Here is a 70,612-nt window from a genome sequence, read left to right as displayed (position 1 = left end):
GAAGCAGTGAGTACTTTTCGATTTGCGTCCGGAACCTCAGGAACTCTCTTGGGTTGCTTCAGGGAAGGCAAGTCCCTTTTTGTGTTGGAAGGGGAACTTCCGGGTTACTCTCGAGCCGTTAAATGGGAATATTGCCTCTTCTCGATTTGGGTCAATATAGTGTTTCCCCTCTCCACAGAGGACTTATGTTAGGGACCATTGTGAGTCTCATAAAGGGAGTCAAGTACCCTTTTGACTTTCAAGCGGGAATGTGGTATTTCTCTTGAGATTCTGCAGCACCAATTTACCTCATATCGCATTGAGGCGATAATTTTGTCGTGTTTCTCGAATTGTGGCGGGAAGCTGGGGGTATTTCTCAATTGCCAATGGGACCTCAGGAAATCACTAGACTTACTTCAGGGATGTCAGTTCCCCTTTTGTGCTGGAAAGGGAACTTCTGGATTACTCTCGAGCGCTTTCATGGGAATAGGGCCTCTTCTCGAGTTGAGTCCATAAAGTGTAGTCTCCTCTCCAATAGGGACGGATGTTAGGGAATTTTCTTAGTGGCAAAAAGGGTGTCAAGTACCATTTTGCTTTCAAGCGGGAATGTGGAATTTCTTTTGAGATTCTGCAGTGCAAAATTACCTCATCTCACATTGAGGGGATGATTTTGTGGTATTTCTCGAGTTGCAGCGGGTAGCAGGGTTACTTCTCCATTTGCGACGGGAACCTCAGGAATTCACTCGGGTTACTTCAGGGAAGTCCAGTCCCCTTTTGTGTTGGAATGGGAACTTCTGGGTTACTCTGGAGCCATTAAATGGGAATATTGCCTCTTCTCGATTTGAGTCCATAAAGTGTATTCTCCTCTCCAATGGGGACGAATGTTAGGGAACTTTTTAAGTGGCATAAAGGAAGTCAAGTACCCTTTTTCCTTTCAAACGGGAATGTGGGATTTCTCGTGAGATTCTGCAGTGCAAAATTACCTCATCTCGCATTGAGGGGATAATTTTGTGGTGTTTCTCGAGTTGCATCGGGAAACACGGAGTACTTCTCAAGTTGCGACGGAGATTTCAGGAACTCGTCTGGGTTGCTTCAGGGAAGTCAGGTCCCCTTTTGTGTTGGAAGGGGAACTTCTTGATTAATCTCGAGCCATTAAATGGGAATATTGCCTCTTCTCGATTTGGGTCCATAAAATGTGTTCCCCTCTCCACTGAGGACGGATGTTAGGGAACATTCTGAGTCCCATAAAGGGAGTCAAGTACCCTTTTTCCTTTCAAGGGGAATGTGGGATTTCTCTTGAGATTCTGCAGTGGAAAATTACCTCAACTCGCATTGAGTGGATAATTTCGTGGTGTTTCTCGAGTTGCGGCGGGAAGCAGGGGGTACTTCTCGAGTTCCGAAGGGGACATCAGGCACTCTCTCAGGTTGCTTCAGGAAACTCAAGTCCCCTTTTGTGCTGGAAGGGGAACATCCGGATTATTCTCCAGCCGTTAAATGAGAATATTGCCTCTACTCGATTTCAGTGCATAAAGTGTGTTTTCCTCCTCTTGATGACAGATGTTAGGGAACATTCTGAGTCACATGAAGGGAGTCAAGTATCCTTTTTCTTTCAAGCGGGAATGTGGGATTTCTCTTGAGATTCTGCAGCTCAAAATTTCCTCATCTCGCATTGAGGGGATAATTTTGTGGTATTTCTCGAATTGGGGCGGGAAGCTGGGGTTACTACTGGAGTTGTGAGGGGGACCTCAGAAACTCACTTGTGTTGCTTCAGGGAAGTCAGGTCCCCTTTTGTGCTGGAAGGGCAACTTCCGGATTACTCTCTAACCCTTTAATTGGAATAGGGCGTCTTCCCGTGTTGAATCCATAAAGTGTGTTCTCTCCAATGGGGACGGATGTTAGGGAAATTTCTGAGTGGCATAAAGTGTTTCAAGTACCCTTTTGCCTTTCAAGCGGGAATGTGGGATTTCTCTTGAGATCCTGCAGCGCAAAATTACCTCATCTCGCATAGAAGGGATAATTTTGTCGTGTTTCTTTAGTTGCGACGGGAAGACAGGGCTACTTCTGGATTTGCGAAGGGAACGTCAGGAAGTCGCTAGGGTTGCTTCAGGGAATTGAAGTCCCCTTTTGTGTTGGAAAGGGAAATTCCGGGTTCCTCGCGAGCCGTTAAATGGGAATATTGCCTCTTCAAGATTTGAGTCAATAAAGTGTGTTCTCCTCTCCACTGAGAACCGATGTTAGGGAAAATTCTGAGTGGCATAATGTGGGTCAAGTACCCTTTTGCCATTGAAGCGGGAATGTGGGATTTCTCTTGAGATTCTGCATTGCAAAATTTCCACATCTCGCATTGAGGGGATAATGTTGTGGTATTTCTCGAATTGCGGCGGGATGTTGGTGGTATTCTCGACGTGCAACGGAGACCTCAGGAACTCACACCCGTTACTTCAGGGAAGTCAGGTCCACTTTTGTGCAGGAAAGGGAACGTCCGTATTACTTTTGAGCCTTTTAAAGGAAATAGGGCCTCTTCTCGATTTGAGTCCATAAAGTGTGTTCTCCTCTCCACTGAGGACGGATGTTAGGGAACATTCTGAATGGCACAATGTGTGTCAAGGACGCTTTTGCCTTTCAAGCAGGAATGTGGGATTTCACAGTAATTTGCAGCGCAAAATTACCTCATGTCGCATTGAGGGGACAATTTTGTGATGATTCTGGAGTTTCGGCTGGAAACAGGGGGTACTTCTCGAGTTGTGACGGGGATCACAGGAACTCGCTCTATTTGCTTAGGGAAGTCAAGTTCCCTTTTGTGTTGGAAGGAGAACTGTCGGGTTACTCTCGAGCCGTTAAATGGAAATATTGCCTCTCTTGATTTGAGTCCATAAAGTGTGTTCCCCTCTCCACTGAGCACGGATGTTAGGGAACATTTTGAGTCGCATAAAGGAAGTCAAGTACCCTTTTGCCTTTCAAGCGGGAATGTGGGATTTCTCTTGAGATTCTGCAGCGGAAGTTTTCCTCATCTCGTTTTGAGGGGATAATTTTGTGGTGTTTCTCGTGTTGTGGCAGGAAGCAGCGGATACTTTTCGATTTGCGAGGGGAACCTCAGCAACTCGCTCCAATTGCTTCGGGGAAGTCAAGTCCCCTATTGTGTTGGGAGGGGAACTTCTGGGTTACTCTCGAGCCGTTAAATGGGAATATTGCCTCTTCTTGATTTGAGTCCATAAATTGTGTTCTCCACTCCACAGAGGATGGATGTTAGTAAACATTCAGTGTCGCATAAGGGGTACCTATTACACTTTTGCCTTTCAAGCGGGAATGTGGGTTTTCTCTTGATATTCTGCAGCGGAAAATTTCCTCATCTCGCATTGAGAGGATAATATTGTGGTGTTTCTTTTTTGCTGCGGGAAGCTGGGGTACTTCTGGACTTGAGAATGGAACGTCAGGAACTCGCTAGGGTTGCTTCAGGGAAGTCAAGTCCCCTATTTTGTTGGAAGGGGAAATTCCTGGTTACTCTCAAGAAGTTAAATGGGAATATTGCCTCTTCTGGATTTGAGGCCATAAGTTGTGTTCCCCTCTCCACTGAGGACGGATGTTAGGGAACATTCTGAGTCGCATGAAGGGAGTCAAGTACACTTTTTCCTTTCAAGCGGGAATGTGGGATTTCTCTTGAGATTCTGCAGCTCAAAATTTCCTCATCTCGCATTGAGGGGATAATTTTGTGGTATTTCTCGAATTGCGGCGGGAAGCTGGGGGTACTACTGGAGTTGCGAGGGGGAGCTCAGGAATTCACCCATGTTGCTTCAGGGAAGTCAGGTCCCCTTTTGGGCTGGAAGGGGAACTTCCGGATACTCTCTAGCCCTTTAATTGGAATAGAGCTTCTTGACGTGTTAAATCCATAAAGAGTGTTCTCCTCTCCAATGGGGACGATTCTTAGGGAAATTTCTGAGTGGCATAAAGTGTGTCAAGAACCCTTTTGCCTTTCAAGCGGGAATGTGGGATATCTCTTGAGATCCTTCAGAGCAAAATTACCTCATCTCGCCTTGAGGGGATAATTTTGTCGTGTTTCTTTAGTTGCGACAGGAAGCCAGGGGTACTTCTGGATTTGCGAAGGGAAGTTCAGGAAGTCGCTAGGGTTCCTTTAAGGAATTCAAGTCCCTTTTTGTGTTGGAAGGGGAAATTCTGGGTTACTCTTGAGCAGTTAAATCGGAAAATTGCCTCTTCACGATTTGAGTCCATAAAGTGTGTTCTACTCTCCACTGAGGACGGATGTTAGGGAACATTCTGAGTCGCATAAACGGAGTCAAGTACCCTTTTGCCTTTCAAGCGGGAATCCAGGATTTCCCTTGAGATTCTGCAGCACAAAATTTCCTCATCTCGAATTGAGGGCATAATTTTGTGTTGTTACTCTAATAGTTGTGGGAACCTGGGCTTACTATTGAAGTTGCAACGGGGATCTCAGGAACTCACTTGAGTTATTTCAGAGAAGTCTGGTCGCCTTTTGTGCTGGAAGGGGAACTCTCTAGATTACTCTCTTTAATTGGAATAGGGCCTCTTCTGGTGTTGAATCCATAAAGTGTGTTCTCCTCTCCAATGGGTACGGATGTTAGGGAACTTTGTAAGTGGCATAAAATGTGTCAAGTACACTTTTGCCTTTCAAGCGGGAATGTGGGTTTTCTCTTGAGATTCTGCTTCGCAAAATTACCTCATCTCGCATTGAGGGGATAATTTTGTTGTGTTTCTTTTAGTTGTGGCAGGAAGCCGGGGGTACTTCTGGACATGGGAAGGGAACGTCAGAAACTCGCTAGGGTTGCTTCAGGGAAGTGAAGTTCACCTTTTTGTTGGAAGGGCAACTTCCGGGTTACTCTCGACCCGTTAAATGGGAATATTGCCTCTTCTCAATTTGAGTCCATAAAGTGTGTTCTCCTCTCAACTGAGGATGGATGTTAGGGAACATTCTGAGTCGCATAAAGAGAGTCAAGTACCCTTTTGCCTTTCAAGCTTGAATGTGGGATTTCTCTTGAAATTTTACAGCACAAAATTTCCTCATCTCGCTTTGAGGGGATACTTTTGTGGTGTTTCTCGAATTGCGGCGGGAAGTTGGGGGTATTTCTCGAGTTGCGACGGGGACCTCAGGCACTCGCTCGGTTTGCTTCAGGGAAGTCAAGTCCCTTTTTGTGTTGGAAGGGGAACATCCGGATTACTCTCCAGCCGTTAAATGAGAATATTGCCTCTTCTTGATTTCAGTGCATAAAGTGTGTTCTCCTCTCCTTGAGGACGGATGTTAGAAAACATTCTGAGTCGCCTAAAGGGAGTGAAGTACCCTTTTACTTTTCAAGCGGGAATGTGGGATATATCTTGAGATTCTGCAGCATAAAATTTCCTCATCTCGCATTGAGGGGATAAATTTGTGGTGTTTCTCGAATTGCGGCGGGAAGCTGGGGATAATTCTCGAGTTGCGATGCTGACCTGAGGAACTCACTCGAGTTACTTCAGGGAAGTCAGGTTCCCTTTGTGCTGGAAGGGAAACTTCCGGATTACTCTCTAGCCCTTTAATACTGATAGGGTGTCTTCACGTGTTGAATCCAGAAAGTGTGTTCTCCTCTCCAATGGGGAGGGATGTTACGGAAATTTGTGAGTGGCATAATGTGTGTCAAGTACCCTTTTGCCTTTCATGCGAGAATGTGGGATTTCTCTTGAGATTCTGCAGCGCAAAATTACCTCAACTAGCCTTGAGGGGATAATTTTGTCGTGTTTCTTTAGTTGCGACGGGAAGCCTGGGGTACTTCTGGATTTGGGAACGGAAGGTCAGGAACTCACTAGGGTTGCTTCAGGGAATTCAAGTCCCCTTTTGTGTTGGAAGGGGAACTTCCGGGTTACTCTGGAGACGTTAAATGGGAATATTGCCTCTTCAGGATTTGAGTCCATAAAGTGTGTTCTCCTCTCCACTGAGGACTGATGTGAGGGAACATTCTGAGTCGCATAAAGGGAGTCAAGTACCCTTTTGCCTGTCAAGCGGGAATGTGGGATTTCTCTTGAGATTCTGCATTGCAAATTTTCCTCATCTCGCATTGAGGCAATAATATTGTGGTGTTTCTCGAATTATGTCGGGAAGTTGGCGGTATACTCGACGTGCAACGGACACCTCAGGAACTCACTCCAGTTACTTCAGGGAAGTCAGGTCCCCTTTTTTGCTGGAAAGGGAACGTGTGTATTTCTTTTGAGCCCTTTAAAGGGAATAGGGCCTCTTCTCTATTTGAGTCCATAAAGTGTGTTCTCCTCTCCACTGAGGACGGATGTTAGGGAACATTCTGAATGGCACAAAGTTTGTCAAGTACGCTTTTGCCTTTCAAGCGGGAATGTGAGATTTCACTTGAGATTCTGCAGTGCAAAATTATCTCATCTCGCATTGAGGGGACAATTATGTGATGATTCTGGAATTTCGGCGGGAAGCAGGGGGTACTTTTCGAGTTGCGTCGGGGATCACAGGAACTCGCTCAATTTGCTTCAGGGAAATCAGGTTCCCGTTTTTGTTGGAAGGAGAACTTTCGGATTACTTTCGAGCCGTTCAATGGGAATATTGCCTCTTCACAATTGAGTCCATAAAGTGTGTTCCCCTCTCCACTGAGGACGGATGTTAGGGAACATTTTGAGTCGCAAAAAGGGAGTCAGGTACCCTTTTGCCTTTCAAGCGGGAATGTGTGATTTCTCTTGAGATTGTGCATTGCAAATTTTCCTCATCTCGCATTGAGGCGATAATATTGTGGTGTTTCTCGAATTGCGGCAGGAAGTTGGCGGTATACTCGATGTGCAACGGAGACCTCAGGAACTCACTCCAGTTACTTCAGGGAAGTCAGGTCCCCTTTTGTGCTGGAAAGGGAACGTGCGTATTTCTTTTGAGCCCTTTAAAGGGAATAGGGCCTCTTCTCGATTTGAGTGCATAAAGTGTGTTCTCCTCTCCACTGAGGACGGATGTTAGGGAACATTCTGAATGGCACAAAGTCTGTCAAGTATGCTTTTGCCTTTCAAGCGGGAATGTGGGAATTCACTTGAGATTCTACCACGCAAAATTACCTCATCTTGCATTGAGGGGAGAATTTTGTGATGATGCTCGAGTTTCGGCGTTAAGCAGGGGTTACTTTTCAAGTTGCGACGGGGATCACAGGAACTCGCTCAATTTGCTTCAGGGAAATCAAGTTCCCGTTTAAAACTGGAAGGAGAACTTTCGGATTACTTTCGAGCCGTTAAATGGAAATATTGCCTCTCTTGATTGGAGTCCATAAAGTGTGTTCCCCTCTCCACTGAGGACGGATGTTAGGGAACATTTTGAGTCGCATAAAGGGAGTCAAGTACCCTTTTGCCTTTCAAGCGTCAATGTGGGATTTCTCTTGAGATTCTGCCGCGGAAATTTTCCTCATCTCGCATTGAGGGGATAATTTTGTGGTATTTCTTGAATTGCGGCGAGAAGCTGGGGTACTTATCGAGGTGCGACGGGGAACTTAGTGACTCTCTGGAGTAACTTCAGGGAAGTCAGGTCCCCTTTTTTGCTGGAAGGGGAATTTCCGGATTACTCTCTAGCCCTTTAATTGGAATAGGGCCTCTTCTCGTGTTGAATCCATAAAATGTGTTCTCCACTCCACCGGGGAAGGATGTTAGGGAACTTTGTAAGTGGCATAAGTGTTCCAAGTACCTTTTTGCCTTTCAAGCGGGAATGTGGGATTTCTCTTGAGATCCTGCATTGCATAATAACCTCATCTCGCATAGAGGGGATAATTTGTGGTGTTTCTCCTGTTGCGGCGGGAAGCAGCGGGTACTTTACCATTTGCGAGGAGAACTTCAGGGACTCGCTCCAGTTATTTAAGGGAAGTCAAGTCCCCTATTTTGTTGGAAGGGGAACTTCCGGGTTACTCTCGAGAATTTAAATGAGAATATTGCCTCTTCTCGATTTCAGTGCATAAAGTGGGTTCTCCTCTTCTTGAGGACGGATGTTAGAGAACATTCTGAGTCGCCTAAAGGGAGTCAAGTACCCTTTTATTTTTCAAGCGGAAATGTGGGATTTCTCTTTAGATTCTGCAGCACAAAATTTCCTCATCTCGCATTGAGGGGATAAATTTGCGGTGTTTCTCGAATTAGGGCGGGTAGCTGGGGATAATTCTCGAGTTGCGACGCCGATCAGGAACTCACTGGAGTTACTTCAGGGAAGTCACGTGCCCTTTTGTGCTGGAAGGGAAACTTCCACTTTACTCTCTAGCCCTTTAATTGGAATAGGGCGTCTTCACGTTTTGAATCCATGAAGTGTGTTCTCCTCTCCAATGGGGATGGACGTTAGGGAACTTTGTTCGTGGCATAAAGTGTGTCAAGTATCCTTTTGCCTTTCAAGCGGGAATGTGGGATTTCTCTTGAGATCCTGCAGCGCAAAATTACCTCATCTCGCATAGAGGGGATAAATTTGTGTTGTTTCCGTGTTGCGGCGGGAATCAGCGGGTACTTTTCGATTTGCGACGTGAACCTCAGGAACTCGCTCCAATTGTTTCAGGGAAGTCAAGTCCCCTTTTGTTTTGGAAGGGGAACTTCCGGGTTACTCTCGAGCCATAAAATGGGAATATTGCCTCTTCTCGATTTGAGTCCATAAAGTGTGTTCTCCACTCCACTGAGGACGGATGTTAGGGAAAATTCAGAGTCGCATAAAGGGTATCAAGTACCCTTTTGCCTTTCAAGCGGGAATGTGGGATTTCTCTTGAGATACTGCAGCACAAAATTTCCTCATCTCGCATTGAGGGGATAATATTGTGGTGTTTTTTTAGCTGCGGCGGGGAGCCGGGAGTACTTCTGGATTTGCGAAGGGAACGTCAGGAACTCGCTAGGGTTGCTTCAGGGAAGTCAAGTCCCCTTTGTGTTGGAAGGGGAACTTCCGGGTTACTCTCGACCCGTTAAATGGGAATATTGCCTCTTTTCGATTTGAGTCAATATGGTGTGTTCCCTTCTCCACAGGGGAGGGATGTTAGGGAACATTCTGAGTCGCATAAAGAGATTCAAGTACCCTTTTGCCTTTCAAGCGGGAATTTGGGATTTCTCTTGAGATTCTGTAGCACCAAATTTCCTCATCTCGCATTGACTTGATAATATTGTGGGGTTTCTCGAATTGCAGCGGGAAGTTGGGGGTATTCTCGAGGTGCAACGGAGACCTCAGGAACTCACTCCAGTTACTTCAGGGAAGTCAGGTCCCCTTTTGTGCTGGAAAGGGAACGTCCCTATTACTTTTCAGCCCTTTAAAGGTAATAGGGCCTCTTCTCGATTTGAGTCCATAAAATGTGTTCTCCTCTCCACTGAGAACGGATGTTAGGGAACATTTTGAATGGCACAAAGTGTGTCAAGTACGCTTTTGCCTTTCAAGCGGAAATGTGGGATTTCACTTCAGATCCTGCAGCGCAAAATTACCTCATCTTACATTCAGGGGACAATTTTGTTATTATTCTGGAATTTCAGCGGGAAGCAGGGGGTACTTCTCGAGTTGCGACGGGGTTCACAGGTACTCGCTCGATTTGCTTTAGGGAAGTCAAGTTCCCTTTTGTGTTGGAAGGAGAACTTTCAGATTACTCTCGAGCCGTTAAATGGAAATATTGCCTCTCTTGATTTGAGTCCATAAAGTGTGTTCCCCTCTCTACTGAGGACGGATATTAGGGAACATTTTGAGTCCCATGAAGGGAGTCAAGTTCCCTTTTACTTTTCAGGCGGGAATGTGCGATTTCTCTTGAGATTCTGCAGCACAAATTTCCTCATCTCGCTTTGAGGGGATAATTTTGTGGTGTTTCTCGAATTACGGCTGGAAGCTTGGGGTACTTCTCGAGTTGCGACGCGGAACTCAGTGACTCACTCGAGTTACTTCAGGGAAGTCAGGTCCCCTTTTGTGCTGATAGGGGAAATTCCGAATTACTCTCTAGCCCTTTAATTGCAATAGGGCGTCTTCACGGGTTGAATCCTTAAAGTTTGTTCTCCTCTCCAATGGGGACGGATGTTAGGGAACATTTTGAATGGCAAAAAATATGTCAAGTACGCTTTTGCCTTTCAAGCGGGAATCTGGGATTTCGCTTCAGATTGTGCAGCGTAGAATTACCTCATCTCGCATTGAGGGGATAATATTGTGGTGTTTCTTTTTTGCTGCGGGAAGCCTGGGGTACTTCTGGATTTGCGAAGGGAACGTCAGGAACTCGCTAGGGTTACTTCAGGGAAGTCAAGTCCCCTTTTTTTGTTGTAAGGGGAACTTCCTGGTTACTCTCGAGCAGTTAAATGGGAATGTTTCCTCTTCTGGATTTGAGGCCATAAGTTGTGTTCCCCTCTCCACTGAGGACGGATGTTAGGGAACATTCTGTGTCGCATGAAGGAAGTCAAGTACCTTTTACCTTTCAAGCGGGAATGTGGGATTTCTTTTGAGATTCTGCAGCTCAAAATTTCCTCATCTCGCATTGAGGGGATAATTTTGTGGTATTTCTCGAATTGCGGCGGGAAATTGGGGGTACTACTGGAGTTACAAGGGGGACCTCAGGAATTCACTCGTGTTGCTTCAGGGAAGTCAGGTCCCTTTTGTGCTGGAAGGGGAACTTCCGGATTACTCTCTAGCCCTTTAATTGGAATAGGGCGTCTTCCCGTGTTAAATCCATAAAGAGTGTTCTCCTCTCCAATGGGGACGGATGTTAGGAAAATTTCTGAGTGGCATAAATTGTGTCAAGTACACTTTTGCCTTTCAAGCGGGAATGTTGGATTTCTCTTGAGATCCTGCAGAGCAAAATTACCTCATTGTGCCTTGAGGGGATAGTTTTGTCGTGATTCTTTAGTTGAGGCGGGAAGCCAGGGGTACTTCTGGATTTGCGAAGGGAATGTCAGGAAGTCGCTAGGTTTGCTTCAGGGAAGTCAAGTTCCCTTTTGTGTTGGAAGTGGAACTTCCAGGTTACTCTCGAGGCATTAAATCGGAAAATTGCCTCTTCTCGATTTGAGTCCATAAAGTGTGTTTTACTCTCCATTGAGGAGGGATGTTAGGGAACATTCTGAGTCGCATAAAGGGAGTCAAGTGCACTTTTGCCTTTCAAGCGGGAATGTGGCATTTCTCTTATGATCCTGCAGTGCAAAATTTCTCATTTCGAATTGAGGGCATAATTTTGTGGTATTTCTCTAATAGTGGTGGGAAGCTGGGCGTACTCCTGGAGTTGCGACGGGTAACTCAGAAACTCACTTGAGTCATTTCAGAGAAGTCTTGTCGCCTTGTGTGCTGGAAGGTGAACTTCTAGATTACTCTCTAACCTTTTAATTGGAATAGGGCCTCTTCTGGTGTTGAATCCATAAAGTGTGTTCTCCTCTCCAATGGGGGCGGATATTAGGGAACTTTCTGAGTGGCATAAAGTGTGTCAAGTACCCTTATGCCTTTAAAGCGGGAATGTGGGATTTCTCTTGAGATTCTGCAGCGCAAAATTACCTCATCTCGCCTTGAGGGGATAATTTTGTGGTGTTTCTCGAATTGCTGCGGGAAGCTAGGTGTACTTCACGAGTTGAGACGCGGACCTCATCAACTCACTCGAGTTACTTCAGGGAAGTCAGGTCCCCTTTTGGGCTAGAAGGGGAACTTCTGGATTACTCTCGAGCCTTTAAATGGGAATATTGCCTCTTCACGATTTGAGTCCATAAACTGTGTTCTCCTCTCCTTGAGGACGGATGTTAGGGAATATTCTGAGTGGCATAAAGTGTGTCAAGTACCCTTTTGCCTTTCAAGCGAGAATGTGGGATTTCTCTTGTGATTCTGCTTCGCAAATTTACCTCATCTCGCATTGACGGGATAATTTTGTTGTGTTTCTTTAGTTGCGGCGGGAAGCCGGGGGTACTTCGGGATATGGGAAGGGAAAGTCAGGAACTCGCTAGGGTTGCCTCACGGAAGTCAAGTTCCCTCTTTTGTTGGAAGGGGAACTTCCGGGTTACTCTCGAGCTGTTAAATGGGAATATTGCCTCTTCGCAATTTGAGTCCATAAATTGTGTTCTCCTCTCCACTGAGGACTGATGTTAGGCTACATTTTGAGTAGCATAAAGGGAGTCAAGTACCCTTTTTCCTTTCAAGCGGGAATGTGGGATTTCTCTTGAGATTCTGCAGCTCAAAATTTCCTCATCTCGCTTTGAAGGGATAATTTTGTGGTGTTTCTGGAATTGCGGCGGGAAGCTGGGGGTACTACTGGAGTTGCGAGGAGGACCTCAGGAACTCACTCGTGTTGCTTCAGGAAAGTCAGGTTCCCTTTTTTGCTGGGAGGGGAACTTCCGGGTTACTCTCGAGCTGTTAAATGGGAATATTGCCTCTTCGCAATTTGAGTCCATAAATTGTGTTCTCCTCTCCACTGAGGACTGATGTTAGGCTACATTTTGAGTAGCATAAAGGGAGTCAAGTACCCTTTTTCCTTTCAAGCGGGAATGTGGGATTTCTCTTGAGATTCTGCAGCTCAAAATTTCCTCATCTCGCTTTGAAGGTATAATTTTGTGGTGTTTCTGGAATTGCGGCGGGAAGCTGGGGATAAATCTCGAGTTGTGATGAGGACCTCAGGAACTCACTCGAGTTACTTGAGGGAAGTCAGGTCCCCTTTTGTGCTGGAAGGGGAACTTCCGGATTACTCTCTAGCCCTTTAATTGGAATAGGGCGTCTTCACGTGTTGAATCCATAAAGTGTGTTCTCCTCTCCAATGGGGATGGATGTTAGCGAACTTTGTGAGTGGCATAAAGTGTGTCAATTAAACTTTTGCCTTTCAAGTGGGAATGTGCGATTTCTCTTGAGATCCTGCAGCGCAAAATTACCTCATCTTGCATACAGGGGATAATTTTGTCGTGTTTCTCGTGTTGTGGCGGGATGCAGCGGGTACTTTTCGATTTGTGATGGGAACCTCAGGAACTCGCTCCAATTGCTTCAGGGAAGACAAGTCCCCTTTGGTGTTGGAAGGGGAACCTCCGGTTTACTCTGGAGCCGCTAAATGTGAATAGGGGCCCATCTCGAATTGAGTCCATAAAGTGTGATCTCCTGTTCAATGGGGCCTGATGTTAGTGAAATTTCTCAGTCGCATAAACTGTGTCAAGTACTCTTGCCTTTCAAGAGGGAATGTGGTATTTCTCCTGAGATTGTGCACCGCAAAATTTCCTCATCTCGCATTGAGGGAATAATTTTGTGGTGTTTATCGAGTTGCGGTGGGAAGCTGGGGGTACTTCTCGAGTTGCGACGGGGACCTCAGGAACTCGCTCGGGTTGCTTCAGGGAAGTTATGTCCCCTTTGGTGTTGGAAGGGGAACTTCCGGTTTACTCTCCAGCCATTAAATTTGAATAGGGCCTCATCTCGAATTGAGTCCATATAGTGTGTTCTCCTCTCAAAAGGGGAATGATGTTAGTGAAATTAATCAGTCGCATAAAGGGTGTCAAGTACCCTTTGTCTTTCAGAAGGGAATGTGGTATTTCACTTGAGATTCTGCAGCGCAAAATTTCCTCATCTCGCATTGAGGGGATAATTTTGTTGTGTTTCTCGAGTTGCGGCGAGAAGCAGGGGGTATTTCTCGTGTTGCGGCGGGAAGCTGGGGGAACTTCTCGAGTTGCGACGGGGATCTCAGAAACTCGCTCGGGTTGCTTCAGGAATGTCAGGTCCCCTTTGGTGTTGGACAGGGAACTTCCGGTTTACTCTCCAGCCGTTTAATGGAACAGGAATTCATCTCGAATTTAGTCCATTAAGTGTGTTATCCGCTCCAATGGGGACTGATGGTATTGAAATTTCTGAGTCGCATAAAGTTTGTCAAGTACCATTTTGCCATTCAAGAGGGAATGTGGTATTTCTCTTGAGATACTGCGCCGCAAAATTTCCTCCTCTCACATTGAGGGGATAATTTTGTGGTGTTTCTCGAATAGAGGCGGGGAGCGGGCGGTACTTCTCAAGTTGGGACGGGGACATCAGGAACTCTCTCGGGTTCCTTCAGGGAAGTCAGGTCCCCTTTGTTATTGGAAGGGGAACTTCCGGTTTACTCTGGAGCCCTTAAATATGAATAGGGGCTCATCTCGAATTGAGTCCATAAAGTGTGTTCTCCTCTGCAATGGGGACGGCTGTTTGAGGGACTTTCTGAGTCGAATAAAGGGTGTCAAGACCCTTTTTGCCTTTCAAGAGGGATGTGGTATTTCTCTTGAGATTCTGCATCACAAAATTTCCTCCTCTCGCATTGAGGTGATAATTTTCTGGTGTTTCTCGAGTTGCGGCGGGAAGATGGGGGTACCTTTCGACTTGCAACGGGGACCTCCGGAACTCGCTCGGGTTGCTTCAGGGAAGTCAGGTCCCCTTGGTAATGGAAGGGGAAATCCGGGTAACTCTCGAGCCCTTCAATGTGAACAGGGGCTCATCTAGAATTGAGTCCATAAAGTGTGTTCTCCTCTCCAATGGGGACGGCTGTGTGAGGGAATTTTCTGAGTCGCATAAATGGTGTCGAGTAACTTTTAGCCTTTCAAGAGGGAAAGTGTTATGTCTCTTGAGATTCTGCATCGCAAAATTTCCTTCTCTCGCATTGAGGGGATAATTTTGTGGTGTGTCTCGAGTTGCGGCAGGAAGCTGGGGGTACTTCTCGAGTTGCGACGGGGAACTGAGGAACTCACTCGGGTTGCTTCACGGGAGTCAGGTCCCTTTTGGAGTTGGAAGGGGAAATTCCGGTTTACTCTGGAACCCTTAAATATGAATAGAGACTCATCTCAAATTGAGTCCATAAAGTGTGTTCTCCTCTGCAATGGGGACGTTTGTGTGAGGGACTTTCTGAGTCGAATAAAGGGTGTCAAGAGCCTTTCAAGAGGTAATGTGGTATTTCTCTTGAGATTCTCCATCGCAAAATTTCCTCCTCTCTCATTGAGGCGATAATTGTGTGGTGTTTCTCGAGTTGCGGCTGGAAGCTGGGGGTCATCTCGAGTTGCGACGGGGACCTCCGGAACTCGCTCGTGTTGCTTCAGGGAAGTCAGGTCCCCTTTGGTGATGGAAGGGGAACTTCCGGTTTGCTCTCGAGCCCTTAAATGTGAACAGGGCCTCATCTCGAATTGAGTCCATAAAGTGTGTTCTCCTCTCCAATGGGGACGGCTGTTTGAGAGAACTTACTGAGTCGAATAAAGGGTGTCAAGTACCTTTTTTCCTTTCAAGAGGGAATATGGTATTTCTCTTGAGATTCTGCATCACAAAATTTCCTCATCTCGCATTGAGGGGATAATTTTGTGGTGTTTCTCGAGTTGAGGCAGGAAGCAGGGAGTACGTCTCGAGTTGTGACGGGCAACTCAGGAACTCGCTCGGTTTGCTTCAGGGAAGTCAAGTCCCCTTTTTGTTGCAAGGGGAATTTCCGGATTACTCCCGAGCTGTTAAATGGGAATATTGCCTCTTCTCGATTTGAGTCCATAAAGTGTGTTTTCCTCTCCACTGAGGATGGATGTTAGGGATCATTCTGAGTCGCCTAAATGGAGTCAAGTACCCTTTTGCCTTTCAAGCGGGAATGTGGGGTTTCTCTTGAGAACCTGCAGCGCAAAATTTCCTCATGTCTCATTGAGGGGATAATTTTGTGGTGTTTCTCCTATTGCGGAGGGAATCTAGGGGTACTTCTCAAGGTGCAAAGGGGACCTCATGAAATCACTGGACTTACTGAAGGGAAGCCAGGTCCCCTTCTGTGCTTAAGGGGAACTTCCGGATTACTCTCGAGCCCTTTAATGGGAATAAGGCCTCTTCTCGATTTGAGTCCATAAAGTGTGTTCTCCTCTCCATTGAGGACGGGTATTAGGGAAATTTCTGAGTGGCATAAAGTGTGTCAAGTACCCTTTTGCCTTTCAAGTGGGAATGGGCGATTTGTCTTGAGATTCTGCAGCACAAAATTACCTCATCTCTCATTGAGGGGATTATTTTGTGGTGTTTCTTGAGTTGCGGTGGGAAGCAGGGGGTACATTTCGAGTTGCGACGGGGACCTCAGGAACTCACTCCGGTTTCTTCAGGGAAGTCAAGTCCCCTTTTGTATTGAAAGGGGAACTTCCGAATTTCTCTCCACCCGTTAAATAGGAATATTGCCTCTTCTCGATTTGAGTCCATAAAGTGTGTTCTCCTCTCAAATGAGGACGGTTTTAGGGGCCATTCTTAGTTGCCTAAAGAGAGTCAAGTACGCTTTTGCCTCTCAAGCCGGAAGATGGGATTTCTCTTGAGATTCTGCAGCGCACAATTTCCTCATCTCGCATTGAGGAGATAATTTTGCGGTGTTTCTCGAGTTGCGGCGGGATGCTGGGGGTGCTTCTCGAGTTGCAACGGGGACCTCAGCAATCCGCTCGGGTTGCTTCAGGGAAGTCAGGTCCCCTTTTGTGTTGGAAGGGGAACTTCCGCTTTACTTTCGAGCCATTAATTGGGAATAGGGATTCATCTGGAGTTGAGTCCAAAAAGTGGTTTTTCCTCTCCAATGGGTACGGCTGTGTGAGCAAACTTTCTGAGTCGCATAAACTGTGTCAAGTAACCTTTTGCCTTTCAAGCAGGTATGTGGGACTTCTCTTGAGATTTTGGAGTGCAAAATTTCCAAATCTCGAGTTGTTGTGTCTCGAGTTTCAGCTTGGATCTGGGGGTACTTCTCGCGTTGCAACATGGACCGCAGGAACTCGTTTGGGTTGCTACAGGGAAGTCAGGTCCCCTTTTTTTGGAAGTGGAACTTCCGGATTACTCTCGAGCCCTTAAACGGGAATAGAGCCTCTTCTAGATTTGAGTCCATAAAGAGTGTTCTCTGCTCCAATAAGGACGGGTGTTAGGAAACTATCTGAATCGCATAAAGTGTGTCTAGTGCCCTTTTGCCTTTCAAGCGGGAATGTGGGATTTCTATTTAATTGTGCAGTGCAAAATTTCCTCATCTCACATTGAGCGGATAATTTTTTGGTGTTTCCCCTTTTGAGGTGGGAAGCTGGGGGTATATCTCGAGTTGAGACAGGGACCTCATGAACTCGCCTGTGTTGCTTCAGGGAAGTTAGCTACCCTTTTCTGCTGGAACAGGAATTTCGGGATTACTCTCGAGCCGTTAAATGGGAATAGGGCCTCTTCCCAAGTTGAGTCCATAAATTGTGTTCTCCTCTCCAATGGGGACGGCTGTGTGAGGGAACATTCTGAGTCACATAAAGGGTGTCAAATACAGTTTTGCCTTTCCAGTGGAACGTGGGATTTTTCTTGAATTGTGCAGTGGAATATATTCCTGATCTCGCATTGAGAGGATGATTTTGTGGTGTTTCTAGAGTTGCGGCGAGAAGCTGGTTGAACTTCTCAGGTAGCGAAGAGGACCTCAGGATTTCACTCTGGCTGCTTCAGGGAAGTCAGGAACCCTTTTGTGTTGGAAGGGGAATTTCGGGATTACTGTTGAGCCTTTAAATGGGAATAGGGCCTCTTCTCGAGTTAAGTCGATAAAGTGTGTTCTCCTCTTCAATGGGAACGACTGTTTGAGGGAATTTTTTGAGTCTCACCCGGCTGTGCAATTGGGAGAAATACCAGCCCCACCCACGCAGACACGAGAGATGCCGGCCCAGGCGGCTAAGACGTCAGAGACACGGGCCTTGCCGGCGCAGAGGCGAGAGAGGCCTTCCCCACCCGCGCAGACGGGAGAGACCCCGGCCCCGCCCGTGCAGACTCGAGAGACCCCGACCCCGCCCGCAAAGACGCGAGAGACCCCGTCACTGCCCGCCCAGATGCGAGAGACCCCGGCCCCGCCCACCAGACGCGGGTTACGCAGGCCCCGCCCGCGCAGACTCGAGAGAAGCTGGCTCTGGTACAACCGACAATGCAAAGATGCACGGCGGTGACGAGCTACCCCATGCCTGAGGCCAGGGCAGGTACCCCACCTCCAATAGGAGGTGGCTGTGTGGGGGAGGGCCGAGAGGATGTACACACGTTCAAGTTCAGGAGGGGCGGCCTTGAGGACATACCCCTCATCCAAGGTAAGGTGCAGCAGCTGTGCTTTCTGGGAGCAGCTGTGAAGAGATATCCCACACCCAAGGTAAGAGAAACTCAAATCAGATGGTAGGTATTGCGAGGGGGCTTCAGATGGCAGACACACTGAAATCATAATCACAGGAATCTACTCAATCTGATCACATGGACCACAGCCGAATGTGGTCCACTGGAGAAGGGAATGGCAAACCACTTCAGTATATTTGCATTGAGAACCCCATGAACAGTATCAAAGGGCAAAATGACAGGATACTGAATGAGGAATTTCCCAGGTCTGTAGGTGCCCAGTATGCTACTGGAGATCGGTGGAGAAATAACTCTAGAAGGAATGAAGGGATGGAGCAAAAGCAAAACCAGTACCCAGTTGTGGATGTGACCGGTGATAGAAGAAAGGTCTGGTGCTATAAGAGCAATAATGCATAGGAACCTGGAATGTAAGGTCCAGGAATCAAGGCTAATTGGAAGAGGTCAAGCAGGAGATGGCAAGAGTGAACATAGACATTCTAGGAATCAGTGAATTAAAATGGACTGGAATGTGTGAATTTAACTCAGATGACCATTATATATATACTACTGTGGGCAGAAATCCCTTAGAAGAAATGGAGTAGCCATAATGGTCAACAAGAGACTCCGAAATGCAGTACTTGGATGCAATCTTAAAAACGACAGAATGATTTCTGTTCGTTTCCAAGGCAAACCATTCAACATTACAGTAATCCAGGCCTTTGCCCCAACACTATGGCTGAAGAAGCCAAAATTTAACGGTTCTATGAAGACCTACAAGACCTTTTAGAACTGACACCCAAAAAAGGTGTCCTTTTCATTATAGGGGACTGGAATGCAAAAGTAGGAAGTCAAGAAACACCTGGAGTAACAGGCAAATTTGGCCTTGGAGCACGGAATGAAGCAGGGCCAAGTCTAATAGAGTTTTGTCAAGAGAACGCACTGGTCATAGCAAACTCCCTCTTCTAACAACACAAGAGAGGACTCTACACGTGGACATCACCAGATGGTCAACACCAAAATCAGATTGATTATATTCTTTGCAGCCAAAGATGGAGAAGCTGTATACAGTTAGCAAAAACAAGACCAGGAGCTGACTGTGGCTCAGATCATGAACTCCTTATTGCCAAATTCAGACTTAAATTGAAGAAAGTAGGGAAAACCCCTAGACCATTCAGATATGACCTCAATCAAATCCCTTATGATTATACACTGGAAGTGAGAAATAGATTTAAAGGGACTAGATCTGATAGATAGAGTGCCTGATGAACTCTGCATGGAGGTTCGTGACATTGTACAGGAGACAGGGACCAAGAGCATCCCCATGGAAAAGAAATGCAAAAAAAGCAAAATGGCTGTCTGAGGTGGCCTTACAAATAGTTGTGAAAAGCAGAGAAGTGAAAAGCAAAGGAGAAAGGGAAAGATATAAGCATTAGAATGCAGAGTTCCAAAGAAAAGCAAGGAGAGATAAGAAAGCCTTCCTCAGTGATCAATGCAAAAATAGAGGAAAAGAACAGAATAGGAAAAACAAGAGATCTCTTTAAGAATATTAGAGATTCCAAGGGAATATTTCATGCAAAGATGGGCTCGATAAAGGACAGAAATGGTATGGACCTAACAGAAGCAGAAGATATTAAGAAGAGGTGGCAAGAATACACAGAAGAACTGTACAAAAAAGATCTTCACGATCAGGATAGTCATGAAAATGTGATCACTGACCTAGAGTTAGACAACTTGGAATGTGAATTCAAGTGTGCCTTAGAAAGCAACACTACGAACAAAGCTAGTGGAAGTGATGGAATTCCAGTTGAGCTATTTCAAATCTTGAAAGAGGATGCTGTGAAAGTGCTGCACTCAATATGCCAACAAATTTGGAAAAATCAGCAGTGGCCACAGGACTGGGAAAGGTCAGTCTTCATTCCAATCCCAAAGAAAGGCAATGCCAAAGAATGCTCAAACTACCACACAATTGCACTCATCTCACACGCTAGTTCAGTCATGCTCAAAATTCTCCAAGCCAGGCTTCAGCAATATGTGATCCGTGAACTCCCAGATGTTCAAGCAGGTTTTAGAAAAGGCAGAGGCACCAGAGATCAAATTGCCAGCATCCGCTGGATCATGGAGAAAGCGAGAGAGTTCCAGAAAAACATCAATTTCTGCTTCATTGACTATGCCAAAGCCTTTGACTGTGTGGATCACAATAAACTGTGGAAGATTCTGAAAGAGATGGGAATACCAGACCACGTGACCTGCCTCTTTAGAAACCTGTATGCAGGGCAGGAAGCAACAGTCAGAGTTGTGCATAGAACAACAGACTGGTTCCAAATAGGAAAAGGAGTACGTCAAGGCTGTATATAATAATCTTGCTTATTTAACTTCTATGCAGAGTGCATCGTAAGAAATGCTGGGCTGGAAGAAGAACAACTGGAATCAAGATTGCTGGGATAAATATAAATAACCTCAGATATGCAGATGACACCACCTTTAGGGCAGAAAGTGAAGAGGGACTCAAAAGCCTCTTGATGAAAGTGAAAGAGGAGAGTGAAAATGTTGGCTTAAAGCTCAACATTCAAAAAACAAAGGTGATGGAATCTGGTCCCAACACTTCACGGGAAAGAGATGGAAAAACAGTGGAAACAGTGTCACACTTTATTTTTTTGGGCTCCAAAATCACTGCAGATGCTGATTGCAGCCATGAAATATAAAGGCGCTTACTCCTTGGTCGGAAAGTTATGAACAACCTTGATAGTATATTAAAAAGCAGAGACATCACTTTGCCAAAAAAGGTCCATATAGTCAAAGTTATGGTTTTTCCCGTGGTCATGTATGGATGTGAGAGTTGGACTGTGAAGATAGCTAATCGCCGAAGAATTGATGCTTTTGAACTGTGCTATTGGAGAAGACTCTTGTGAGTCCCTTGGACTGCAAGAAGATTCAACCAGTCCATTCTAAGGGAGATCAATCGTCGGTGTTCATTGGAAGGACTGATGCTAAAGGTGAAACTGCAATACTTCGGCCACCTCATGCGATGAGTTGACACACTGGAAAAGATTCTGAAGCTAGGGAATGTTGGGGACTGGAGGAGAAAGGGACGACAGAGAATGAGATGGGTGGATAGCATCACCGACTAAGTAGCCATGAGTTTGAGTGAACTCCGGGAGTTGGTGATGGACAGGGAGGCCTGGCCTACAGTGATAATGGGGTCGCGGAGAGTCAGACACGACTGAGGGACTGAACTGAACTGAACTGAATAAAGTGTGTCAAATACCCTTTTCCCTTGCAGGCGGGAATATGGGATTTCTCTTGAGATTCTGCAGCGCAAAATTTCCTCATCTCGCATTGAGGGGATAATTTTGTGGTGTTTCTCGAATTGCAGCGGGAAGCTGGGGGTATTCCTAGAGGTGCGAAGGGGACCTCAGGAACTCAACAGAGTTACTTCAGGGAAGTCAGCTCCCCTTTTGTGCTGGAAGGAGAACTTCCGGATTACTCTCGAACCGTAAAATGGGAATATTGCCTCTTCTCGATTTGAGTCCGTAAAGTGTGTTCTCCTCTCCATTGAGGACGGATGTTAGGGAACATTCTGATTCGCCTAAAGGGCGTCAAGTACCCTTTTGCCTTTCAAGCGGGAATGTGGGATTTCTCTTGAGAATGTGCAGTGCAAAATATCCTCATCACACATGGAGGGGATAATTTTTTGGTGTTTCACGAATTGGGTTGGGAAGCTGGGGGTACTTCTGCAGTTGCGACGAGTACCTCTGGAACACACTCGAGTTACTTCAGGGAAGTCTGGTCTCATTTTGTGCTGGAAGGGGAACTTCCGTATTAAACTCGAACCCTTTAATGTGAATAGGGCCTTTCTCGAACAAAGTCCATAAAGTGTGTTCTCCTCTCCAATGGGGATGGAGGTTAGGAAAAATTCTGACTGTCATAAAGTGTGTTAAGTACACTTGTGCCTTTCAAGCGGGAATGTGGGATATCTCTTGAGATTCTGCATCGCAAAATTTCCTCATCTCGCATTGAGGGGATAATTTTGTGGTGTTTCTCGACTTGCGGCGGGAAGCCGGAGGTGCTTTTCCAGTTGCGACGGGAACCTCAGGAACTCGCTCAGGTTGCTTCAGGGAAGTCAGGTCGCCTTTGGTGTTGGAAGGGGAACTTCCGGTTTCCTGTCGAGCCCTTAAATGTGAACAGTGGCTCATCTCGAATTGAGTCCATAAAGGGTGTTATCCTCTCCAATGGGGACGGCAGTGTGAGGGAACTTTCTGAGTCGAATAAAGGGTGTCAAGTACATTTTTGCCTTTCAAGAGGGAATGTGGTATTTCTCTTGAGATGCTGCATCGCAAAATTTCCTCATCTCGCATTGAGGGGATAATTTTGTCGTGTTTCACGAGTTACGGCGGGAAGATGGGGGTACTTCTAGAGTTGCGACGGGGACCTCAGGAACTCGGTGGGGTTGCTTCAGGGAAGTCAGGTACCCTTTGGTGTTGGAAGGGAAACTTCCGGTTTCCTCTCGAGCCCTTAAATGTGCACAGGGGATAATCTCGAATTGAGTCCATAAAGTGTGGTCTCCTCCCAAATGGGGACTGCTGTTTGAGGGAAAGTGTTGAGTCGAATAGAGGGTGTCAAGTACCTTTTTGCCTTTCATGAGGGAATGTGGTATTTCTCTTGGGATACTGCATCGCAAAATTTCCTCCTCACGCATTGAGGGAATAATTTTGTGGTGTTTCTCGAGTTGCGGCGGGAAGTAGGGGGTACTTCTCGAGTTGCGACGGGGACCTCAGGAACTCGCTCGGGTTGCAACAGGGAAGTCAGGTCCCCTTTGGTGTTTGAAGGGAAACTTCCGGTTTTCTCTCGAGCCCTTAATGTGAACAGGGGCACATCTCGAATTGAGTCCATAAAGGGTGTTCTCCTGTCCAATGGGGAACGCTGTGTGAGGGAACTTTCTGAGTCGAACAAACGGTGTCGAGTACCTTTTTGCCTTTCAAGAGGGAATGTGGTATTTCTCTTGAGATTCTGCATTGCAAAATTTCCTCATCTCGCTTTTAGGGGATAATTTTGTGGTGTTTCTAGAGTTTCGGCGGGAAGCTGAGGGTACTTCTTAAGTTGACACTGGGACCTCAGGAACTCGCTCGGGTTGCTTAAGGGAAGTCTGGTCTCCTTTGGTTTTAGAATGGGAACTTCCGGTTTGCTCTCGAGCCCTTAAATGTCAACAGGGGCTCATCTCGTTTTGAGTCCATAAAGTGTGTTCTCCTCTCCAATGGAAACGGCTATGTGAGGGAACATTTTGAGTCGAATAAAGGGAGTCAAGTACCTTTTTGCCTTTCAAGAGGGAATGTGATATTTCTTTTGAGATTCTGCATCGCAAAATTTCCTCCTCTAGCATTGAGGGGATAATTATGGGGTGTTTCTCGAGTTGCGGCGGGAAGCTGGGGGTTCTTCTCGAGTTGCGACAGGGAACTCAGGAACTCGCTGGGGTTGTGTCAGGGAAGTCAGGTCCCCTTTGGTGTTGGAAGGGGAACTTCCGGTTTCCTCTCGAGTCCTTCAATGTGCACAGGGGCTCATCTCGAATTGAGTCCATAAAGTGAGTGCTCCTCTAAAAGGGGACGGCTGTGTGACGGAACTTTCTGATATAAATAAAGAGTGTCAAGTAACTTTTTGCCTATCAAGAGGGAATCTGGTATTTTTCTTGATATGCTGCATCGCAAAATTTCCTCATCACGCATTGAGAGGATAATTTTGGTGTGTTTCTCGAGTTGTGGCGGGAAGCTGGATGTGCTTCAAGAGTTGCGACTTGGGCCCTCAGGAACTCGCTGGGGTTTCTTCAGGGAAGTCAGGTCCCCTTTGGTGTTAGAAGGGGAACTTCCGTTTTACTCTCAAGCCCTTAAATGTGCACAGGGGCTCATCTCGAATTGCGTCCATAAAGTGTGTTCTCCTCTAAAAGGGGACGGCTGTGTGTGGGAACTCTCTGAGTCGAATAAAGGGTGTCAAGTACCTTTTTGCCTTTCAAGAGGGAATGTGGTATTTCTCTTGAGATGCTGCATCGCAAAATTTCGTCATCTCGCATTGAGGGGATAATTTTGGAGTGTTTCACGAGTTGCGTCGGGAAGCTGGGGGTGCTTCTCGAGTTGCGACGGGGACCTCAGGAACTCGCTGGGGTTGCTTGAGGGAAGTCAGATCCCCTTTGATGTTGGAAGGGGAACTTCCGGGTTCCTCTCGAGCCCTTAAATGTGCACAGGGGCTCATCTCGAATTGAGTCCATAAAGTGTGTTCTCTACAAAGGAGACGGCTGTGTGAGGGAACTTTCTGAGTCGAAAAAAGGGTGTCAAATACCATTTTGCCTTTAAAGAGGGAATGTGGTATTTCTCTTGAGATGCTGCATCGCAAAATTTCCTCATCTGGCATTGAGGGAATAATTTTGGGGTGTTTCTCGAGTTGCGTCGGGAAGCTGGGGGTGCTTCTCGAGTTGCGACGGGGCCTCAGGAACTCGCTGTGTTTGCTTCAGGGAAGTCTGGTCCCCTTAGCTGTTGGAAGGGGAACTTCCGTGTTCCTCTCAATCCCTTAAATGTGCACAGGGGCTCATCTCGAATTGAGTCCATAAAGTGTGTTCTCCTCTCTAAAGGAGTCGGCTTTGTGAGGGAAGTTTCTGATTCGAATAAAGGGTGTCAAGTACCTTTTTGCCTTTCAGAAGGGAATGTGATCTTTCTCTTCAGATGCTGCATCGCAAAATTTCCTCATCTCGCATTGAGGGGATAATTTTGGGGTTTTTCTCGGGCTGCGGCGGGAAGATGTGGGTGCTTCTTAAGTTGCCACGTGGACCTCAGGAGCACGCTGGGGTTGCTTCATGTAAGGCAGGCACCTATGTAGTTGGAAGGGAAATTTCCGATTTCGTCTCTAGCCATTTAATGTGAAAAGGGGCTCATCTCGAATTGAGTCCATAAAGTGTGTTCTCCTCTCCAAAGAGGACGGCTGTGTGAGGGAACTTTCTGAGTGGAATAAAGGGTGTCAAGTACCTATTTGCCTTTCAAGAATGAATGAGGTATTTCATTTGAGATTCTGCATTGCAAAATTTCCTCATCTCGCATTGACGGGATAATTATGGGGTGTTTCTCGAGTTGCGGCGGGAAGCTGGGGGTGCTTCTCGAGTTGCGACGGGGACCTCAGGTACTCGCTGGGTTTGCTTCACGGAAGTCAGGTACACTTCGGTGTTGGAAGGGTAACTTCCGGTTTCCTCTCGAGCCCTTAAATGTGCAGAGGGGCTCATCTCGAATTAAGTCCATGAAGTGTGTTGTCCTCTCCAAAGGGGACGGCTGTGTGAGGGAACTTTCTGAGTCGAATAAAGGGTGTCAAGTACCGTTTAGCCTTCCAAAAGGATATGTTGTATTTCTCTTGAAATGCTACATCGCAAAATTTCCTCATCTCGCATTGAGGGGATAATTTTGGGGTGTTTCTCGTGTTTCGGCGAAATGCTTGGGGCGCTCCTTGAGTTGAGACGGGGACCTCAGGAACTCGCTGGGGTTGCTTCAGGGTAGTCAGGTCCCCGTTGGTGTTGGAAGGGGAAATTCCGGTTTCCTCTCGAGCGCTTAAATGTGCACAGGGGCTCATCTCGATTTGAGTCCTTAAAGTGTGTTCTCCTCTCCAAAATGGACGGCTGTGTGAGGGAAATTTCTGAGTCGAATAAAGGATGTCAAGTACCTTTTTGCCTTTTAAGAGGGAATGTGGTATTTCTTTTGAGATGCTGCATCGCAAAATTTCCTCATCTGGCATTGAGGGGAAAATTTTGGAGTATTTCTCGAGTTGCAGCGGGAAGCTGGGGGTTCTTCTCGAGTTGCGACGGGGACCTCAGGAACTCGCTGGGGTTGCTTCAGGGAAGTCAGGTCACCTTTGGTGTCGGAAGGGGAACTTCCGGTATCCTCTCGAGCCCTTCAATGTGCACAGGGGCTCATCTCGAATTGAGTCCATAAAGTGTGTTCTCCTCTCCAAAGGGGACAGCTCTGTGAGGGAACATTCTGTGTCGAATAAAGGTCTCAAGTACCTTTTTGCCTTTCAGAGCGAATGTGGTATTTCTCTTGAGATGCTGCATCGCAAAATTTCCTCATCTTGCATGGAGGGGATAAATTTTGGGTGTATCTCGAGTTGCGGCGGGACGCTGGGGGTGCTTCTCGAGTTGCGACGGGGACCTCAGGAACTCGCTGGGGTTGCTTCAGGGATGTCAGGTCCCCTTTGGTGTTGGAAGGGGAACTTCCGGGTTCCTCTCGAGCCCTTACATGTGCACAGGGGCTCATCTCGAATTGATTCCATAAAGTGTGTTCTCCTCTCCAAAGGGGACGGCTCCGTGAGGGAACTTTCTGAGTCGAATAAAGGGTGTCAAGTACCTTTTTGCCTTTCAAGAATGAATGTGGTATTTCTCTTGAGATGCTGCATCGCAAAATTTCCTCATCTCGCATTGAGGGGATAATTTTGGGGTGTTTCTCGAGTTGCAACGGGGACCTCAGGAAGACGCTGGGGTTGCTTCAGATAAGTCAGGTCCCCTTTGGTGTTGGAAGGGGAACGTCCGGTTTCCTCTCAAGCCCTTAAATTTGCCCAGGGGCTCATCTGGAATGGAATCCATAAAGTGTGTTCTCCTCTCCAAAGGGGACGGCTGTGTGAGGGAACTTTCTGAGTAGAACGAAGGGTGTCAAGTACTGTTTAGCGTTTCAAGAGGGAATGTTTTATTTCTCTTGAGATGCTTCATCGCAAAATTTACTCATCTCGCATTGAGGGGATAATTTTGGGGTGTTTCTCGAGTTGCGGCGAGATGCTGGGGGTGCTTCTCGAGTGGCGACGGGGACCTCAGGAACTCGCTGGGGTTGCTTCAGGGAAGTCACGTCCCCTTTTTTGTTGCAAGGGGGACTTCCGGGTTCCTCTCTAACCCTTAAATGTGCACAGGGGCTCATTTCGAATTGAGTCCATAAAGTGTGTTCTCGTCTGCTTGGGGAGGGCTGTGTGAGGGAACTTTCTGAGTTGAATAAAGGGTGTCAAGAACCTTTTTGCCTTTCAAGAGGGAATGTGTTATTTCTCTTGAGATTCTGCATCGCCAAATTTCCTCATCTCGCATTGAGGGGATAATTTTGGGGTGTTTCTCGAGTTGCGGCGGGAATTGGGGGTGCTTCTCGTGTTGCGACGGGGACGTCAGGAACTCGCTGGGGTTGCTTCAGGAAAGTCACGTCCCCTTTGTTGTAGGAAGGGTTACTTCCGGTTTCCTCTCGAGCCCTTAATTGTGCACAGGGGCTCATCTCGAACTGAGTCCTAAAGTGTGTTCTCCTCTGCAAAGGGGACGGCTGTGTGAGGGAACTTTCTGAGTCGAATAAAGGGTGTCAAGTGCCTTTTTGCCTTTCAAGAGGATATGTGGTATTTCTCTAGAGATGCTGCATCGCCAAATTTCCTAAACTCAAATGGAGGGGATAATTTTAGGGTGTTTCTGGAGTTGCGGCGGGAAGCTGGGGTTGCTTCTCGAGTTGCGACGTGGACCTCAGGAACTCGCTGGGGTTGTGTCAGGGAAGTCAAGTCCCCTTTGGTGTTGGAAGGGGAACTTCCGGTTTCCTCTCGAGCCCTTAAAAGTGCACAGGGTCTCATCTCGAATTGAGTCCATCAAGTGTGTTCTCCTCTCCAAAGGGGACGGCTGTGTGAGGGAACTTTCTGAGTCGAATAAAGGTTGTCAAGTATCTTTTTGCCTTTCAAGAGGGAATGTGGTATTTCTCTAGAGATGCTGCATCGCCAAATTTCCTTTTCTTGCATGGAGGGGACATTTTTGGGGTGTTTCTCGTGTTGAGGCGGGAAGCTGGGGGTGTTTCTCGAATTGCGACGGAGACCTCAGGAACTCGCTGGGGTTGCTTCAGGGAAGTCAGGTCCCCTTTGGTGTTGGAAGGGGAACTTCCGGTTTCCTCTCGAGCCCTTCAATGTGCACAGGGGCTCATCTCGAATTGAGTCCATAAAGTGTGTTCTCCTCTCCAAAGGGGACAGCTGTGTGAGGGAACTTTCTGAGTCGAATAAAGGGTGTCAAGTACCTTTTTGCCTTTCAAGAGGGAATGTGGTATTTCTCTTGAGATGCTGCATCGCCAAATTTCCTCATCTCGCATGGAGGGGATAATTTTGGGGTGTTTCTCAAGTTGCGCCGCGACGTTGGGGATGCTTCTCGAGTTGCAACGGGGACCTCAGGAACTCGCTGGGGTTGCTTCAGGGAAGTCAAGTCCCCGTTGATGTTGGAAGGGGAACTTCCGGGTTCCTCTCGAGCCCTTAAATGTGCACAGGGGCTCATCTCGAATTGATTCCATAAAGTGTGTTCTCCTCTCCAAAGGGGACGGCTCCGTGAGGGAACTTTCTGAGTCGAATAAAGGGTGTCAAGTACCTTTTTGCCTTTCAAGAGGGAATGTGGTATTTCTCTTGAGATGCTACATTGCAAAATTTCCTCATCTCGAATGGAGTGGATAATTATGGAGCGTTTCTCGAGTTGCGGCGGGAAGCCGGGGGTGCTTCTCGAGTTGCGACGGGGACCTCAGGAATTTGCTGGGGTAGCTTCAGGGAAATCAGGTCCCCTTTGGTGTTGGAAGGGGAACTTCCGGGTTCCTCTCGAGCCCTTAAATGTGCACAGGGGCTCATCTCGAACTGAGTCCATGACGTGTGTTCTCCTCTCCAAAGGGGACAGATGTGTGAGGGAAATTTCTGGGTCGAATAAAGGGTGTACAGTACATTTTTGCCTTTCAAAAGGGAATGTGGTATTTCTCTTGAGATGCTGCATCGCCAAATTTCCTCATCTCCCATGTAGGCGATAATTTTGGGGTGTTTCTCGAGTTGCGGCGGGAAGCTGGGGGTGCTTCTCGAGTTGCGACGGGGACCTCAGGAACTCGCTGGGGTTTCTTCAGGGAAGTCAGGTCCCCTTTGCTGTTGGAAGGGGAACTTCCGGTTTCCTCTGAAGCCCTTGAAAGTACACAGCGGCTCATCTCGAATTGAGTCCATCAAGTGTGTTCTCCTCTCCAAAGGGAATGGCTGTGTGAGGGAACTATCTGAGTCGAATAAAGGGTGTCAAGTACCTTTTTGCCTTTCAAGAGGGAATGTGGTATTTCTCTAGAGATGCTGCATCGCCAAATTTCCTCATCTCGCATGGAGGGGATAATTTTGGGGTGTTTCTCGAGTTTCGGCGGGCAGCTGGGGGTGCTTCTCCCGTTGCGACGGGGACTTCAGGAACTCGCTGGGGTTGCTTCAGGGAAGTCACGTCCCCTTTGCTGTTGGAAGGGGAACTTCCGGTTTCTTCTCCAGCCCTTAAATGTGCACAGGGACTCATCTCGAATTGAGTCTATAATGTGTGTTCTCCACTCCAAAGGGGACGGCTGTGTGAGAGAACTTTCTGAGTCGAATAAAGGGTGTCAGGTAACTTTTTGCCTTTCAAGAGGAAATGTAGTAGTTTTCTTGAGATGCTGCATCGCAAAATTTCCTCATCTAGCATGGAGGGGATAAATTTCGGTGTTTCTTGAGTTGCGGTGGGAAGCTGGGCGTGCTTCTCGAGTTGGCACGGCGACCTCAGGAACTCGCTGGGGTTGCTTCAGGGAAGTCAGGTCCCCCGTGTTGTTGGAAGAGGAACTTCCGGTTTCCTCTCGAGCCCTTAAATGTGCACAGGGGCTCATCTCGAATTGAGTCCATGACGTGTCTTCTCCTCTCCAAAGTGGACGGCTGTGTGAGGGAACTTTCTGAGTCGAATAAAGGGTGTCAAGTACCTTTTTGGCTTTCAAGAGGGAATGTGGTATTTCTCTTGCGATGCTGCATCGCAAAATTTCCTCATCTCGCATAGAGGAGATTATTTTGGGGTGTTGCTCGAGTTGCGGCGGGAATTGGGGGTGCTTCTCGTGTTGCGACGGGGACGTCAGGAACTCGCTGGGGTTGCTTCAGGGAAGTCACGTCCCCTTTGTTGTAGTAAGGGTTACTTCCAGTTTCCTCTCGAGCCCTTAAATGTGCACAGGGGCTCATCTCGAATTGAGTCCTAAAGTGTGTTCTCCTCTGCAAAGGGGACGGCTGTGTGAGGGAACTTTCTGAGTCGAATAAAGGGTGTCAAGTGCCTTTTTGCCTTTCAAGAGGATATGTGGTATTTCTCTTGAGATGCTGCATCGCCAAATTTCCTAATCTCGCATGGAGGGGATAATTTTAGGGTGTTTCTGGAGTTGCGGCGGGAAGCTGGGGTTGCTTCTCGAGTTGCGACGTGAACCTCAGGAACTCGCTGGGGTTGTGTCAGGGAAGTCAGTTCCCCTTTGGTGTTGGAAGGGGAACTTCCGGTTTCCTCTCGAACCCTTAAATGTGCACAGGGTCTCATCTTGAATTGAGTCCATCAAGTGTGTTCTCCTCTCCAAAGGGGACGGCTGTGTGAGGGAACTTTCTGAGTCGAATAAAGGGTGTCAAGTACCTTTTTGACTTTCATTGGGAATGTGGAATTTCTCTTGAGATGCTGCATCTCCAAATTTCCTCATCTCGCATGGAGGGGATAATTTTGGGGTGTTTCTCGAGTTGCGGCGCGACGCTGGGGATGCTTCTCGAGTTGCGACGGCGACCTAAGGAATTCGCTGGGGTTGCTTAGGGAAGTCAGGTCCCCTTTGATGTTCGAAGTAAAACTTCCGGTTCTTCTCGAGCCCTTAAATGTAGCACAGGGGCTCATCTCGAATTGAATCCATAAAGTGTGCTCTCCTCTCCAAAGGGGACGACTGTGTGAGGGAAGTTTCTGAGTCGAATAAAGGGTGTCAAGTACCTTTTTGCCTTTCAAGAGGGAATGTGGTATTTCTCTTGAGATGCTACATCGCAAAATTTCCTCATCTCGCATGGAGGGGATAATTTTAGGGTGTTTCTGGAGTTGTGGAGGGAAACTGGGGTTGCTTCTCGAGTTGCGACGTGGACCTCAGGAACTCGCTGGGGTTGTGTCAGGGAAGTCAGGGCCCCTTTGGTGTTGGAAGGGGAACTTCCGGTTTCCTCTCGAGCCCTTCAATGTGCACAGGGGCTCATCTCGAATTGAGTCCATCAAGTGTGTTCTCCTCTCCAAAGGGGACGGCTGTGTGAGGGAACTTTCTGAGTCGAATAAAGGGTGTCAAGGACCTTTTTGCCTTTCAAGAGGAAATGTAGTATTTTTATTGAGATGCTTCATAGCAAAATTTCCTCATCTAGCATGGAGGGGATAATTTTCGGTGTTTCTTGATTTGCGGCGGGAAGCTGGGCGTGCTTCTCGAGTTGCGACGGGAACCTCAGGAACTCGCTGGGGTTGCTTCAGGGAAGTCAGGTCCCCAGTGTTGTTGGAAGGGATACTTCCGGTTTCCTCTCGAGCCCTTAAATGTGCACAGGGGCTCATCTCGAATTGAGTCCATGACGTGTCTTCTTCTCTCCAAAGGGGACGGCTGTGTGAGGGAACTTTCTGAGTCGAAAAAAGGGTGTCAAGTACCTTTTTGGCTTTCAAGAGGGAATGTGGCATTTCTCTTGCGATGCTGCATCACAAAATTTCCTCATCTCGCATACAGGGGATTATTTTGGGGTGTTTCTCGAGTTGCGGCTGGAATTGGGCTGCTTCTCGTGTTGCGACGGGGACGTCAGGAACTCGCTGGGGTTGCATCATTGAAGTCACGTCCCCTTTCTTCTAGGAAGGGTTACTTCCGGTTTCCTCTCGAGCCATTAAATGTGCACAGGGGCTCTTCTCGAATTGAGTCCTAAAGTGTGTTCTCCAGTGCAAAGGAGACGGCTGTGTGAGGGAACTTTCTGAGTCGAATAAAGGGTGTCAAGTACCTTTTTGCCTTTGAAGAGGGAATGTGGAATTTCTCTTGAGATGCTGCATCGCCAAATTTCCTAATCTCTCATGAAGGGGATAATTTTGGGGTGTTTCTCGAGTTGCGGCGCGACGCTGTGGATGCTTTTCGAGTTGCGACGGGGACCTCAGGAACTGGCTGGGGTTGCTTCAGGGAAGTCACGTCCCCTTTGTTGTTGGAAGGGGAACTTCCGGGTTCCTCTCGAGCCCTAACATATGCACTGGGCCTCATCTCGAATTGAGTCCATAAAGTGTGCTCTCCTCTCCAAAGGGGACGGCTGTGTGAGGGAAGTTTCTGAGTCGAATAAAGGGTGTCAAGTACCTTTTTGCCTTTCAAGAGGGAATGTGGTATTTCTCTTGAGATGCTGCATCGCCAAATTTCCTCATCTCGCATGGAGGGGATAATTTTGGGGTGTTTCTCAAGTTGTGCCGCGACGTTGGGGATGCTTCTCGAGTTGCAACGGGGACCTCAGGAACTCGCTGGGGTTGCTTCAGGGAAGTCAAGTCCCCGTTGATGTTGGAAGGGGAACTTCTGGGTTCCTCTCGAGCCCTTAAATGTGCACAGGGGCTCATCTCGAATTGAATCCATAAAGTGTGCTCTCCTCTCCAAAGGGGACGACTGTGTGAGGGAAGTTTCTGAGTCGAATAAAGGGTGTCAAGTACCTTTTTGCCTTTCAAGAGGGAATGTGGTATTTCTCTTGAGATGCTACATCGCAAAATTTCCTCATCTCGAATGGAGTGGATAATTATGTGGCGTTTCTCGAGTTGCGGCGGGAAGCCGGGGGTGCTTCTCGAGTTGCGACGGGGACCTCAGGAATTTGCTGGGGTAGCTTCAGGGAAATCAGGTCCCCTTTGCTGTTGGAAGGGGAAATTCCGGGTTCCTCTCGAGCCCTTAAATGTGCACAGGGGCTCATCTCGAACTGAGTCCATGACGTGTGTTCTCCTCTCCAAAGTGGACAGCTGTGTGAGGGAAATTTCTGGGTCGAATAAAGGGTGTACAGTACATTTTTGCCTTTCAAAAGGGAATGTGGTATTTCTCTTGAGATGCTGCATCGCAAAATTTCCTCATCTCGCATAGAGGGGATTATTTTGGGGTGTTTCTCGAGTTGCGGCGGGAATTGGGGGTGCTTCTCGTGTTGCGACGGGGACGTCAGGAACTCGCTGGGGTTGCTTCAGGGAAGTCACGTCCGCTTTGTTGTAGGAAGGGTTACTTCCAAGTTCCTCTCGAGCCCTTAAATGTGCACAGGGGCTCATCTCGAATTGAGTCCTAAAGTGTGTTCTCTGCAAAGGGGACGGCTATGTGAGGGAACTTTCTGAGTCGAATAAAGGGTGTCAAGTGCCTTTTTGCCTTTCAAGAGGATATGTGGTATTTCTCTTGAGATGCTGCTTCGCCAAATTTCCTAATCTCGCATGGAGGGGATAATTTTAGGGTGTTTCTGGAGTTGCGGCGGGAAGCTGGGGTTGCTTCTCGAGTTGCGACGTGGACCTCAGGAACTCGCTGGGGTTGTGTCAGGGAAGTCAGGTCCCCTTTGGTGTTGGAAGGGGAACTTCCGGTTTCCTCTCCAGCCCTTAAAAGTGCACAGGGTCTCATCTCGAATTGAGTCCATCAAGTGTGTTCTCCTCTCCAAAGGTGACGGCTGTGTGAGGGAACTTTCTGAGTCGAATAAAGGGAGTCAAGTACCTTTTTGACTTTCACTGGGAATGTGGAATTTCTCTTGAGATGCTGCATTGCCAAATTTCCTCATCTCGCATGGAGGGGATAATTTTGGGGTGTTTCTCGAGTTGCGGCGCGACGCTGGGGATGCTTCTCGAGTTGCGACGGCGACCTAAGGAACTCGCTGGGGTTGCTACGGCGACCTAAGGAAGTCGCTGGGGTTGCTTAGAGAAGTCAGGTCCCCTTTGATGTTCGAAGTGAAACTTCCGGGTTCTTCTTGAGCCCTTAAATGTAGCACAGGGGCTCATCTCGAATTGAATCCATAAAGTGTGCTCTCCTCTCCAAAGGGGACGACTGTGTGAGGGAAGTTTCTGAGTCGAATAAAGGCTGTCAAGTACCTTTTTGCCTTTCAAGAGGGAATGTGGTATTTCTCTTGAGATGCTACATCGCAAAATTTCCTCATCTCGCATGGAGTTGATAATTTTGGGACGTTTCTCGAGTTGCGGCGGGAAGGCGGGGGTGCTTCTCGAGTTGCGACGGGGACCTCAGGAATTTGCTGGGGTAGCTTCAGGGAAATCAGGTCCCCTTTGCTGTTGGAAGGGGAAATTCCGGGTTCCTCTCGAGCCCTTAAATGTGCACAGGGGCTCATCTCGAATTGAGTTCCTAAAGTGTGCTCTCCTCTCCAAAGGGGACGGCTGTGTGAGGGAAGATTTTGAGTCGAATAAAGGGTGTCAAGGACCTTTTTGCCTTTCAAGAGGATATGTGGTATTTCTCTTGAGATGCTGCATCGCCAAATTTCCTAATCTCGCATGGAGGGGATAATTTTGGGGTGTTTCTGGAGTTGCGGCGGGAAGCTGGGGTTGCTTCTCGAGTTGCGACGTGGACCTCAGGAACTCGCTGGTGATGCTTCAGGGAAGTCACGTCCCCTTTGCTGTTGGAAGGGGAACTTCCGGTTTCCTCTCGAGCCCTTAAATGTGCACAGGGGCTCATCTCGAATTGAGTCCATCAAGTGTGTTCTCCTCTCCAAAGGGGACGGCTGTGTGAGGGAACTTTCTGAGTCGAATAAAGGGTGTCAAGTACCTTTTTGCCTTTCAAGAGGGAATGTGGAATTTTTCTTGAGATGCTGCATCGCCAAATTTCCTAATCTCTCATGAAGGGGATACTTTTGGGGTGTTTCTCGAGTTGCGGCGCGACGCTGTGGATGCTTTTCGAGTTGCGACGGGGACCTCAGGAACTCGCTGGGGTTGCTTCAGGGAAGTCACGTCCCCTTTGTTGTTGGAAGGGGAACTTCCGGGTTCCTCTCGAGCCCTAACATGTGCACTGGGCCTCATCTCGAATTGAGTCCATAAAGTGTGCTCTCCTCTCCAAAGGGGACGGCTGTGTGAGGGAAGTTTCTGAGTCGAATAAAGGGTGTCAAGTACCTTTTTGCCTTTCAAGAAGGAATGTGGTATTTCCCTTGAGATGCTGCATCGCCAAATTTCCTCATCTCGCATGGAGGGGATAATTTGGGGTGTTTCTCAAGTTGCGCCGCGACGTTGGGGATGCTTCTCGAGTTGCAACGGGGACCTCAGGAACTCGCTGGGGTTGCTTCAGGGAAGTCAAGTCCCCGTTGATTTTGGAAGGGGATCTTCCGGGTTCCTCTCGAGCCCTTAAATGTTCACAGGGGCTCATCTCGAACTGAGTCCATGACGTGTGTTCTCCTCTCCAAAGGGGACAGCTGTGTGAGGGAAGATTTTGAGTCGAATAAAGGGTGTCAGGTACCTTTTTGTCTTTCAAGAGGGATTGTGGTATTTCTCCGAGATGCTACGTCGCCAAATTTCCTCATCTCGCATGGAGTGGATAATTTTGGGGTGTTTTTCGAGTTGCGGCGGGCAGCTGGGGGTGCTTCTCGAGTTGCGACGGGGACTTCAGGAACTCGCTGGGGTTGCTTCAGGGAAGTCACGTCCCCTTTGCTGTTGGAAGGGGAACTTCCGGTTTCTTCTCCAGCCCTTAAATGTGCACAGGGACTCATCTCGAATTGAGTCTATAATGTGTGTTCTGCACTCCAAAGGGGACGGCTGTGTGAGAGAACTTTCTGAGTCGAATAAAGGGTGTCAGGTACCTTTTTGCCTTTCAAGAGGAAATGTAGTAGTTTTCTTGAGATGCTGCATCGCAAAATTTCCTCATCTAGCATGGAGGGGATAAATTTCGGTGTTTCTTGAGTTGCGGTGGGAAGATGGGCGTGCTTCTCGAGTTGGGACTGGGACCTCAGGAACTAGCTGGGGTTGTGTCAGGGAAGTCAGGTCCCCTTTGGTGTTGGAAGGGGAACTTCCGGTTTCCTCTCGAGCCCTTATAAGTGCACAGGGTCTCATCTCGAATTGAGTCCATGACGTGTCTTCTCCTCTCCAAAGGGGACGGCTGTGTGAGGGAACTTTCTGAGTCGAATAAAGGGAGTCAAGTACCTTTTTGACTTTCATTGGGAATGTGGAATTTCTCTTGAGATGCTGCATCGCCAAATTTCCTCATCTCGCATGGAGGGGATAATTTTGGGGTGTTTCTCGAGTTGCGGCGCAACGCTGGGGATGCTTCTCGAGTTGCGATGGCGACCTAAGGAACTCGCTGGGGTTGCTTAGGGAAGTCAAGTCCCCTTTGATGTTCGAAGTGAAACTTCCGGGTTCTTCTCGAGCCCTTAAATGTAGCACAGGGGCTCATCTCGAATTGAATCCATAAAGTGTGCTCTCCTCTCCAAAGGGGACGACTGTGTGAGGGAAGTTTCTGAGTCGAATAAAGGGTGTCAAGTACCTTTTTGCCTTTCAAGAGGGAATGTGGTATTTCTCTTGAGATGCTACATCGCAAAATTTCCTCATCTTGCATGGAGTTGATAATTTTGGGACGTTTCTCGAGTTGCGGCGGGAAGCCGGGGGTGCTTCTCGAGTTGCGACGGGGACCTCAGGAATTTGCTGGGGTAGCTTCAAGGAAATCAGGTCCCCTTGGCTGTTGGAAGGGGAAATTCCGGGTTCCGCTCGAGCCCTTAATTGTGCACAGGGGCTCATCTCGAATTGAGTTCCTAAAGTGTGCTCTCCTCTCCAAAGGGGACGGCTGTGTGAGGGAAGATTTTGAGTCGAATAAAGGGTGTCAGGAAACTTTTTGCCTTTCAAAAGGGAATGTGGTATTTCTCTTGAGATGCTACATCGCCAAATTTCCAGATCTCGCATGGAGGGGATAATTTTGGGGTGTTTCTCGAGTTGCGTCGGGCAGCTGGGGGTGCTTCTCGAGTTGCGACGGGGACCTCAGGAACTCGCTGGGGTTGCTTCAGGGAAGTCACGTCCCCTTTGCTGTTGGAAGGGGAACTTCCGGTTTCTTCTCCAGCCCTTAAATGTGCACAGGGACGCATCTCGAATTGAGTCTATAATATGTGTTCTCCACTCCAAAGGGGAAGGCTGTGTGAGGAAACTTTCTGAGTCGAATAAAGGGTGTCAGGTACCCTTTTGCCTTTCAAGAGGAAATGTAGTATTTTTCTTGAGATGCTGCATCGCAAAATTTCCTCATCTAGCATGGAGGGGATAAATTTCGGTGTTTCTTGAGTTGCGGCTGGAATCTGGGCGTGCTTCTCGAGTTGGGACGGGGACCTCAGGAACTCGCTGGGGTTGCTTCAGGGAAGTCAGCTCCCCCGTGTTGTTGGAAGGGGAACTTCCGGTTTCCTCTCGAGCCCTTAAATATGCACAGGGGCTCATCTCGAATTGAGTCCATGACGTGTCTTCTCCTCTCCAAAGGGGACGGCTGTGTGAGGGAACTTTCTGAGTCGAATAAAGGGTGTCAAGTACCTTTTTGGCTTTCAAGAGGGAATGTGGTATTTCTCTTGAGATGCTGCATCGCAAAATTTCCTCATCTCGCATGGAGGGGATAATTTTGGGGCATTTGTCGAGTTGCGGCGAGAAGCTGGGGGTGCTTCTCGAGTTGCGACGGGGACCTCAGGAACTCGCTGGGGATGCTTCAGGGAAGTCACGTCCCCTTTGTTGTTGGAAGGGGAACTTCCGGGTTCCTCTCGAGCCCTAACATGTGCACTGGGCCTCATCTCGAATTGAGTCCATAAAGTGTGCTCTCCCCTCCAAAGGGGACGGCTGTGTGAGGGAAGTTTCTGAGTCGAATAAAGGGTATCAAGTACTTTTTTGCCTTTCAAGAGGGAATGTGGTATTTCTCTTGAGATGCTGCATCGAAAAATTTCCTCATCTTTCATGGAGGGGATAATTTTGGGGCGTTTCTCGAGTTGGGGCGGGAAGCTGGGTGTGCTTCTCGAGTTGCGACGGGGACCTCAGGAATTTGCTGGGGTAGCTTCAGGGAAGTCAGGTCCCCTTTGGTGTTCGAAGGGGAACTTCCGGTTTCCTCTCGAGCCCTTAAATGTGCACGGAGGCTCATCTCGAATTGATTCCATGACGTGTGTTCTCCTCTCCAAATGGGACGGCTGTGTGAGGGAAGTTTCTGAGTCGAATAAAGGGTGTCAAGGATCTTTTTGCCTTTCAAGAGGGAATGTGGTATTTCTCTTGAGATGCTGCATCGCCAAATTTCCTCATCTCCCATGTAGGGGACATTTTTGGGGTGTTTCTCAGTTGTGGTGGGAAGCTGGGGGTGCTTCTCGAGTTGTGACGGGGACCTCAGGAAATCTCTGGGGTTACTTCAGGGATGTCAGTTCCCCTTTGGTGTTGGAAGGTTAACTTCCTGTTTCCTCTCGAGCCCTTAAAAGTGCACAGGGGCTCATCTCGAATTGAGTCCATCAAGTGTGTTCTCCTCTCCAAAGGGGACGGCTGTGTGAGGGAACTTTCTGAGTCGAATATAGGGTGTCAAGTACCTTTTTGACTTTCAAGTGGGAATGTGGTATTTCTCTTGAGATGCTGCATCGCCAAATTTCCTCATCTCGCATGGAGGGGATAATTTTGGGGTGTTTCTCGAGTTGCGGCGCGACGCTGGGGATGCTTCTCGAGTTGCGACCGGGACCTAAGGAATTCGCTGGGGTTGCTTCAGGGAAGTCAGGTCCCCTTTGATGTTCGAAGGGGAACTCCGGGTTCTTCTCGAGCCCTTAAATGTGCACAGGGGCTCATCTCGATTTGAATCCATAAAGTGTGCTCTCCTCTCCAAAGGGGACGACTGTGTGAGGGAAGTTTCTGAGTCGAATAAAGGCTGTCAAGTACCATTTTGCCTTTCAAGATGGAATGTGGTATTTCTCTTGAGATGCTACATCGCAAAATTTCCTCATCTCGCATGGAGTGGATAATTTTGGGGCGTTTCTCGAGTTGCGGCGGGAAGCCGGGGGTGCTTCTCGAGTTGCGACGGGGACCTCAGGAATTTGCTGGGGTAGCTTCAGGGAAATCAGGTCCCCTTTGGTGTTGGAAGGGGAAATTCCGGGTTCCTCTCGAGCCCTTAAATTTGCACAGGGGCTCGTCTCGAATTGAGTCCATGACGTGTGTTCTCCTCTCCAAAGGGGACAGCTGTGTGAGGGAAATTTCTGGGTCGAATAAAGGGTGTCCAGTACATTTTTGCCTTTCAAAAGGGAATGTGGTATTTCTCTTGAGATGCTGCATCGCCAAATTTCCTCATCTCCCATGTAGGCGATAATTTTGGGGTGTTTCTCCAGTTGCGGCGGGAAGCTGGGGGTGCTTCTCGAGTTGCGACGGGGACCTCAGGAATTTGCTGGGGTAGCTTCAGGGAAATCAGGTCCCCTTTGGTGTTGGAAGGGGAAATTCCGGGTTCCTCTCGAGCCCTTAAATGTGCACAGGGGCTCATCTCGATTTGAATCCATAAAGTGTGCTCTCCTCTCCAAAGGGGACGACTGTGTGAGGGAAGTTTCTGAGTCGAATAAAGGCTGTCAAGTACCATTTTTCCTTTCAAGATGGAATGTGGTATTTCTCTTGAGATGCTACATCGCAAAATTTCCTCATCTCGCATGGAGTGGATAATTTTGGGGCGTTTCTCGAGTTGCGGCGGGAAGCCGGGGGTGCTTCTCGAGTTGCGACGTGGACCTCAGGAATTTGCTGGGGTAGCTTCAGGGAAATCAGGTCCCCTTTGGTGTTGGAAGGGGAAATTCTGGGTTCCTCTCGAGCCCTTAAATGTGCACAGGGGCTCATCTCGAATTGAGTCCATGACGTGTGTTCTCCTCTCCAAAGGGGACACCTGTATGAGGGAAATTTCTGGGTCGAATAAAGGGTGTCCAGTACATTTTTGCCTTTCAAAAGGGAATGTGGTATTTCTCTTGAGATGCTGCATCGCCAAATTTCCTCATCTCCCATGTAGGCGATAATTTTGGGGTGTTTCTCGAGTTGCGGCGGGAAGCTGGGGGTGCTTCTCGAGTTGCGACGGGGACCTCAGGAACTCGCTGGGGTTCCTTCAGGGAACTCAGGTCCCCTTTGGTATTGGAAGGGGAACTTCCGGTTTCCTCTGAAGCCCTTGAAAGTACACAGGGGCTCATCTCGAATTGAGTCCATCAAGTGTGTTCTCCTCTCCAAAGGGAATGGCTGTGTGAGGGAACTATCTGAGTCGAATAAAGGGTGTCAAGTACCTTTTTGCCTTTCAAGAGTGCATGTGGTTTTTCTCTAGACATGCTGCATCGCCAAATTTCCTCATCTCGCATGGAGTTGATAATTTTGGGGTGTTTCTGGAGTTGCGGCGGGACGCTGGGGTTGCTTCTCGAGTTGCGACGGGGACCTCAGGAACTCGCTGGGGTTGCTTCAGGGAAGTAAGGTCCCCTTTGATGTTGGAAAGGGAACTTCCGGGTTCCTCTCGAGCCCTTAAATGTGCACAGGTTCTCATCTCGAATTGAGTTCATAAAGTGTGCTCTCCTCTCCATAGGGGACGGCTGTGTGAGGGAAGATTTTGAGTCGAATAAAGGGTGTCAGGTACTTTTTGCCTTTCAAGAGGGAATGTGGTATTTCTCTGAGATGCTACATTGCCAAATTTCCTCATCTCGCAAGGAGGGGATAATTTTGGGGTGTTTCTCGAGTTGCGGCGGGCAGCTGGGGGTGCTTCTCGAGTTGCGACGGGGACCTCAGGAACTCGCTGGGGTTGCTTCAGGGAAGTCACGTCCCCTTTGCTGTTGGAAGGGGAACTTCCGGTTTCTTCTCCAGCCCTTAAATGTGCGCAGGGACTCATCTCGAATTGAGTCTATAATGTGTGTTCTCCACTCCAAAGGGGACGGCTGTGTGAGGGAACTTTCTGAGTCGAATAAAGTGTGTCAGGTACCTTTTTGCCTTTCAAGAGGAAATGTAGTATTTTTCTTGAGATGCTGCATCGCCAAATTTCCTCATCTCGCATGGAGGGGATAATTTTGGAGTGTCTCTCGAGTTGGGGCGGGAAGCTGGGGGTGCTTTTCGAGTTGCGATGGGGACCTCAGGAACTCGCTGGGGTTGCTTCAGGGAAGTCAGGTCTCCTTTGCTGTTGGAAGGGGAATGTCCGGTTTCCTCTAGAGCCCTTCAATGTGCACAGGGGCTCATCTCGAATTGAATCCATGACGTGTGTTCTCCTCTCCAAAGTTGAAGGTTGTGTGAGGGAACTTTCTGAGTCGAATAAAGGGTGTCAAGTACCTTTTTGCCTTTCAAGAGGGAATGTGGTATTTCTTTTGAGATGCTGCATCGCCAAATTTCCTCATCTCGCATGGAGGGGATAATTTTGGAGTGTCTCTCGAGTTGGGGCGGGAAGCTGGGGGTGCTTTTCGAGTTGCGATGGGGACCTCAGGAACTCGCTGGGGTTGCTTCAGGGAAGTGAGGTCCCTTTTGGTGTTGGAAGGGGAACTTCCGGTTTCCTATCTAGCCCTTAAATGTGCACAGGGGCTCCTCTCGAATTGAGTCCATAAAGCGTGTTCTCCTCTCCAAAGTGGACGGCTGTGTGAGGGAACTTTCTGAGTTGAATAAAGGGTGTCAAGTACCTTTTAGCCTTTCAAGAGGGAATGTGGTATTTCTCTTGAGATGCTGCATCGCAAAATTTCCTCATCTCGCATAGAGGGGATAATTTTGGGGTGTTTCTCGAGTTGAGGCGGGAAGATGAGGGTGCTTCTAGAGTTGCGACGGGCACCTCAGGAACTCGCTGGGATTGCTTCAGGGAAGTCAGGTCCCCTTTGGTGTTGGAATGGGAACTTCCGGTTTCCTATCGAGCCCTTAAATGTGCACAGGGGCTCATCCAGAATTGAGTCCATAAAGTGTGTTCTCCTCTACAAAGGGGATGGCTATTTGAGGGAACTTTCTGAGTCGAATAAAGGGTGTCAAGTACCTTTTTACCTTTCAAGAGGTAATGAGGTATTTCTCTTGAGATGCTGCATCGCAAAATTTCCTCATCTCTCAAGGAGGGGATAATTTTGGGGTGTTTCTCGAGTTGCGGCGGAAGCTGGGGGTACTTCTCGAGTGGCGACGGTGACGTCAGGACCTCGCTGGGGTTGCTTCAGTGAAGTCAGGTCCCCTTTGGTGTTGGAAGGGGAACTTCCGGTTTCCTCTCGAGCCCTTAAATGAGCATAGGGCCTCATCTCGAATTGAGTCCATGAAGTGTGTTCTCCTCTCCAAAGGGGACGGCTGTGTGAGGGAACTTTCTGAGTTGAATAAAGGTTGTCAAGTACCTTTTTGCCTTTCAAGAGGGAATGTGGTATTTCTCTTGAGATGCTGCATCGCAAAATTTCCTCATCTCTCAAGGAGGGGATAATTTTGGGGTGTTTCTCTAGTTGCGGCGGTAAGCCAGGGGTACTTCTTGCGTGGCCACAGGGTCGTCAGGAACTCGCTGGGGTTGCCTCAGTGAAGTCAGGTCCCCTTTGCTGTTGGAAGGGGAACTTCCGGTTTCCTCTCGAGCCATTAGTGTGCACAGGGCCTCAACTCGAATTGAGTATATAAAGTGTGTTCTCCTCTCCAAAGGGGACGGCTCTGTGAGGGAACTTTCTGAGTGGAATAAAGGGTGTCAAGTACCTTTTTGCCTTTCAAGAGGGAACGTGGCATTTCTCTTGAGATGCTGCATCGCAAAATTTCCTCATCTCGCATTGAGGGAATAATTTTGATGTGTTTCTCGAGTTGCGGCGGGAAGCTGTGTGTGCTTATCGAGTTGCGACGGGGACCTCAGGAACTCGCTGGTGTTGCTTCACGGATGTCAGGTCCCCTTTGGTGTTGGAAGGGGAACTTCCGGGTTCCTCTCGAGCCCTTAAATGTGCAGAGGGGCTCATATCGAGTTGAGTATATAAATTGTGTTCTCTCCAAAGGGGACGGCTGTGTGAGCGAACTTTCTGAGTCGAATAAAGGGTGTCAAGTACCTTTTTGCCTTTCAAGAGGGAACGTGGTATTTCTCTTGAGATGCTGCATCGCAAAATTTCCTCATCTCGCATTGAGGGAATATTTTTGGGGTGTTTCTCGAGTTGCAGTGGGAAGCTTGGGATGCTTCTCGAGTTGCGTCGGGGACCTCAATAACTTGCTGGGGTTGCTTCAGGGAAGTCACGTCCCCTTTGGTGTTGGAAGGGGAACTTCCTGGTTCCTCTCGAGCCCTTAAATGTGCACAGGGGCTCATCTCGAGTTGAATCCATAAAGTGTGTTCTCCTCTAAAAAGGGAAGGCTGTGTGAGGGTACGTTGTGAGTCGAATAAAGGGTGTCAAGTAGCTTTTTGCCTTTCAAGGTGGAATGTAGTATTTCTCCTGAGATGCTGCATCGCAAAATTTCCTCATCTCGCATTGAGGGGATAATTTTGGGGTGTTTTTCGAGTTGCGGCAGGAATCTGGGTGTGGTCAAGAGTTGCAACGGGGACCTCAGGTACTCGCTGGGGTTGCTTCAGGTAAGTCAGGTCCCCTTTGGTGTTGGAAGGGGAACTTTTGGGTTCCTTTCGAGCCCTTAAATGTGCACAGGGTTTCATCTCGAATTGAGTCCATAAAGTGTGTTCTCCTCTCCAAAGAGGACGGCTGTGTGAGGGAACTTTCTGAGTCGAATAAAGGGTGTCAAGTACCTTTTTGCCTTTCAAGAGGGAATGTGGTATTTCTCTTGAGATGCTGCATCGCAAAATTTCCTCATCTCGCATTGAGGGGATAATTTTGGGGTGTTTCTCGATTTCAGGTGGAAGCTGCGGGTGCTTCAAGAGTTGCTCGGGAAACTCAGCAACTCTCTGGGGTTGCTTCAGGGAAGTCAGGTCCCCTTTGGTGTTGGAAGGGGAACTTCCGGGTTCCTCTCGAGTCCTTAAATGTACAGGGGCTCATCTCGAATTGAGTCCATAAATTGTGTTCTCTCCTAAGGGGACGGATGTGTGAGGGAACTTTCTGAGTCTAAAAAAGGGTGTCAAGTACCTTTTTGCCTTTCAAGAGGGAATGTTCATTTCTCTTGAGATGCGGCATCGCAAAATTTCCTCATCTCCCATGGAGGGGATAATTTTGGTGTTTGCTCGAGGTGCGGTGGGAAGCTGGCAGTGCTTCTCGAGTTGTGACTGGGACCTCAGGAACTCACTGGGGTTGCTTCAGGGAAGTCAGGTCCCCTTTGCTGCTGGAAGGGGAACTTCCGGGTTCCTCTCGAGCCCTTAAATGTGCACAGGGGCTCATCTCGAATTGAGTCCATAAAGAGTGTTCTCTCCAAAGGGGACGGCTGTGGGAGCGAACTTTCTGAGTCTAATAAAGGGTGTCAAGTACCTTTTTGCCTTTCAAGAGGGAATGTGGTATTTCTCTTGAGATGCTGCATCGAAAAATTTCCTCATCACGCATGCATGGGATAATTTTGGGGTGTTACTCGAATGGTGTATGGAAGCTAGGGGTAGTTCTTTAGTTGTGATGGCGACCTCAGGAACTCATTCGAGTTATTTCTGGGAAGTCAGGTCCCCTTTTGTGTTGAAAAGTGTACTTCACGTTACACTCGAGCCCTCTAAAGGGAATCGGGGCTCTTCTCGATTTGAGTTTATAAATTGTGTTCTCCTCTCCAAAGTGGGCGGATGTTAGGGAAGTTTCTGAGTGGCATAAAGTGTGTCAAGTACACTATTGCCTCTCAAGCGGGAGTTTGGGAATTCTCTTGAGATTCTGCTGCGCAAAATGACCTCATTTCGAATTGAGGGCATAATTTTGTGTTGTATCTCAAATTAAAGCAGGAAGCAGTGGGTACTTCTCGATTTGTGACGGGTACCTCAGGAACTCGCTCGGGTTGCTTCATGGAATTCAAGTCCCTTTTTGTGTTGGAAGGGGAATTTCCGGATTACTCTTTGGATGTTTAATGGGAATATTGTCTCTTCTCGATTTGAGTCCGTTAAGTGGGTTCTCCTTTCCACTGAGGACGATGTTAGGGACCATTCTGAGTCGTCTAAAGGGAGTCAAGTACCCTTTTGCCTTTCAAGCGGGAATGCGGGATTTCTCTTGAGATTCTGCAGCACAAAATGACCTCATTTCGGATTGAGGGGTAATTTTGTGGTGTTTCTCGAATTGAGGCGGGAAGCTGGGGGTACTTCTTGAGTTGCGACGGGGACCTCAGGAACTCACTTGAGTTACTTCAGTGAAGTCAGGTCCCCTTTTGTGCTGGAAGGGAACTTCCGGATTACTCTCGAGACCTTTAATGGGAATAGGGCCTCTTCCCGAGGTGAGTCATTAAAATTTGTTCTCCTCTCCCCTGGGGATGGATGTTAGGGAACTTTCAGTGTGGCATAAAGTGTGTCATGTACCCTTTTTCCTTTCAAGCGGGAATGTGGGATTTCTCTTGAACTTCTGCAGCGCAAAATTTCCTCATGTCGCATTGAGTGGATAATTTTGTGGTGTTTCTCAAGTTGCGGCGGGAAGCTGTTGGTTCTTCTCGAGTTGAGACGGGGACCTCAGGAACTCACTCAAGTTCATTCAGGGAAGTCAGGTCCCCTTTTGTGCTGGAAGGGGAACTTCCCAATTACTCTCGAGCTCTTTAATGGGAATAGGGCCTCTTCTCAAGTTGAGTCCTTAAAGTTTGTTCTCCTATTTTCTGGTTATGGATATTAGGGAACTTTCTGAGTGGCATAAACTGTATCAAGTACCCTTAGCCTTTCAAGCGGGAATGTGGGATTTCTCTTGAGATTCTGCAGTGCAAAATTTCCTCATCTCGCATTGAGGGGATAAGTTTGTGGTGTTTCTCGAGTTGCGGCGGGAAGCTGGCGGTACTTCTCAAGTTGAATCCGGGACCTCAGGAACTCACTCGAGTTTCTTCAGGGAAGTCAGGTCCCCTTCTGTGCTGGAAGGGGAACTTCCGGATTACTTTCGAGCTCTATAATGGGAATAGGGCCTCTTCTCGAGTTGAGTCAATAAATTGTGTTCTCCTGTCCACTGGGGACTGATGTTAGGGAACTTTCTGAGTGGCATAAAGTGTGTCAAGTACATTTTTGCCTTTCCAGCCGGACTGTGGTATTTCTCTTGAAATTCTGCAGCGGAACATTACCTCATCTCGCTTTGAGGGGATAATTTTGTGGTGTTACTTGAGTTGCTCCGGGGACCTCAGGTACTCACTCGAGTTACTTCAGGGAAGTCACGTCCCCTTTTGTTCTTGAAGGGGAACTTCCGGAATACTCTCGAGCACTTTAATGCGAATAGGGCTCCTTCTCGAGTTGAGTCCTTAAAGTCTGTTCTCCTCTCCACTGTGGACGGATGTTAGGGAACATTCTGAGTGGCATAAAGGGTGTCAAGTAACCTTTTGCCTTTCAAGCGGGAATGTGGGATTTCTCTTGAGCTTCTGCAGCACAAAATTTCATCATCTCGCATTGAGGGGATAATTTTGTTGTGTTTCTCGAGTTGCAGGGGTAAGCTGTCGGTACTTCTCGAGTTGTGACTGGGACCTCAGGAACTCGCTCGGATTGCTTCAGGGAAGTCAAGTCCCCTTTTGTGTTGGAAGGGGAACTTCCGGATTACTCTCCAGCTTTTTAATGGTAATATTGCCTCTTCTCCATTTGAGTCCACATGTTGTGTTCTCCTCTCAACAGAGGACGGATGTTAGGGACCATTTTGAGTCACCTAAAGGGAGTCAAGTACAGTTTTGCCTTTCAAGCAGGAATGTAGGATTTTTCATGAGATTCTGCAGCGCAAAATTTCCTCATTTCGCATTGACTGGATAATTTTGCGGTGTTTCTCAAATTGCGGCAGGAAGCTGGGTGTATTTCTCGAGTTGCCACCGGCACCCCTGGAACTCACTGGAGTTACTTCAGGGAAGTCAGGTCCCCTTTTGTGCACGAAGGGGAAATTCCGGATTATTCTCGAGCCCTTTAATTAGAATAGGGCCTCTTCTCGAGTTCAGTCCATAAAGTATGGATGGATCAAATGGGGATGGATCTTAGAGATCTTTCTGATTGGCATAAAGTGTGTCAAGTACACTTTTGCCTTTCAAGAGGGAAGGTGGGATTTCCCTTGAGATTCTGCCATGCCAAATGACCTCATCTTGAATTGAGGGGATAATTTTGTGGTGTTTCTCCAGTTGCTGTGGGAAGCAGTGGGTATTTCTCGAGTTGTGAAGGGGACTCCGGAACTTGCTCGGGTTGCTTAGGGAAGTCAAGTCCCCTTTTGTGTTGGAAGGGGAACTTGCAGATTACTCTCGAGCCGTTAAATGGGAATATTGCCTCTTCTCGATTTGAGTCCATAATGTGTGTTCTCCTCTCCACTGAGGACGATGTTATGGACCATTCTGAGTCGCCTAAAGGGAGTCAAGTACGGTTTAGCCTTTCAAGGGAGAATGTGGGATTTCTCTTGAGATTCTGCAGCGCAAAATTTCCTCATCTTGCATTGAGGGGATAATTTTGTGGTGTTTCTCGATTTGTAACGGGAATCTGTCGGTACTTCTCGAGTTGAGATGGGGACCTCAGGAAATCACTCAAGTTACTTCAGTGAAGTCAGGTCCCCTTTTGTGCTGGAATGGAAACTTCCGGATTAATCTCGAGCCCTTTAATGGGAATTGGGCCTCTTCTCAAGTTGAGTCCTTAACGTTTGTTCTCCTATCCACTGGGCAATGATGTTAGGGAACTTTCTGAGTTTCATAAAGTGTGTCAAGTACCCTTTTACCTTTCAAGCGGGGATGTGGGATTTCTCATGAGATTCTGCAGCGCATAATTTCCTCATTTCGCACTGAGGGGATAATTTTGTGGTGTTTCTCGAATTGCGGCGGGAAGCTGGGCGTATTTCTCGAGTTACCACCAGCAACTCTGAAACTCACTGGAGTTACTTCAGGGAAGTCAGGTTCCCTTTTGTGCTCGAAGGGGAAATTCCGGATTACTCTCGAGCCCTTTAATGGGAATAGGGCCTCTTCTCGAGTTGAGTCCATAAAGTATGTTCTCCTCTCAAATGGGGATAGATGTCAGAGGTCTTTCTGATTGGCATAAAGTCTGTCTAGTACACTTTTGCCTTTCAAGCGGAATGTGGGATTTCCCTTGAGATTCTGCCGTGCAAAATGACCCCATCTGAAATTGAGTGGATAATTTTGTGGTGTTTCTCCAGTTGTGGCGGAAGCAGTGAGTTCTTCTGGAGTTGTGAAGGGGACTCCGGAAATCGCTCGGGTTGCTTCAGGGAAGTCAAGTCCCCTTTTGTGTTGGAAGGGGAATTTCGTAATAACTATTGAGACTTTAAATGCGAATATTGCCTCTTCTCCATTAGAGTCCATAAAATGTCTTCTCCTCTCCCCTGAAGATGAATTTTAGTGACCATTCTTAGAGGCCTAAAGGGAATCAAGTACCCTTTTGACTTTCAAGTGGGACTGTGGGATTTCTCTTGAGATTGTGCAGCGCAAAATTTCCTCATCTCGCATTGAGGGATTAATTTTGTGGTGTTTCTCGAATTGCGGCGGGAAGCTGGAGGTACTTCTCGAGTTGCGACTGGGACCTCAGGAACTCACTCGAGTTACTTCAGAGAAGTCAGGTCCCCTTTTGTGCTGGAAGGGGAACTTCCAGATTACTCTCAAGCCCTTTAATGGGAATAGGGCCTCTTCTCCAGTTTAGTCCATAAAGTGTGTTCTCCTCTCCAGTGAGAATGGATGTTAGGGAACATTCTGAGTCACATAAAATGAGTCAACTAAACTATTGCTTTTCAAGCGCATATGTGGGATTTCTCTGGAGATTGTGCAGTGCAGTATTTCCTCATCTCGCATTGATGGGATAATTTTGTGGTGTTTCTCGATTTGCTACGGTGACCTCAGCAAGTCAGTCGAGTTACTTAAGGGAAGTCAGGTCCCCTTTTTTCCTGGAAGGGGAACATACGGATTACTCTCGAGCCCTTTAAAGGGAATAGGGCCTCTTCTCAAGTTGAGTCCATGAAGTGTGTTTTCCTCTCCACTGGGGACGGATGTTAGGGAACTTTCTGAGTGGCATAAATTGTGTCATGTACCATTTTGCCTTTCAAGCGGGAATGTGGATTTTCTCTTGAGCTTCTGCAGTGCAAAATTACCTCATCTCGCACTGAGTGGATAATTTTGTCGTGTTTCTCGAATTGTGGCGGAAAGCTGGGGTTACTAGTCGAGTTGTGACGGGGACCTCAAGAACTCGCTCGGGAAGCTTCAGGGAAGTCAATTCCCCTTCTTAGTTGGAAGGGGAACTTCCGGATTACTCTCGAGGCTTTAAATGGGAATATTGCCTCTTCTCTATTTGAGTCCATAAATTGTGTTCTTCTCTCCACTGAGGACGGATGTTAGGGACCATTCTGAGTCACGTAAAGGGAGTCAAGAACTCTTTTGCCTTTCAAGCGCGAATGTGGGATTTCTCTTGATATTTTGCAAGGCAAAATTTCCTCATCTCGTATTGAGGGGATAATTTTGTGGTGTTTTTCGCATTGTGACGGGGAACTCAGGAAATCACTCGAGTTACTTCAGTGAAATCAGGTCCTCTTTTGTGCTGGAAGTGGGACTTTCGGATTACTCTCAAGCCCTTTAATGGGAATAGGGCCTCTTCTCGAATTGAGTCCATAAAGTGTCTTCTCCTCTCCAATGGGGACGGATGTTATGGAACTTTCTGAGTGGCATAAAGTGTGTCAAGTACCCTAATTCTTTTCAAGCGGGAATGTGAAAGTTATCTTGAGATTCTGCAGCGAAAAATTACCTCATCTTGCATTCAGGGGATAATTTTCTGGTGTTTCTTGAGTTGCGGCGTGAAGCAGGAGGTACTTCTCGAGTTGCGTTGGGGACTTCAAGAACTCGCTCGGGTTGCTTCAGGGTTGTCAAGTCCACTTTTGTGTTGGAAGGGGAAATTCCGGATTACTCTCGAGCCGTTAAATGGGAATACTGACTCTTCTCGATTTGAGTCCATAAAGTGTGTTCTCCTCTCCACTGAGGACGGATGTTAGGGAACATTTTGAGTCGCATTAAGGGAGTCAAGTACCATGTTTTCTTTCATGCGGGAATGTGGGTTTTTTCTTGAGATTCTGCAGTGCAAAATTTCCTCATCTCGCATTGAGGGGATAATTTTGTGGTGTTTCTCGAATTGCGACGGGAAGCTTGGGGTAATTTTCGAGTTGCAACGGGAACTCAGGAACTCACACGAGTTACTTCAAGGAAGTCATGTCCCCTTTTGTGCTTGAAGGGGAATTTCCGGATTACTTTCGAGCCCTTTAATGGGAATAGGACCTCTTCTCGAGTTGAGTCCATAAAGTGTGTTTTCATCTCCAGTGGGGATGGACGTTAGGGAACTTTCTGAGTGGCATAAATCGTGTCAAGTGCCCTTTTGCCTTTTAGAGGGAATGTGGTATATCTCTTGAGATTCTGCAGCGCAAAATTTCCTCATTTCGCATGAGGGGATAATTTTGTGGTGTTTCTCGTGTTGTGGCGGGAAGCTGGGGGTACTTCTCAAGTTGCGACGGGGGCCGTAGGAACTCGATCAGGTTGCTTCAGTGAAGTCAAGACGCTACTGTGTTGGAAACAGAACTTTAGGATTACTCTCGAGCTCTTTAATGGGAATAGGGCCTCTTCTCGACCTCAGTCCATAAAGTGTGTTCTCCTCTTCAATGGGGACGGATGTTAGGGAACTTTCTGGGTGGCATAAAGTGTGTCAAGTACCCTTTTGCCTTTCAAGAGGGAATGTGGGATTTCTCTTGAGTTTCTGCAGCCTAAAATTTCCTCAGTCGCATTGAGGGGATAATTTTTGGGTGTTTCTCAAATTGCGGCGGGAAGCTGGGGTTCTTTCGAGTTGTGCGGGGACCTCAGGAACTCACTCGATTTACTTCAGGGAATTCAGGTCCCCTTTTGTGTTGGAACGGAAACTTCCGGATTACTTTTGAGCCTTTAAAGGGAATAGGGCCTCTTCTCTAGTTGACTCCATAAATTGTGTTCTCCTCTCCAATGGGTACGGATGTTAAGGAACTTTCTGAGTGGCATAAAGTGTGTAAAGTACCATTTTACCTTTCAAGCGAGAATGTGGGATTTCTCTTGAGAGTCTTCAGCGCAACATTTCCTATCTCGCATTGAGGGGATAATTTTCTGGTGTTTCTCGAGTTGTGGCGGGAAGCAGGGGGTACTTCTCGACTTGCGTGGAGACCTCAGGAACTCGCTCGGGTTCCTGCAGGGAAGTCAAGTCCCCTTTTTTGTTGGAAAGGGAATTTCCGGGTTATTCTCGAGCCGTTAAATTGTAACAATGCCTCTTTTCGTATTGAGTCCATAAAATGTGTTCTCCTCTCCACTGAGGACGGATGTTAGGGAACATTCTGAGTCGCATAAAGGGAGTCAAGTACCCTTTAACCTTTCATGCTGTAATATGGGATTTCTCTTTAGATTCTGCAGCACAAAATTTCCTCATCTCGCATTGATGGGATAATTTTGTGGTGATTCTCCACTTGCAGCGAGAAGCGGGGGGCACTTCTTGAGTTGCAATGGGGACCTCAGGAACGCACTCGAGTTACTTCAGGGAAGTCAGGTCCCCTCTTGTGCTGGAACGGGAAGTTCCAGCCTACTCTTGAGCCCTTTAAAGGGAATAGGGCCTCCTCTCGAGTTGAGTCTATACAGTGTGTTCTCCTCTCCAAAGGGGACAGATGTTAGGGAACTTTCTGAGTGGCATAAAGTGTGTAAAGTACCATTTTGCCTTTCAAGCGGGAATGTGGGATTTCTCTTGAGATTCTTTAGCGCAAATTTCCTCAGCTCCCATTGAGGGGATAATTTTGTGGTGTTTCTCGCGTTGAGGCGGGAACCAGGGGCTACTTCTGGAGTTCCTTGGAGACCTCAGGAACTCTCTCGGGTTGCTTCAGGGAAGTCAAGTCCCCTTTTGTGTTGGAAGGGAAACTTCCGGGTTACTCTTCAGCAGTTTAATGGGAACATTGCTTCTTCTCGACTTGATTCCATAAAGTATGTTCTCCTCTCCAAACGGCACGGATATTAGGGAACTTTCTTAGTGGCAAAAAGTTTGTCACCTACACTTTTACCTTTCAAGCCGTAATGTGGGATTTTCTTGAGATTCTGCAGTGCAAAATTTCCTCATCTCGCATTAAGGGGATAATTTTGTGGTGTTTATTGAATTGCGGTGGGAAGGAGACTGTACTTCTCGATTTGCACGGGGATCTCAGGAAGTCCCTCCGGTTGCTTCAGGGAAGTCAAGTCCCCTTTTTTGTTGGAAGGGGAACTTCCGGCTTAGTCTCCAGCTGTTAAATGGGAATATTGCCTCTTCCCGATTAGAGTCCATAAAGAGTGTTCTCCTCTCCAATGAGGACGGATTCTAGGGAACATTCTGAGTCGCTTAAAGGGAGTCAAGTACGCTTTTGCCTTTCAAGCGGGAATGTGGGATTTCTCTAGAGATTCTGCATTGCAAAATTTTCTCATCTCACTTTGAGGGGATAATTTTGTGTTGTTTCTTGAGTTTTGGACGGAAGCATGGGGTATTTCAGAGTTTCGCAGGGACCTCAGAAAATCCCTCGGATTACTTCAGGGAAGTCAAGTCCCCTTTTGTGTGGGAAGGGGAACTTCCAGGTTACTCTCGAGCAGTTAAATGGAAACATTGCCTCTTCTGTAGTTGACTCCATAAATTGTGTTCTCCTTTCCACTGAGGACGGATGTTAGCAAACATTCTGAGCCGCATAAAGGGAGTCAAGTACCCTTTAGCCTTTCATGCTGGAATGTGGGAATTCTCTTAAGATTCTGCAGTGCAAAATTTCCTTATCTCTCATTGAGTGGGTAATTTTGTGGTGTTTCTCAAGTTGCAGCGGGAAGCAGGGGATACTTCTCGAGTTGCGCGGGGACCTCAGCAACTCGCTCGGGTTTCTTCAGGGAAGTCAAGTCCCCTTTTGTGTTGGAAGGGAAACTTCCGGGTTACTCTCGAGCCGTTAAATGGAAACATTGCCTCTTCTCTAGTTGACTCCAAAAAGTGTGTTCTCCTCTCCACTGAGGATGGATGTTAGGGAACATTCTGAGCCACATAAAGGCAGTCAAGTATCCTTTAGCCTTTCATGCTGGAATGTGGGATTTCTCTTGAGATTCTGCATTGCAAAATTTCCTCATCTCGCATTGAGGGAATAATTTTGTGGTGTTTCTAGAGTTACAGCGAGAAGCTGGGGGCACTTCTTGTGTTGCGACGGGGACCTCAGGAACTCACTCAAGTTACTTCAGGGAAGTCAGGTCCCCTGTTGTGCTTGATCGGGAACATCTGCATTACTCTTGAGGCCTTTAAAGGGAATAAGGCCTCTTCAGTATTTGATTCCATGAAGTGTGTTCTCCTCTCCAATGGGGAGGGATGTTAGGGAACTTTCTGAGTGGCATAAAGTGTGTAAAGTACCATTTTGCCTTTCGAGCAGGAATGTGGGATTACTCTTGAGATTATGCAGCGAAAAATTCCTCATCTCGCATTGAGGGGATAATTTTGTAGTGTTTCTCGAACTGCGGCGGGAAGGTCGGAATTTTTCTGGAGTTGAGCGGGGACCTCAGGAACTCGCTCAGGTTGCTTCACGGAAGTCAGGTCCAATTTTGTGTTGGAAGGGGAACTTCCGAGTTACTCTCAAACCGTTAAATGGGAACATTGCATCTTCTCGATTTGAGTCCATAAACTGTGTTCTCCTCTCCATTGAGGACGGATGTTAGGGAACATTCTGAGTCGCAAACAGAGAGTCAAGTACCCTTTTGTTTTTCATGCGGGAATGTGGAAATTCTCTTGAGATTCTTCATTACAAAACTTCCTCGTCCTGCATTGAGGGGATAATTTTGTCCTGTTTCTCAAATTGCGGTGGAAAGCTCGGGATATTTCTGGAGTTGAGCAGGGACCTGAAGAACTCGTTCGGGTTGCATCAGGGAAGTCAAGTCCAATTTTGTTTTGGAAGGGGAACTTCCGAGTTATTCTCAAATCGTTAAATGGGAACATTACCTCTTCTCGATTTGAGTCCATAAACTGTGTTCTTCTCTCCACTGAGGACGGATATTAGGGAACATTCTGAGTCGCATACAGGGAGTCAAGTACGCTTTTGCCTTTCAAGCGGGAATGTAGGAATTCTCTTAAGATTCTGCATTACAAAATTTCCTCATCTCGCATTGAGGGGATAATTTTATGGTGTTTCTCGAGTTGCGGCGGGAAGCAAGGGGTACTTCTAGATTTGGGCAGGAAAGTCAGGAAATCCCTCGGGTTGCTTCACGGAAGTCAAGTCCCCTTTTGTGTTGGAAGGGGAACATCCGGGTTACTCTGGAGCCATTAAACGGCAACATTGCCTCTTCTCGAGTCGAGTCCAAAAACTTTGTTCTCCTCTCCACTGAGGACGGATGTTAGAGAACATTCTGAGTCGCATAAAGGTGTCAAGTACCCTTTTTCTTTTCAAGAGGGAGTGTGGGATTTCTCTTGAGATTCTGCAGCGCAAAATTTCCTCAGTCGCATTGAGGGGATAATTTTGGCGTGTTTCTCTAATTACGGCGGGTAGATGGGGGTTCTTTCGAGTTGTGCGGGACCTCAGGAACTAACTCGAATTACTTCAGGGAATTCAGGTCCCCTTTTGTGTTGGAACGGGAACTTCCGGATTACTCTTGAGCCCTTTAAAGGGAATAGGGCCTCTTCTCTAGTTGACTCCATAAATTGTGTTTTCCTCTCCAATGGGTACGGATGTTAAGGAACTTTCTGAGTGGCATAAAGTGTGTAAAGTACCATTTTGCCTTTCAAGAGGGAATGTGGGATTTCTCTTGAGAGTCTTCAGCGCAACATTTCCTCATCTCGCATTGAGCGGATAATTTTCTGGTGTTTCTCGAGTTGTGGCCAGAAGCAGGGGCTACTTCTCGAGTTGCATGAAGACCTCAGGAACTCGCTCGGGTTGCTTCAGGGAAGTCAAGTCCCCTTTTGTGTTGGAAGGGGAATTTCCGGGTTACTCTTGAGCTGTTAAATGGTAACAATGCCTCTTCTCGTATTGAGTCCATAAAATGTGTTCTCCTCTCCACTGAGGACGGATGTTAGGGAACATTCTGAATCGCATAAAGGGAGTCAAGTACCCTTTAACCTTTCATGCTGTAATGTGGGATTTCTCTTTAGATTCTGCAGCACAAAATTTCCTCATCTCGCATTGAGGGGATAATGTTGTGATGTTTCTCGAGTTGCAGCGAGAAGCGGGGGACATTTCTCGAGTTTCGACGGGGATCTCAGGAATTCACTTGAGTTACTTCAGGGAAGTCAGATCCCCTTTTGTGCTAGAACGGGAACATTCGGATGACTCTTGAGCCCTTTAAAGGGAATAGGTCCTCTTCTCGACTTGAGTCCATACAGTGTGTTCTCTTCTCCCTTGGGGACGGATGTTAGGGAACTTTCTGAGTGGCATAAAGTGTGTAAAGTATCATTTTGCCTTTCAAGCGGGAATTTGGAATTTCTCTTGAGATTCTGCAGCGCAAAATTTCCTCAGTCACATTGAGGGGATAATTTTGTGGTGTTTCTCAAATTGCCGCGGGTAGCTGGGGGTACTTCTCAAGTTGCGACGGGGACCTCAGGAACTGAATTTAGTTACCTCTGGAAGTCAGGTCCCCTTTTGTGCTGGAATGGGAACTTCCGAATTACTCTTCTGACCTCTTAAGGGAATAGGTCCTCTTCTGGAGTTGAGTCCATAAAGTGTGTTCTCCTCTCCAATGGGGACCGATGTTAGGGAACTTTCTGAGTGGCATAAAGTGTTTAAAGTACCATTTTGCCTTTCAAGCCGGAATGTGGGAATTCTCTTGAGATTCTGCAGTGGAAAATTTCCTTATCTCGCATTGGGGCGATTTTTTTGTGGTGTTTCTCGAATTGCGGCGGGAAACTGGGGGTACTTCTCGAGTTGGGCGGTGACGTTAGGATATCGCTCGGGTTGCTTCAAGGAAGTCAAGTCCCCTTTTTTGTTGGAAGGGGAACTTCTGGGTTACTCTCGAGCCATTTAATGGGAAGAGGGCCTCTACTCGAGTTGAGTCCATAAAGTGTTTTCCTCTCCAATGGGGACCGCTGTTAGGAAACTTTCTGAGTGGCCTAAAGTGTATAAAGTACCATTTTGCCTTCAAGCAGGAATGTGTGATTTTTCTTTAGACTCTGCAGCGCAAAATTTCCTCATCTCGCATTGAGGGGATAATTTGGTGTTGTTTCTCGAGTTGCGGAGGGAATCATGGGGTATTTCTCCAGTTGCGCAGGGACCTCAGGAACTCTCTCGAGTTGCTTCAGGGAAGTCAAGTCCCCTTTTGTGTTGGAAGGGGAACTTCCAGGTTACTCTTGAGCCGTTAAATGGGAACAATGCCTCTTCTCGATTTGAGTCCATAAAATGTGTTCTCCTCTCCACTGAGGACTGATGTTTGGGAACATTATGAGTTGCATGAAGGGATTCAAGTACCCTTTAGCCTTTCCTGCTGGAATGTGGGATTTCTATTGAGATTCTGCAGCGCAAATTTTCCTCATCTGGCATTGAGGAGATAATTTTGTTGTGATTCTCGAGTTGCAGTGTGAAGCGGGGGGACTTATCAAGTTGCGAAGGGGACCTCAGGAACTCACTCGAGTTACTTCAGGGAAGTCAGGTCCCCTTTTGTGCTAGAAGGGGAACTTCCGGATTACTCTTGAGCCCTTTAAAGGGAATAGGGCCTCTTCAGATTTGATTCCATGAAGTGTGTTCTCCTCTCCAATGCAGACGGATGTTAGGGAACTTTCTGAGTGGCATAAAGTGTGTAATGTTCCATTTTGCCTTTCAAGGAGGAATGTGGGATTACTCTTGATATTATGCAGCGAAAATTTCCTCATCTCGCATTGAGGGGATAATTCTGTGGTGTTTCTCGAATTGCAACGGAAGGTCGCGGTATTCTGGAGTTGAGGAGGGACCTCAGGAACTCGCTCGGGTTGCTTCAGGGAAGTCAAGTCCCTTTTGTGTTGGAAGGGGATCTTCCGACTTACTCTCGAGCCATTAAATGGGAACATTGCCTCTTCTGGATTTGAGTCCATAAAGTGTGTTCTCCTCTCCACTGAGGACAGATGTTAGGGAACATTCTGAGTGGCATAGAGGGAGTCAAGTACTGTTTGCCTTTCAAGAGGGAATGTGGGATTTCTCTTGTGATTCTGCAGCACAAAATTTCCTCAATCGCATTGAGGGGATAATTTTGGGGTGTTTCTCGAATTGCGGCGGAAAAGTGGGGGTGCTTTTCGAGTTGTGCAGGGACCTCAGGAACTCACTCGAGTTACTTCAGGGAATTCAGGTCCACTTTTGTGTTGGAATGTGAACTTCCGTATTACTCTTGAGCACTTTAAAGGAAATAGGGCCTCTTCTCTAGTTGACTCCATAAATTGTGTTCTCCTCTCCAATGGGGACGGATGTTAGGGAACATTCTGAGTCGCATAAATAGAGTCAAGTACCCTTTTGCCTTTCAAGCAGGAATGTGGGATTACTCTTGAGATTATGCAGCGAAAATTTCTTCATCTCGCTTTGAGGGAATAATTTTGTGGTGTTTCTCGCATTTTGGCAGGATCCAGGGGCTACTTCTGGAGTTCCTTGGAGACCTCAGAAACTGTCTCGGGTTGCTTCAGGGAAGTCAAGTCCCCTTTTGTGTTGGAAGGGGAATTTCCGGGTTAGTCTCCAGCTGTTAAATGGGAATATTGCCTCTACTCGATTTGAGTCCATAAAGTGTGTTCTCCTTTCCAATGAGGACGGATGCTAGGGAACATTCTGAGTCACTTAAAGGGAGTCAAGTACGCATTTGCCTTTAAAACGGGAATGTCGGATTTCTCTTGAGATAAGTCACGGCAAAATTTCCACATCTCGCATTGAGGGGATAATTTTGTGGTGATTCTCCAATTGCGGCTTGAAGCTGGCGATACTTCTCGAGGTGCGACGGGGACCTCAGGTACTCTCTCGAGTTACTTCAGGGAAGTCAGGTCCCCTTTTGTGCTGGAAGGGGAACTTCCGAAAAACTCTTGAGACCTTTAAAGGTAAGAGTGCCACTTCTTCAATTGAGTCCATAAAGTGTTTTCTCCAATGGGGAGGGATGTTAGGGAACTTTCTGAGTGGCAAAAATTGCGCAAAGTACACTTTTGCCTTTCAAGCAGGAATGTGGGATTTATCTTGAGATTCTTCAGTGCAAAATTTCCTCATCCCGCATTGAGGGGATAATTTTGTGGTGTTTCTAGCTTTGCAGCAGGAAGCCAGGTATATTTCTAGAGTTGCGTGGGGACCTCAGGAACTCGCTCGGCTTGCTTCAGGGAAGTCAAGTCCCGTTTTGTTTTGGAAGGAGAACTTCTGGGTTACTCTAATGCCGTTAAATGGGAACATTGCCTCTTATCGATTTGAGTCCATGAAGTGTGTTCTCCTCTCCTCTGAGGACGGATATTAGGGAAAATTCTGAGTGGCATAACGGGAGTCAAGTATCTTTAAGCATTTCAAGCGGGAATGCGGGATTTCTCTTGAGATTCTGCAGCACAAGTTTCCTCATCTCGCATGGAGGGAATAATTTTGTGGTGTTTCTCGAGTTGCGGCGGGAAGCAGGGGGTCCTTCTCGAGTTGCGCGGGGACCTCAGCAACTCGCTCGGGTTGCTTCAGGGAAGTCAAGTCCCCTTTTGTTTTGGAAGGGAAACTTCCGGGTTACTCTCGAGCCGTTAAATGGGAACATTGCCTCTTCTGTAGTTGACTCCATAAAGTGTGTTCTCCTCTCCACTGAGGACGGATGTTAGGGAACATTCTGAGCCGCATAAAGGGAGTCTAGTACACTTTAGCCTTTCATGCTGGAATGTGCGATTTCTCTTGAGATTCTGCATTGCAAAATTTCCTCATTTCGCATTGAGGGGATAATTTTATGGTGTTTCTCAAGCTGCAGCGAGAAGCGGGGGCACTTCTCGAGTTGCGACGGGGACCTCAGGAACTCACTCGAGTTACTTCAGGGAAGTCAGGTCCCTTTATCTGCTGGATCGGGAACTTCCGGATTACTCTTGAGACCTTTATAGGGAATAGGGACTCTTCTGGAGTTGAGTCCATAAAGTGTGTTCTCCTCTCCAATGGGGAGGGATGTTAGGGAACTTTCTGAATGGCAAAAAAGTGTGTAAAGTACCCTTTTGCCTTTCAAGCGGGAATGTGGGATTTCTCTTGAGATTCTGCATTGCAAAATTTCCTCATCACCCATTGCGGGGATAATTTTATGGTGTTTATCGAATTGCGGCGGGAAGCTGAGGGTACTTCTCGATTTGCGCGGGGACCTCAGGAATCGCTCCGGTTGCTTCAGGGAAATCAAGTCCCCTTTTGTGTTGGAAGGGGAACTTCCGGGTTACTCTGGAGCAGTTAAATGGGTACATTTCCTCTTCTCGATTTGAGTCCTTAAAATGTGTTCTCCTCTCCGATGAGGACAGATGTTAGTTACATTCTGAGTCGCATAAAGGAAGTTAAGTACCCGTTTACCTATCAAGCGGGAATGTGGGATTTCTCTTGAGAATCTGCAGCGCAAAATTTCCTCAACTCGCATTGAGGGGATAATTTGTGGTGTTTCTCGAAGTGCAGCGGGAAGCTGGGGGTACTTTTCGAGTTGCGCGCGGACCTCAGAAACTCGCTTGGGTTGCTTCAGGGAAGTAAAGTCCCCTTCTGTTTTGAAAGGGGAACTTGCGGGTTACTCTCGAGCCCTTAATTTGAAATATTGCCTCTTCTCAATTTGAAGCATTGCCTCTTCTCAATTTGAGTCCATAAAGTGTGTTCCCCTCTCCACTGAGGACGGATGTTAGGGAACATTCTGAGTCGCATAAAGGGAGTCAAGTACCCTTTTGCCTTTCAAGCGCGAATCCGGGATTTCTCTTGAGATTCTGCAGCGCAAAATTTCCTCATCTCGCTTTGAGGGGATAATTTTGTGTTGTTTTTCGAGTTCCGGAGGGAAGCATGGAGTACTGCAGAGTTTCGCAGGGAACTCAGGATGTCCCTAGGGTTACTTCAGTGAAGTCAAGTCCCCTTTTGTGTTGGAAGGGGAACTTCCGGGTTTCTCTCGAGCCTTTAAATGGGAACATTGCCTCTTATGGATTTGAGTCCATAAAATGTGTCCTTCTCTCCACTGCGGATGGATGTTAGGGAACATTCTGAGTCGCATAAAGAGAATCCAGTACGCTTTAGCCTTTAATGCTGGAATGTGGGATTTCTCTTAAGATTCTGCAGCTGAAAATCTCCTCATCTCGCATTGAGGGGTTAATTTTATGGTGTTTCTCGAGTTGCGGCGGGAAGCAGGGGGTACTTCTCGATTTGCGCAGGTATCTTTGCAACTCGCTCGGGTTGATTCAGGGAAGTCAAGTCCCATTTTGTGTTGGAAGGGAAACTCCCGGTTTACTCTTGTGTCGTTAAATGGGAACATTGCCTTTTCTCTAGTTGACTCCATAAAGTGTGTTCTCCTCTCCACTGAGGACGGATGTTAGGGAACATTCTGAGCCGCATAAAGGGAGTCAAGTACCCTTTAGCCTTTCATGAGGGAATGTGGGTTTTCTCTTGAGATTCTGCATTGCAAAATTTCCTTATCTCGCATTGAGGGGATAATTTTGTGGTGTTTCCGCCTATGCGGCAGGAAGCAGGGGATATTTCTCGAGTTGTGTGGGGACTTCAGGAACTCGCTCTGGTGGCTTCAGGGAAGTCAAGTCCCCTTTTGTGTTGGAAGGGGAAATTCCGGGTTACTCTAATGCCGTTAAATGGGAACATTGCCTCTTCTCGATTTGATTCCATGAAGTGTGTTCTCCTCTCCATTGAGGACGGATGTTAGGGAACATTCTGAGTGGCATAAAGGGAGTCAAGTATCCTTTTGCCTTTCAAGTGGGAATGCGGGATTTCTCTTGAGATTCTGCATTGCAAAATTTCCTCATCTCGCATTGAGGGGATAATTTTGTGGTGTTTCTCAAGCTGCAGGGAGAAGCGGGGGGCACTTCTCCAGTTGCGACGGGGACCTCAGGAACTCACTCAAGTTACTTCAGGGAAGTCAGGTCCCTTTATCTGCTGGATCGGGAACTTCCGGATTACTCTTGAGACCTTTATAGCGAATAGGGACTCTACTCGAGTTAAGTCCATAAAGTGTGTTCTCCTCTCCAATGGGGAGGGATGGTATGGAACTTTCTAAGTGGCAAAAAGGGTCTAAAGTACCCTTTTGCCTTTCAAGTGGGTATGTGGGATTTCTCTTGAGATTCTGCATTGCAAAATTTCCTCATCACCCATTGAGGGGATAATTTTGTCGTGTTTATCGAATTGCGGCGGGAAGCTGAGGGTACTTCTCGATTTGCGCGGGGACTTCAGGAACTCGCTCGGGTTGCTTCAGGGAAGTCAAGTCCCCTTTTGTGTTGGAAGGGGAACTTTTGGGTTACTCTGGAGCAGTTAAATGGATACATTTCCTCTTCTAGATTTGAGTCCTTAAAATGTGTTCTCCTCTCCGATGTGGACAGATGTTAGTTAACATTCAGAGTCGCATAAAATAAGTTAAGTACCCGTTTACCTATCAAGCGGGAATGTGGGATTTCTCTTGAGATTCTGCAGTGCAAAATTTCCTCGACTCGCATTGAGGGGATAATTTTTTGGTGTTTCTCAAACTGCGGCGGGAAGCTGGGGGTACTTTTCAAGTTGCGCGCGAACCTCAGAAATTCGCTTGGGTTGCTTCAGGGAAGTAAAGTCCCCTTCTGTGTTGAAAGGGGAACTTCCAGGTTACTCTCGAGCCCTTAATTGGGAACATTGCCTCTTCTCAATTTGAGTCCATAAAGTGTTTTCTCCTCTCCAATGAGGAGAGATGTTAGGGAACATTCTGAGTCGCATAAAGGGAGTCAAGTACCCTTTTGCCTTTCAAGCGCGAATCCGGGATTTCTCTTGAGATTCTGCAGCGCAAAATTTCCTCATCTCGCTTTGCGGGGATAATTTTGTGTTGTTTTTCGAGTTCCGGAGGGAAGCATGGAGTACTGCAGAGTTTCGCAGGGAACTCAGGAAGTTCCTCGGGTTACTTCAGTGAAGTCAAGTCCCCTTTTGTGTTGGAAGGGGAACTTCCGGGTTTCTCTCGAGCCGTTAAATGGGAACATTGCCTCTTATGGATTTGAGTCCATAAAATGTGTTCTGCTCTCCACTGCGGATGGATGTTAGGGAACATTCTGAGTCACATAAAGAGAATCCAGTACGTTTTAGCCTTTAATGCTGGAATGTGGGATTTCTCTTAAAATTCTGCAGCGGAAAATTTCCTCATCTCGCATTCAGGGGATAATTTTGTGGTGTTTCTCGAGTTGCTGCGAGAAGCGGGGAGCACTTCTCAACTTGCGACGGGAAACTCAGGAACTCACTCGAGTTACTTCAGGGAAGTCAGTTCCCCTTTTGTGCTGGAATGGGAACTTCCGGATTATACTCGAGACCTTTAAAGGGAATAGGGCCTCTTCTCGAGTTGAGTCCATACAGTGTGTTCTCCTCTCCAATGGGGAAGGCTGTTAATGAACTTTCTTAGTGGCAAAAAGTGTTTCACCTACTCTTTTAACTTTCAAACGGGAATGTTGGATTTCTCTTGAGATTCTTCAGCGCAAAATTTCCTCATCTCGCATTGAGGGGATAATTTTGTGGTGTTTCTCGAGTTGCAGTGAGAAGCGGGGGGCACTTCTTGAGTTGCGATGGGCACCTCAGGAACTCACTCGAGTTACTTCAGGGAAGTCACGTCCCCTTTTGTGCTGGAACGGGAAGTTCCGGATTACTCTTGAGCCCTTTAAAGGGAATAGGGCCTCCTCTGGAGCTGAGTCCATAAAGTGTGTTTTCTTCTCCAAAGGGGACGGATGTTAGGGAACTTTCTGAGTGGCATAAAGTGTGTAAAGTACCATTTTGCCTTTCAAGCGGCAATGTGGGATTTCTCTTCAGATTCATTAGCACAAATTTCCTCAACTCGCTTTGAGGGGATAATTTTGTGGTGTTTCTCGCATTCCGGCGGGAACCAGGGGCTACTTCTAGAGTTCCGTGGAGATCTCCAGAACTCTCTCGGGTTGCTTCAGGGAAGTCAAGTCCCCTTTGTTGTTGGAAGGGGAACTTCCGGTTTACTATCGAGCCGTTAAATGTGAACAGGGGCTCATCTCGAATTGAGTCCAAAGAGTGTGTTCTCCTCTCCAATGGGGACTGCTGTGTGAGGGAACTTTCTGCGTCGAATAAATGGTGTCAAGTACTCTTGCCTTTCAAGAGGGAATGTGGTATTTCTCTTGAGATTCTGCATCACAACATTTCCTCATCTCGCAGTGAGGGGATAATTTTGTGGTGTTTCTCATGTTGTGGCGGGAAGCTGGGGTTAATTTTTGAGTTGCGACCGGGACCTCAGGAACGCGCTAGAGTTGCTTCAGGGAGGTCAGGTCCCCTTTGGTTTTGGAAGGGGAAATTTTGGTTTACTCTCGAGCCCTTAAATGTGAACATGGGCTCATCTCGAATTGAGACCATAGAGTGTGTTCTCCTCTCCAATGGGGACTGCTGTGTGATGGAACTTTCTGAGTCGAATAAAGGGTGTCAAGTACCTTTTTGCCATTCAAGAGGGAATGTGGTATTTCTCTTGAGATTCTGCATCGCAAAATATCCTCATCTAGCATTGAGGGAAAAATTTTGTTGTGTTTCTCGAGTTGCGGCCTGAAGCTGGGGGTTACTTCTCGAGTTGCGACAGGGACCTCTAGAACTCACTCGGGTTGCTTCAGGGAAGTCAGGTCCCCTTTGGTGTTGGAAGGGGAACTTCCGGTTTGCTCTCAAGCCCTTCAATGTGAATAGGGGTTGCTCTCGAATTGAGTCCATAAAGTGTGTTCTCCTCCCCAATGGGGACGGCTGTGTGAGGGAATTTTCTGGGTCGAATAAAGCGAGTCAAGTACCATTTTGCCTTTCAAGAGGGAAGGTGTTATTTCTCTGGAGATTCTGCATCACAAAATTTCCTCATCTAGCAATGAGGGGATAATTGTGTGGTCTTTCTCCCGTTGCGGCGGGAAGCTTGGGGTACTTTTCGAGTTGCGATGGGGACCACAGGAACTCACTCGGGTTGCTTCAGCAAAGTCAGGTCCCCTTTGGTGTTGGAAGGGGAACTTCCGGTTTTTCTCTCGAACCCTTAATTGTGAACAGGGGCTCATCTCGAATTGAGTCCATAAAGTGTGTTCTCCTCTGCAATGGGGTCGGCTCTGTGAGGGAATTTCTGAGTCGAATAAAGGGTGTAACGTCCCTTTTTGCCTTTCAAGAGGGAATCTAGTATTTTTCTTGAGATTCTGCATCGCAAACTTTCCTAATCTCGCATTGAGGTGATAATTTTTTAGTGTTTCTCGAGTTGCGGCGGGAATCTGGGTGTACTTCTCAAGTTGCGACGGGAACTAAGAAACTCGCTCGGGTTGCTTCAGGGAAGTCAGGTCCCCTTTGGTGTTGGAAGGGAAACTTCCGGTTTGCTCTCGAGGCCTTAAATGTGAACAGTGGCTCATCTCGAATTGAGTCCATAGAGTGTGTTCTCCTCTCCAATAAGGACGGCTGTGTGAGGGAAATTTCTGAGTCGAAAAAACGGTTTCAAGTAACTTTTTGCCTTTCAAGAGGGAATGTGGTATTTCTCTTGAGATTCTGCTTTGCAAACTTTCCTCATCTCGCATTAAGAGGATAATTTTGTGGTGTTTCTCGAGTTGCGGCGGGAAGATGGGAGTATTTCTCGAGTTGCGACAGGGACCTCAGAAGCTCGCTCGTGTTGTCTCAAGGAAGTCAGGTCCCCTTTGGTGTTGGAAGGGGAACTTCTGGTTTACACTCGAGCCCTTAAATGTGAACAGGGGCTCATCTCGATTTGAGTCCATAGAGTGTGTTCTCCTCTGCAATGGTGACGGCTGCGTGAAGGAACTTTCTGAGTCGAATAAAGGGTTTCAAGTACCTTTTTGCATTTCAAGAGGGAATGTGGTAATGCTCTTGAGATTCTGCATCGCAAAATTTCCTCATCTCGCTTTGAGAGTATAGTTTTGTGGTGTTCTCCAGTTGCGGCGGGAAGCTGTGTGTACTTCTCGAGTTGCAAAGGGGACCTCAGGAACTCGCTCTGGTTGCTTCAGGGAAGTCAGTTCCCCTTTGTTTTTGGAAGGGGAAATTCCGGTTTGCTCTCGAGCCCTTAAAAGTATACAGAGGCTCATCTCGAATTGAGTCCATAAATTGTGTTCTCCTCTCCAATGGGGACGGCTGTGTGAGAGAACTTTCTGTGTCGAATAAAGGGTGTCAAGTACCTTTTTGCCTTTCAAGAGGGAAAGTGGTATTTCTATTGAGATTCTGCATCCCAAATATCCTGATCTCGCATTAAGGGGATAATTTTGTGCTGCTTCTCGAGTTGCAGCGGGAAGCAGGGGGTACTTCTCGAGTTGCGACGGGGACCTCAGAAACTCGCTAGGGTTGCTTCAGGGAAGTAAGGTCCCCTTTGGTGTTGGAAGGGGATCTTCCGGATTGCTCTCGAGCCCTTATTTTTGAACAGGGTCTCATCTCAAATTGAGTCCATAAAGTGTGTTCTCCTCTCCAATGGGGACGGCTGTGTGAGGGAACTTTCTGAGTCAAATAAATGGTGTCAAGTACTTTTTGCCTTTCAAGAGGGAATGTCGTATTTCTCTTGAGATTCTGCATCGCAATATTTCCTCCTCTCGCATTGAGGGGATAATTTTGTGGTGTTTCTCATGTTGTGGCGGGGAAACTGGGGTTACTTCTTGAGTTGTGACGGGGACCTCAGCAACTCACTCCAGTTACTTCAGGGAAGTCAGGTCCCCATTTGTTCTTGAAGAGTTGCTTCCGGATTACTCTCGAGCCCTTTAAATGGAATAGGGCCTCTTGGCGTGTTGAGTCCATAAAGTGTGTTCCCCTCTCCAATGGGGAAGGATGTTAGGGAACTTTCTGAGTGACATAAAGGGAGTCAAGTACGCTTCTGCCTTTCATTTGTGAATGTGGGATTTCTCTTCAGATTCTGCAGCGCAATGTTTCCTCATCTCGCACTGAGGGGATAATTTTGTGGTGTTTCCCAAATTTCGGCGGGAAGCTGGGGGTACTTCTCGAGTTTCAACTGGGACCTCAGGAACTCACTGGAGTTACTTCAGGGTAGTCAGGTCCCCTTTTGTGCTGGACGGGGAACTTCCGGATTACTCTCGAGCCGTTTTAGCGAATTGGGGCTCTTCTGTATTTGAGTCCATAAATTGTGTACGCCTCTGCAATGGGGAAGGATTTTAGGGAAATTTCTGAGGGGCATAAAGTATGCCAAGTTCCCTCTTGCCTTTCAAGCGGGAGTGTGGGATTTCTCTTCAGATTCTGAAGCATAAAATTTCCTCATCTCGCATTGAGGGGATAATATTGTGGTGTTTCTCGAGTTGCGGCTGGAAGAATGGGGTACTTCTCGAGTTGAGCTGGAAACCTCAGGAACTCTCTCGGGTTGCTTCAGGGAAGTCAATCACCTTTTGTGTTCGAAGGGGAACTTCTTGATTACTCTTAAGGCTTTACATTTAAATATTGCCTCTTCTTGATTTGAGTGCATGAAGAGTGTTCTCCTCTCTACTGAGGACAGATGTTAGTTAACATTCTGAGTCGCATAAAGGAAATCAAGTACCCTTTTCCCTTTCAAGCAGGAATGTGGGATTTCTCTTGAGATTCTGCAGCGAAAATTTTCCTCTGCTCGCATTGAGGGTATAATTTTGTGGTGTTTCTCCAGTTGGGTCGGGAAGATGGGGTATTTACGGAGTTGCGGCACGGACCTCAGGAACTCGCTCGGGTTGCTTCAGGGAAGTCAAGTTTTGTGTTTGAAGGGGAACTTCCGGAGTACTCTCATGCTGTTAAATGGGAAAAATACATCTTCTCGATTTGAGTCCATAAAGTGTGTTTTCCTCTCCAATGATGAAGGATGTTAGGGAACATTCTGAGTCGCGTAAAGGGAGTCAAGTACACTTTGGCCTTTCAAGCGGGATTGTGGCATTTGTCTTGAGATTCTGTAGCATAAAATTTCCTCATCTCACATTGAGGGGATAATATTGTTTTGTTTTGCGAGTTGCGTCGGGAAGCATGGAGTACTTCTTGAGTTGAACCGGGAACCTCAGGAACTCGCTCGGTTGCTTCAGGGAAGTCAAGTCCCCTTTTGTGTTGGATGGGGAACTTCCGGATTATTCTCGTGCTGTTAAATGGGAATAATACATCTTCTCGATTTGAGTCCATAAAGTGTGTTTTCCTCTCCACTGAGGAAGGATGTTAGGGAACATTCTCAGTCGCCTAAAGGGAGTCAAGTACCCTTATGCCTTTCAAGCAGGATTATGAGATATCTCTTTTCTGCAGCGCAATATTTCCTAATCTCGCATTGAGGGGAAAATTTTGTGGTGTTTCTCGAGTTGCACGGGAAGATTGGGGTACTTCTCGAGTTGTGACGGGACCTCAGGAACTCGCTCGGGTTGCTTCAGGGAAGTCAGTTCCCCTTTGGTGTTGGAAGGGGAACTCCCGGTTTGCTCTTGAGCCCTTAAATGTGAACAGGGGCTCAATTCGAATTGAGGCCATAACGTGTGTTCTCCTCTCCAATGGGAACGGCTGTGTGAGGGAACTTTCTGAGCCGAATAAAGGATGTCAAGTACCTTTTTGCCTTTCAAGAAGGAATGTGGTATTTCTCTTGAGATTCTGCATCGGAAAATTTCCTCATCTCGCATTGAGGGGATAATTTTGTGGTGTTTCTCGAGTTGCGGCGGGAAGCTCGGGTTACTTCTCGAGTTGCGACGGGGACCTCAGAAACTCGCTCGGGTTGCTTCAGGGAAGTCAGGTCCCCTTTGGTGTTGGAAGGGGAAATTCTGGTTTACTCTGAAGCAAGTATGTGAACAGGGGCTCATCTCGAATTGTGTCCATAAAGTGTGTTCTCCTCTCCAATGGGGACGGCTGTGTGAGGGAACTTTCTGAGTCGAATAAAGGGTGTCAAGTACATTTTTGCCTTACAAGAGGGAATGTGGTATTTCTCTTGAGATTCTGCATCACAAAATTTCCTCATCTCGCATTGAGGGGATAATTTTGAGCTGTTTCTCTAGTTGCGGCCTGAAGCTGCGGGTACTTCTCCAGTTGCAACGGGGAACTCAGGAACCCCCTCGCGTTGGTTCAGGGAAGTCAGGTCCCCTTTTGTGTTGAAAGGGGAACTTCCGGATGACTCTCGAGCCGTTAAAAGGGAATTTTGCCTCCTCTCCATTTTGTCCATAAAGGGTGTTCTCCTCTCCACTGAGGTCAGATGTTAGGTAACATTCTGAGTCCTATAAAAGGAGTCAAGTACCGTTTTTCCTTTTAAGAGGGAATGTGGGATTTCTCTTGAGATTCTGCAGCGTAAAATTTCCTCATCTCGCATTGAGGGGATCATATTGTGTTGTTTCTCGAGTTGCGGCAGGAAGCATGCGGTACTTCTCGAGTTGAGCCGAGAACCTCAGGAACTCGCTCGGGTTGCTTCAGGGAAGTCAAGTCCTTTTTGTGTTGGAAGGGGAATTTCTTGATTACTCTCTAGCCTTTAAATTAGGAATATTGCCTCTTTTTGATTTGAGTCCATGACTTGTGTTTTCCTCTCCAATGAGAAAGGATGTTAGGGAACATTCAGAGTCGCATAAAGGGAGTCAAGTACCCTTTTGCCTTTCAAGCGGGAATGTGGGATATCTCTTGAGATTCTGCAGTGCAAAATTTCCTCCTGGCTTTGAGGGGATAATTTTGTGATGTTTCTCGAATTTGGCGGGTAGATGGGGGTATTTTGGAAGTTGCCACGGGAACCTCAGGGACTCACTCGAGTTTTTTGAGGGAAGTCAGGTCCCCATTTGTGCTGGAAGGGGAAATTAGGGATTACTCTCGAGCTCTTTAATGGGAATAGGGCCTCTTCTGGAGTTGAGTCCATAAAGTGTGTTCTCCTCTCCAACGGTGACGGTTGTTAGGGAACATTCAGAGTGGCATAAAGTGTGTCAAGTACACTTTTGCCTTTCAATCGGGAATGTGGGATTTCTCTTGAGATTGTGCTGCGCAAAATTTCCTCATCTCGCATTGAGGGGATAATTTCTTGGTGTTTCTGGAGTTGTGGCGGTAACCAGGGGGTACTTCTCTAGTTGCAACTGGGAACTCAGGAACTCGCTCTGGTTGTTTCAAGAAAGTCAAGTCCCCTTTTGTGTTTGAAGGGGAACTTCTGGATTACTCTCGTGCTGTTAGGAATAATACATCTTCTCGATTTGAGTCCATAATGTGTGTTTTCCTCTCCACTGAGGAAGAATGTTAGGGAACATTCTGAGTCGCCTAAAGGGAGTCAAGTACCCTTTTGCCTTTCAAGAGGGATTGTGGGATTTCTCTTGAGCTTCTGCAGCGTATAATTTCCTCATCTCGTATTGAGGAGATAATTTTGTGGTGTTTCTCGATTTGCGGCAGGAAAGTGGGGGTACTTCTCGAGTTGTGACGGGGACCTCAGGAGCTCGCTCGGGTTGCTTCAGGGAAGTCAGGTCCTCTTTGGTGTTGGAAGGGTAACTTCCGGTTTACTCTCGAGCTCTTAAATGTGAACCGGGGCTCATCTCGAATTGAGTCCATAGAGTGTGTTCTCCTCTCCAATGGGGACGGCTGTGTGAGGGAACATTCTGAGTCGAATAAAGGGTGTCAAATAACTTTTTGCATTTCAAGAGGGAATGTGGTATTTCTCTTGAGATTCTGCATTGCAAAATTTCCTCATCTCGCACTGAGGGGATAATATTGTGGTGTTTCTCCAGTTGCAGCTGGAAGCATAGGGTACTTCTCGAGTTGAGCTGGAAACCTCAAAAACTCTCTCGGGTTGCTCCAGGGAAGTGAAGTCCTCTTTTGTGTTGGAAGGGGAACCTCTTGATTACTCTTGAGGCTTTACATTTAAATACTGCCTCTTCTCGATTTGAGTGCATGAAGAGTGTTCTCCTCTCCACTGAGGATGGATGTTAGTTAACATTCTGAGTCGCATAAAGGAAATCAAGTACCCTTTTCCCTTTCAAGCAGGAATGTGGGATTTCTCTTGAGATACTGCAGCGAAAATTTTCCTCCTCTCGCCTTGAGGGTATAATTTTGTGTTGTTTCTCCAGTTGCGTTGGGAAGAGGGGATATTTACGGAGTTGCGGTGGGGACCTCAGGAACTCGCTCAGGTTACTTCAGGGAAGTCAAGTCCCCTTTTGTGTTGGAAAGGGAACTTCCGGATTACTCTCATGCTGTTAAATGGGAATAATACACCTTCTCCATTTGCGTTCATAAACTGTGTTTTCCTCTCCACTGAGGAAGGATGTTAGGGAACATTCTGAGTCGCGTAAAGGGAGTCAAGTACACTTTGGCCTTTCAGGCGGGATTGTGGAATTTCTCTTGAGATTCTGCAGTGTAAAATTTCCTCATCTCGCATTCAGGGGATAATATTGTTTTGTTTTGCGAGTTGCGGCGGGAAGCATAGAGTACTTCTCGAGTTGAGCCGGGAACCTCAGGAACTCGGTCGGGTGGCTTCAGGGAAGTCATGTCCCCTTTTGTGTTGAAAGGGGAACTTCCAGATTACTATCGTGCTATTGAATGGGAATAATACATCTTCTCGATTTGAGTCCATAAAGTGTGTTTTCTTCTCCACTGAGGAAGGATGTTAGGGAACATTCTCAGTCGCCTAAAGGGAGTCAAGTACCCTTGTGCCTTTCAAGCGGGATTGTGAGATATCTCTTTTCTGCAGCGCAATATTTCCTAATCTCGCATTGACGGGATAATTTTGTGGTGTTTCTCGACTTACGTGGGAAGCTGGGGGTGCTTCTCGAGTTGCGACGGGGACTCCAGGATCTCGCTGGGGTTGCTTCAGGGAAGTCAGGTCCCCTTTGGTGTTGGAAGGGGAACTTCCGGTTTCCTCTCGAGCCCTTAAAAGTGAACAGGGGCTCATCTCGAATTGAGTCCATAAAGTGTGTTCTCCTCTCTAAAGGGGACAGTTGTGTGAGGGAATTTTCTGAGTCGAATAAAGGG

This window comes from Moschus berezovskii, chromosome 7 (genome assembly GCF_049115385.1).
Source record: "Moschus berezovskii isolate FMDL1 chromosome 7, NW_MosBer_1.0, whole genome shotgun sequence".
Classification (NCBI taxonomy): domain Eukaryota; kingdom Metazoa; phylum Chordata; class Mammalia; order Artiodactyla; family Moschidae; genus Moschus; species Moschus berezovskii.
Note: the sequence above shows the minus strand (reverse complement) of the source record.